At 35.8% G+C, this 72089-nt stretch overlaps 1 protein-coding gene across 1 annotated transcript; it reads left to right on the top strand.

Annotated features, from left to right (window-relative positions):
• The first annotated feature begins 38991 nt into the window (after window positions 1–38991).
• LOC149546289 (aldo-keto reductase family 4 member C10-like) lies at window positions 38992–64985 on the top strand. The gene is made up of 4 exons (XM_089791136.1): window positions 38992–39874; window positions 40032–40928; window positions 60873–61127; window positions 64530–64985. The coding sequence occupies exons 2-4, from the start codon at window positions 40359–40361 to the stop codon at window positions 64764–64766; spliced, it is 1062 nt and encodes a 353-aa protein (XP_089647262.1). The 5' UTR covers window positions 38992–39874; window positions 40032–40358; the 3' UTR covers window positions 64767–64985.
• The last annotated feature ends 7104 nt before the right edge of the window (window positions 64986–72089 follow it).

Genomic DNA, 72089 nt, shown 5'->3' with positions numbered 1-72089 from the left:
AAAGAGTCAACTTGGTGAGAGTACCTGGTGAGCCGACCTGGTGGGGTGACTTGATGAACGAACTTAGAGAGTCAACTTGGTGAGCCAACCTCGTGGGGTGGCTTGATGAATGAACTTAAAGAGTCAACTTGGTGAGAGTACTTGGTTTTATGATATGTGGAGATTGAAGCCTGCACGATTTGGGCTTGGGGCTCAAGAAATCTCAATGTTTTCTATCGAGGTCTAATTAGATAAAGATCTTGTGATGAATGGGAATCAATGAGATGAACCTCAAACCAAGTGTAAAAATGCAATGTAGATTGACCGTATTGCTAATTCGAGTGTTCAGGAATCATCTTTTTCCTATAGCCAATTGGATGGCTTGATAATAATATATCATAAAATAATGGAAGGAGCACCAATAAAACACCATCCTTCTCAAATATAAGATGTGACCAATGTAGACACCTAAATTTGATTACACTGCTTTGGTAATCTAATTTAGCCATCTCTAAAGGCATCATTAATTAAATTCTTATTTAATTAATCCTTTGCCATCCCTAGTTGATTAATTTAATTAATCATCTATAGTCCTAATTGATAAATCAAATAATCTATTATTTATCAATTAAATCCTTTTCTCCTATCTAATTCCAAAAATCCCCATTTATTAAATAAATCTATTTGATAAATGAAATCCTCAAATTCAAAAACCCCTAACCTATCTCTAATCCTCCATTTAGCCTAATCCACCCCATCCACCCATACTAACCAAGCTTAGCCACTAACTCACCCACCCTCATTAATGCCATCCACTTGCACATCTCTAACATCCCTAATCTAATCCTAAACCCAAGCCTAATCCACCCCCTAATGTTGTCACATTCCTTAAACAAGTTTAAGACTTTCCTAATCCAAACCAAAGTCTCCCCTCAAAAAACCCAACCACTAAGTCATGAGTGCTCTTACAAAACATAAAAGACTCTTACAAGCCCACTCATGACTCTTACACCCATCTTCCACACTCTTCCCTCTTCCACACTCATTCCTCTTACATCCCTCTTACATACTCAACCCCACTCATCATGCCTTTAACCAACACTTTACCCTACCCTCTCACACTCATCCTCCTTGTGACAAGTGTCACCTTCCCATTGGTGCTAAACAAGCACAATCCATGTGCTCTCCTTTGAGTGCATCCTAGCCCTCCTTAAGCCTTAATCCATCCTTGCATCTAAGCCCTCCATCCCTCTACCCCTTAGCCTATAAATTTAATCCCATCCCAAGCCATTTCATCAACAATCTTTGAGCTAAAGTTACCATGCTATTTTGAGAACCAAAGCCATCAATCTTACCCTTATAATGCCAAATTGAGAGCTCACAAAGCTACCAATTTGCCATTACTCATCTCCATTGAAGCAGCTTTTGAGCATCTTGAGCATACATCCACAGCAAAAGGACACATCTACAGAATCCAGAAAGCATGGAGTGTTTTCTCTTGTGAGGTTTGCACTTCTTGTTTGCTTTCTTTGTCTAAGCATATATGTGAATTTAGTTTTTGGTTTGTGAATGTTTACTTTATTTGTTAATGTTCTTTGCATACTAAATCTTGTTCTACAACCAAATGAAGTTACGTAGGGTTTAAGAGTCTTGATTTGGTTTGATGTTGGAGGTAGTTGAGAATGACGTAGCTGAAAGCTTCACCTCCCTTGTCTCTTCCCTTTGCCTCACTCCTTCTCAGGCCTTAATATGTCATACTTATGTTACTTAAATCATTGAGTACTGACAATTTTTCTAAAATTGATTCCTTACATTTCTCTTTTCAAAAGCTTTCTTATAAAGATAAACTATGATAGAAATAATCTCTTGAACATGCACACACTTTTTCGGCTATGGTGGACTAGGAATGTGCAATATATATTTTGTGCACTACAATATCATGTAGTGAAACCGATTATACAAATATAGAAGTAGTGAAACAATGGAAGCAAAAGCCAGTAAAATTGGGAAGGTTCAATGAAAACAAATATTATGAAGAAAGATTGTAATGATGTGGCATTAGATTGAATACATCGGTATATGTAATTGGATCAAAAATATCTCTAGATATTAATGCCAGTAAAGCAACATCATAATTTTCTAAGATGTGCATATTGATCTCATCATTTTTTATTTAATTAACGTTACTTGAATGATTTGAACAAAAACTTACACAAAATAATAAAGCTACTTTGATTTTTAATCCATGTTACTCAGGTAGAAGAAGAATAGAACAACTTTCTTTTTTAATATGTATAGCATACCTAAAATGCACCCATAAAGCCCCATCTCAGTTGATTTGTTGTCAATCTTGGGATGACAATAGAAATTACTGGCATAGTAGGCCTATACTTAGCAATCAACCTGGGGCAAATAAAACATAAATATCATGCTGAGAATCAAAATGCGTAGATGTCTTATCTGTATATCAGAAAATCAAATTCAGATATAGAACAAACCTTAATCGCATCATGAAATTTATTTGAAAGTTCCAACCATTTTTGTTGCCCTTCTGTTGAGACCTTTCTACATTCTTCCTGTCAAAAACAAAGCCCAACCATCAAACTATCATGATCATACTTTAAAAAATTACTATTTAGCTTTTGACTTCACATTTCAGAAGTTAAATCACAACAACAAAAAAACAAAGATCCGTTTTGCAAATTTCATGAACACCCCTGAATCTAGAGGGGCATGCTTGGGAAGTAATTTGTTCCCTATCACCTTAGAACTGAAATAAGAAACTAGTTTGTGTTCAAAAGAAACATTGAGACCATAAACATACAAAATGACAAAATAACACAAAATTTAGATATTATAATTTATTATCATAGTTTGAAATAGCAAAATTTCATAACAACAAATGATTAGGGAGCTCCATGAAAGTTGGCTTACATGTGCTTTTTTTTCAAATGTAATTTCATATTAGCCCTTTGCAACTTTCACTAAAATAAATACATAAAACATATCGAGATACAATCCAAGCTAACTTCAATAAATAAACAAGAAACAATGTTTAGGAAAGCCATGAATAGTAATAGCTCTTTTAAGTAAAAGTTGCAAGAAAGAGCTTATATAAAACACCCTACTAGGAAGTTGTGGTGAAATTTAGAAAAAAAAAAAGAGGATACAATTCATAACTTTGTTGAATGCTAAGGATACAAATCCAGTTAGGACAAGCTTGAACGGGAAGATAGTTGGATCGAAAAGATTAAACATTGAATTCGTAATTTTTTTTAAATGTGGAGTATATAAATTGAATAAGGATAGATTTGCATCTTTTCATTAAAGAAAGTTTTAATCAAACCCTATCATAATATAATAGTTAAGATTGATCTTCAATCTCTTCAATCCAACTTTCCTACTATTCAACCCAGCTTCTTGAATGCTTTTCTACTTGAGCTTCAACCCATATCAATGGCTTTACCTACAAAGTAATAAAAACATATGATATGATACCTACTTTAGAGAAATAGAAAAATATTTAGTATCTTATTGAGCTTCACTTTGTTTTGAGAATAGTTTAATATTCTCCACTAAACAAGGCCAACCACGTGAAGGTGGAAGCTCATTTGGCCCCACCCCCCTCCCCCTAACATCACTCTACATTCCCTGTTAACATCTAACATTCATTCATTCTTTCAACCATTAATAAAATGTAACATTCAATAAATATCACATGATAACATTCAATCAATATCACATGATAACATTCATTAACACGTTAGATTCGTTAACACGCAACATTCATCAATATTCTGCATTAACACATAATTCATGAACATTCATTAGCTCATAATTAAATTCATTGAGACATAAAATTCAATCATTATCAATTAAGGTATGTAGATGACAATCATTTCTTTTTTTTCTTTCTATTTCTTTTTTCTATGCAAGCTGTAAGAGGAGCATCAGTGTCATCATCAATTCCCCCCTCATCAGTTGTTCTATTCTCTGTTCTTGATGATCTCAAATTCCTATGCTATTGCAAAGGGGGGTCCTCTACAATAACAAATAAAAGAGTTAAATTAAAAATAATTTATTATAATTGTTACAAGTATTTAATTATTTTAAATAACATAACTGTGGCACTCTTTACCTGATCTGACCACATCATTTTTTCTAGACTCAACGTCAACACACTCATGAACATCGACCCCTCAATCCTATATAGCTACTATACAAAATGTTACGTTAATCCAAACACCAATTGCAATTACATATAAAAAATTTAATAGCAAATGTATACCTCCACCACTGGGATGCACATCATGCGAACCTTCAGCATCCACAAATTGTGTAGAAGGATTGTCAGGCTGCATTCCAACATCCTACGCATTGTTATCATTGCTTGCTTAAAACAGATATACTCACTTTATATTGGAACTTAACATTAAATAAACTAATTGGTAAAGTATTCAATTTGAAATAAATCTCATTTAGCTTATTTACCTATGGCTCAAATGCATCATTATTAGAACTTTCCACACTAATTTCAGCTCGTAGTTGTTCAGCCACGGCTCTATAGCCTTGTTGGAAGCCAATTCTCTTATCCTCTTCTATGAGGCATCTCTTGAACTCTGAGCCCTACATTTTTGCGTGGTATGGTGAATTTTACTTGCATTGTTTCATCAACTAATGGAGGGTAGTTAAAATATCAAAAGGAAATACAAAAGTTGCAAAGTTGCATTAGCAACTTTTTGCAAAATGTTACAACTCTTAATAAAAACCACTCCCAATGGCTGCAACTGCCATGGGGTGGTTCTACCCACTTTGTACAAGCCTATAAAGGCTCTAAACATCCATGGGATGAATAAAAATCTATGTACTTGCTTTAAAATCAATAAAATCTACTGTTTCTAGGCAATTCTGACTTCTTTCCATACTGTACGGACTCCTGAAGGTTGTACAGTGGCTATTTTGCATTAAAAAGTTGGATTTTGCATTTTAAGAAGTTTTGGTGTTGGTTTCAAGGAAATATTTGTTTGCATTTGCAAGTTATCCATTTTTCTTTCTTGTTGCCTGTGAAACCCTCAAAACAAGGGTTGTGGCCAAAGAAATGGCCCTAGTTTGAATTCCCACCGTTGGAATTTTCTCCAATTTGGTATGGAGCAAACTAGGGCAATGTTTTATCATATGTCAAAAGCCTAGAGGCAGGAGGTTGCAGCAAGTAATTTTAAGAGCAAGCCCTAGGTCTAATAAGACCCATGTATTAGACCTTGTTTGTTGCAATTTGATGAGTTAGAGTGAAAAAGGGAAGTTGGGACTTGGTGTGGAGGCAAGGCATCTCAAATTTGGCTAGGAGGACATACTGAAGTTGAAGATTTGACCCATGCACCCATACTTTTAACCCTTTCATTGTAGACTGAGCCTAAAGTTGCTAATTAGGCCTGAGTGCATGATTGAGGTTAGGGTATTGCTAGAGTGGAGTAGAATTTTGAAACTTTGGAGTCTTTTGGCACTTTGAAAAGGGTGTTTGAATTTTCTTTTTGTTTACCTTGTTCTTTGTAAACATTTTGAGTTGTTGGTGAAAAACAGTGTTAAGAAACCTAAGTGCTTGTTAGGTTGGTTGTAGCAATTTGCATGGTAAATAGTTAGCAGGGTTTCCAACCCTTGTTACACCTTATTTTGGTCATTTTGGAGTTGTTCTAAACTGTCTTTGGTGTTTGGGAGTCTTGGAGGATCCAATTGCACTCTTGGTTGGGTGTGTAGTATAAAGGTCAAGTGCTGCAATCTGCCCTGTGATTGGTAACAACAAGTTTGCCTTAGACCTGATTTGTTTTGGGTTGTGTTGATGTTTGTTTTGGTTTCCATTTATGTTACAGGGTTGGAGTTTTCCAAAACACTTGGCATCAATTTTTGGTGTATGAGGCCTTGAATGGTACAAGGGAGAAGTAACTAGTATGCAGCCTTATGTGATGAGTTGGGTCCATGAATTAAAGGAGCAATTGTAACAGTAGATTAGTTCCTTGTTTGAAGGTGAATCAAGCCTTGAATGTTCTTGTGGAGAATAGAGGATTGGGTTGATAACTTGAATTGCTTAGTTGTTCCAATGTGCTAGGAGTTTGTTGGTGCTTCCAAAGGGTGTTACTCTGCATCATATATTGGTGTGGAGGAACACTGAGATCCAAGTTGAGGATCAGGAGCATAGACAAGCTAGTCTATCCTAGCATTTCCCATCAAAATATATAAAAAATTTGATACAATTTTTCATTTACTAATACTTACAACTCGTTCTTGAAGTTTCAAAAAACCACTAGAGCCGAGCTTGTGTGTCCCGTGCTTTTCTAGTCTTATCTTTGTTGCCTTTGATGTGTCAGGCAATCTATGAAAAGTTTGAAATATGTTAGATAGCATAAATATAGAGGTTAATTAGTACATAATTACATTCTTGACAGTATCACATACCTTGCTCTACTCTCTATTGGTGTAATTTCTTTTTTCATGTCAGCTTTATACTTTCCATCCAAAATCAAAGCCTGCCACTCAGCCTCAAGAACATAGGGCAGATGCTTGTACCTGGGGTTAACCTATAAATTTTTTCTGTATTGGTCCCTAATATACTTCAAACATGAACTAGCTTTTTTAAGGGGCTTGTTTCTCTCAAATGCATAAGGTCCAAAAAGTTGGGTCATGCTCTCTATAAGATCATCCTTCAACTTTTTTTCTTGGTTATTCCACCTTTTAAGTAAAAACAAAACATGTTAGACTCATAAATGAAGTGAATCTACCTTTAATATAGTTCAAGAAATGGATGAAAAGGAAAACCATTTTAGCAATGATATGAAATCAAAATAGTGGTTTGGGGTTTTAGTTAGGATATGATGTTCCACCAGGTACACAGGGTGGGCCCGAATATTCGCAAACACTCATCACCAAATTTTCTCCAAAAAACATCATTCCCTACAAAACAATCATGGGATCATTAGTCGATGAAGAGTGATCAAAAATTGAATTACTATTATATCACTATAGAATAATAATAACTTTAAAGTACCTGGAACTTTGGCTACTTTTAACGGAATGCCTTCATCGTCGTTGATGATCAATATGACATCCTTCATCGTTCCCATACTAGGAACATAGGAACATCCAAGAAATGATGTTGTAGCTCCTATTGCAAAAAGTTTCATAAGTTTCATAAGTCTTTTTCACAAAGTATAAAAGAACAAATGATAATTGATGTTAAAAAGTTGTAAAAAAAAAAATGGTTTGTTGCTGTCATAAGACAGTTATGAAGGGCAGTTGGAATCCAAGGAGTCTTTGTTCAGTTTGATGAGTCAATTAGATGGGAAAAAGGCTTGAAAAGCAAGGTCTTTATAAGACACAAGTTTTGTAGTTGAGAAAAGGGGTGTGTGTGTGTGTACGAAGAAAAGATATAAATAAAAGAATTTTGCACTTCACTGTCATAGGGACAGTTTTCTAATTTGCAAGATTCAGACTGGTAACTGAATAAGGTTCTTGCCATTCAAAAGTTACTATTTTGCTTCTTCAAGAGATTGTCATGTTTGATTAACTTTGTGCAAGGATTTTGTAAGTTATTCTCAAGCAAAACTACTTTTTAGATCTCTGATGTCCCAGGAAACGTGACAATCTGTCATTGTTTTGAAGTAATTTGGGAAAATGTGCCTCTCCCACTTTTTGTGATTAAGATGTAACTTTTGGGAGAGGTACTGAGGCTTTTAAATATGATGACTTTAACATGATTTAGATGCAGGTGACAGTGAACAAAGAAAGGAATGGCAAGGTGATTGTTAAACCAAACAGTGAAGGTGCATTTGCAAGGCACCACATGGTGAATATGATGATCGGAGGGTTGGAATGACTAAATAATGCTTGAAAACATCTAAGAGGGTTTTTTTTAATTTTTTTGAGCCATTAGAAAGATTTTATAAGTTGATTTAGGGTCTTTTCTAGGAAGCCCTAGGTTAGAAACCCTTAAAGGGAGGGTTTGATAGAAAAGTATCTAGAAATGCATGGAGGGTTAAACAAGTTGAGAAATCCTACTATTTATTAGATGCCTTAAGGTTGTGTAAAGGTTTGGGAGGTTGATAATAAGCACAAAAGGTAGTTGCTTTGTTAGGCAAGGGCTAATTAGGCCTAATTGATTGTAGAGACGACCATAGAAGGGTTCATCAGTCACAATTTGAAAGGTTGATATTTGCAAGGGTTTAAGAAATCATTAAAGGGTATTTGAAGAGGTGGAGAAGTTACCATGGTGTTTGAGAAATTTGGAAGAAAAATACAATTTTCTCGCAACACAGGGCTAATAGGACAGTCCTACAAAAGGCAGTTTTGAAGATTGGTATAGAGTTGATGCTTGGTAGGGGTTGCAACTCCTTAGTTATGTTGTTTGAAGGTTATTGAGGCATTGGAAGGATCAAGAGAATCCTTCAAGACAGAGATTAAGTGTTGATTGCATGAAGGGTGAATTAGGACTGTTCCCAATGAAAGGGAAGTTGAAACATGGACAAAGTGAATTGAAAGTTGTTCAAAATGAATCAAGGCAATGAACCTGTTACAGAGGAGTGTTTGGTTGATATCCTAAAGTCAGGGACTTCTTATTGATCCTTGAGTTGAACTCTAGTTCCTTGAGTGGATTCCAAGACATTGTTGAATCCTTGAGTAACTTATGAAGGGTGACTATTAAGGAAGATGATGAAAGCATTGATTACTACTAAGGAAGATCAAAGCAAGACAACTCCATTTATCATGAAGTAACTCATACACATTAGAAACGGAATCATACTTGATGTAAGTTTATAAGGCTTATCTGAAATATCAACTACATCACTGTAGATTTATTATCACATTAACCATTCTATGAAATCAAGGACATTATATTAGACAATTATTTCATCAATAAAAGCAATATTTATTCACATCTCATTGCATGATCAAGCACATGAATATGGTGCAAGGCACCTAACCTAGGAGGTCTTGGGAACCCAACTAGTCCATCATTCCTTGAAGCCCTAGCCTAACTTGATCAACTAGGCCTAGGTACCAAGCAACAGTCTAGAGGGTGCTGGAGCAAGATCATCCTAGAAACTTTTCAGATTCTAGCAAGTGTCTTAAGAGGTTCCTAAAATAGTGGAGAAGTGCCTATGCCATAGAGGGATAGTTAGTGAAAATACAAGAAAACAGATTGGAAATGCTACAAGGATTGTAGGCCTAGAAGTGCAAAGGATTGTTGTGGATTTGGTAGATTCCAAACAAACTAAGGATTGTGGTTGGACTGAAGAAAATGTAGACACCTAAATTTGATTACATCGCTTTGGTAATCCTATTTAGTTATCTCTAAAGGCATCATTAATTAAATGCTTATTTAATTAATCTGTTGCCATCCCCTAGCTGATTAATTTAATTAATCATCTATAGTCCTAATTGATAAATCAAATAACCTATTATTTATCAATTAAATCCTATTCTTCTATCTAAATCCAAAATCCCCATTTATTAAATAAATCTATTTGATAAATAAAACCCTCAAATCTAACAACCCTTAATTTATTCCTAAATCCCCTTTGTAGCCTAATCCACCCCATCCACCCACACTAACTAAGCTTAGTCACTAACTCACCCACCCTCATGAATACCATCCACTTTCAAATCTCTAACAAGCCTAATCTAATCCTAAACCAAAGCCTAATCCACCCTCTAATGTTGTCACATTCCCTAAGCAAGCTTAAGACTTTCTTAAGCCAAGGAAAGTCAACAATCTCAACTCCCTCCAAAATATCCCAACCACCCAACAATGAATGCTCTTACAAAAGCCATAAAGACTCTTACAAGCTCTTACAAGCCATAATGAAAGGTCTTTATGAAGATATTATCCTTTGAGCCTCCTTTGTTGACTCATTCTTCCCCTTTCCTCCATCCACTCACCTTGTGACATGTGTCACTCCCTGATTGGTGCTAAACAAGCACAATCCATGTGCTCCCTTTTGAGTGCATCCTAGCCCTCCTTAAGCTTTTTCATTTCCTTCCATCTTAGCCCTTGATCCCTCAAGCCCTTTGCCTATTTAAGGAATCCTCTCCCAAGCCATTTCAATCACAATCCATCAAGTAAAGTTATAATGCCATTTTGAAGCCAAATCCATACTTTTGCATGCATCCACACCAAAAATCCCAAAAATCTCCATTGAAGCTAGTTTGGAGCTTGAGCATACATCCCAAATCCTATCAAATAGACTCATCCCTAAATCAAGCAACCATCCTCATTGGGAGAGCCATTCCATGGCTCATATTCTCATTTGAGGGTTTCACTTTGTCTCTCATATATGTTATGTCTTTTATGCTAGTTAATGCTTTGTTCTCTTGATAGATTAGTATTACTTGCTAACATATTTCTCATATACATTTGTCTTGGTTGCTGTCACCATTGCTTGTGTCAGCGAGTGAAGTTTTTGAAGTGGATTGCCCCATTTGGGCTCAGCAGTTGTGTATACCCGGTGTGGGTAAGGGGACTTATACCAAGTCCTAGATCCAAAAATTGGATTGTGAAAGCCTTCTAAACGCTAGTAGAAGAAGTGGTTGCTAGACTCTGCATCAGAATATAATTGCGATAATATACTACAAGAAAAGATGATCTTCAATATTACAATATTTCATAACTAAAGACAGCTAATTGAAGTTTGACCTATAACATAACCTTGTATATCCAAGCTATGAATGGAGTCGAGTTCTTATGGTTTGGAATCATAAAATTGTGAAAAAATTTAAATTTTGAGTGACTACCAAAGGGGGGTCATTACAATCTACATCGTAAACACATAACACTTAAACACATAATAAAAGAGAGAAAAAGAGGGACTTGTGTACTAGTAGATAGTGCAACAATCGATGCCTATAAGCTGCGTGTTGCTGACTCAGCAGTCAAAAAGAGATTTGTGGCTGACTTGGATGGAGGTGGCATCGCCATAGGATACAATTGATTTGAAGCTAAAGAATAAAATTGTTAGAGCATGCATAAATATAGAACGTGTGGACTAGCATGGACAAGATTGTTAGAGCATTAAAAAAAAGGATTGTTTGAAAATGTATTGTCAATCATTATGATCATTCCTATATATATATATATTCAATGAAAAACACAAGTGGGGAATGGAACATGTGATCTACCTGAAACACCTGCAGCACCCTCATCATGGGAATGGGGCTCGAAATCACACAAAAAACTCTGTAAAGACAATGCATCCATATTTTAATTAATGCCATAAAAGAGCATAACATAAAAACCATTATTGAACTCTTGTTATAATTAAAAATTTCATTAATACTTACTTTTAAGGTTTCAGAGTTGTGCAACAATTCAGATCCACTATCTTTTATTTCCCAAGTAGTAGGCTTTATGGTTGCCAAACGTATAATTTCTCTGCCAATTTTCTTTAGCACCTTTTTAATTGAACCAATTGGGTCATCGGTCTCTGCTAAATCAATATAGAAAGGGTCCTCCTCAAGGGGGGCTATTGAGGGACTGCAGGTTTCTTTCCCTCCCTTCGACCACTGGCCCTCTGTGACAACAATAGTATTAGTATTATCAAAATTACTCCAAAACAATGAAGAAAACAACATTAAAAAAATAACATTTTGCTTCTATCTAGTTTGCACAATTATAGTGAGTTTTACCTGCTCATGTGTAGATGAGCCGGGAACATTGCCGGCATCCCCTCCGGGCAGTTGCTCCATATTGTGCCCCTGTGTCAAAGATCAAGTATAAAAATGTTAGCCAAAAATTTATTGAATAAATGGTATGTTGGAGTCACTGATTAGAAGTTTGTTTAATAATATGTACCACCCCCATGATAGTAGCCTTGTTTGTATCTATGCAGTTCAAATTGTAATCAATAAGCAGCTCTTCCCTTGCACGTATTGATTTTATTGCACAGATGAATACACGATTTCCCTCACGTGCCTCAAATATGCAATTGGGTTGCTTTATAGTTGACCCAGGTCGTGTACTATTTATAAAACCTGCAATATTCCCTGTTGCTTTTGGCCTTCCATCAATGTATATAGCCACACTTTTACTTTGATTATTGTCTTGATGTTGTATATAATTTGCCGAGAGGGCATACCTACGCATACTTTTTTTATATTGAACAATATGCATCCAACTTTTGTAATCATAACATGGTCCAACATACTCCATCAATTCAAAAACTTTGTTGTAAGACACCTTAATGCCATCCATAGAAAATAGTCCCAAACCATGTAATGATGATGGTGCTATGTGATATATCCTCTTGTTAACACAAAAATTAGTGTATATTGGAGGAAGTTCCTTGGGTACCCAATGTTTCCATAGATGTTTGGTACCTTAAGGGCACCTCGATGTCACCTTTCATCTCATCATCATAAGAACATGACCCCCCTTGAGCAAGGAAAAATTTCATGTGTTTATTGAATTTCCTTCTAGTCCTTTGACCTCTAGTTAATCTCCCTGTTCTAGATAAATTGCATGTCTCACTTTCCTCTTCTATTCCTATATTTTCCTCACTCGAGGAAGACACTTCTGACAAATACCTATTCGCTAGTACCTACAAATGGGAGAGATCTTAGAAGACATCAATCTTACTATTGATAAGTGTATTAAATAGACTGTCTATAAGGAGTATTGACTTATACCTGTCGATCCATGAGACTGTGCGGGATGCTTCTGAAAGGGGTTCAGTTTCCTGCAATGTAATTCAATTATCTTGAGCATAATCACATCATAATCATAATCACATCCATCATAAGCATCATATAAAAATTAAAAACATTAAAAGGTACACAATAGAACACTTAAATCAGGATCACATTATAAGCCTACTAGGGAAGTAGCCTAGTGAAGGGCTAAAACTGGGTTTTTGTATTAGCTGATGAGTTGAAGGCTTAGTCACCTTGGGGACATGCTATTTGAAGTTGTTTGATGTGTGTGGAGGTGGAGGAAACACCTAGTTAAAGTGAAGTCAAGTTTGGCGCCTATTGAGGCATTGTGAGCATTTGATAGTTTGCTGATTAGATTGCTTGGATGAATCCATTGGATGGATTGAGGGACATTCATGGGATTATTCCAAAGATGTAGAACCTAAGGTGGCATAAGGATTTGGTGTGCACTCTAATAAGTTATGGAGTTGGCTTGGATCAAGGAGAGGGATCTTATGAAGATGCTTGGTTGGTGTCATCATCATCATCATCATCATCATCATCATCATCATCATCGTCATCATCATCATCATCATCCTCGCCATCATCATCGTCATCATCATTGTCATCATCGTCATCATCATCAACATCATCATCATCAACATCAACATCATCTTCATCATCATCATCAGTAGCAGCATCATCATCATCATCTTCTTCTTCTTCTTCATGAAAATTTGTGTCCAGAACATCATCCAATAACTGTTGATCGTGATCACCATCTACATCATCTTCTACTTCTTCAGTATCTTCTTCTTCCATCACATTATACTTTATCGGCCTTCCTCTCAGTTCATGTCTACCAACAAATGACCAACCTGGTTTATGTGAAACCTTTGAGTAAAATACCTACTCACATTGGCTTGGAAGAAGGGCTCATCCCCAACTGGCTCAAACAACCTTGTATTAACCATTATAAATCCATTATCATGTTCAATAATAGTTCTATTAGGATCATTTGGATTAAGTTGTAGCTTGTACCATTTGACAATGAAGAGTACTAATTTGAAGGAGCTAAAGTCACACTCAAGTATATCATCCAAAATGCCATAGTATCGATTTATAAACTCTTGAGGATGTAAGTCATTTCTAGATGAAATATTAGTCACTTGAAAGACTGCAGTTATTCCTAAATCACAAGTTTTCTTCATGTCATCCAACACTTTGATGCAAAATTTTTGACCATTATAGAACATAGCCTTGTGGTGTTTAACCTGCAATTGTAGACACCTAAAAACCTTTAGAAAATAAAGTATTTTTATTTTCTGAAAAATTCCTGATGACGTCATCATTTATTAATTAATTATTTATTTAATTAATTAATTTATTTTTATGCCATTAAATCCCTGTATCTTAATTAAAAATATTTAATTAAGGAATCCCTCCCAAAAATGTTTAAATCTTATTTAAACATTATTTCCTTATTTATTAATTATTTAATTAATAAATTGACCAAAAAACCCAAAATAAATAAAAAATTAATTTTTTGCCCAAAACTTGGCCAATTTCCTTAAGACCACTAACCTCTTCCAAAATCTTCTAATCCTTCTTTAATTTTGATTAAAGGCTAATCCCATCATTTCCTACCCCTAATCCCAACTCAAAAAATTTAATTAAGATTAAATATTAATCCTCATGTTTATTAAAAAAAAATTAATAAATATCTCCTCAACCCAAACCCTTGAAATAAATAAAACTTTATTTATTTCCTAAAAATCTAATTTATCCTCATCTTAAGAAGTTCTAGACTCTTCTAGAAAGTCTTCATCCTCATCCTAGGAAGTTCTAGACTATTCTAGAAAGTCTTTATCCTCATCCAAAGTCTAGACTCTTCTAGAAGATGTCTTTAAACCTAATCCTAATCCCCTCCTAACCTTGTCACATTCTCTAAACATGGATTAAAACTTATTAACCCAAGCCAAAGTTAACAAATATCTCCTCCTTCACCCACCCTCATTAAATACCATCCACTTGCCTATCCCTAAGCTAATCCTAAACCATCCTAATCCATCCTCTAATCATTTGCACAAGCCTCAGCAAGCTTAAAACCTTCCTAATCAAGCCCAAGTCGAAATTCTTCTCATCTCCCTCAAAATATCCCAACCATAAAACTTTATGAAGCCCACTAGGCCATAAATGACTCTTCCAAACCCTTTTATTGCTCTTACAAGCCATTACGAGGGTCTTTATGAAGATTTTATCCCTTGAGCCTCCTTTGTTGAGTCATCCTTCCCCTTTCCTCCATCCTCTCACCCTGTGACATGTGTCACTCCCTGATTGGTTGTAAGGAAGCACAATCCATGTGCTCTCCTCTCATGCAATCTGAGCCCTCCATGAGATTTTCCCCATCCTTGCATCCTAGCCCTTGATCCCTCAAGCCCTTTGCCTATTTAAGGAATCCTCTCCCAAGCCATTTTAACACAATCCATGAAATAAAGTCATAATGCCATTTTAAGAAGCTATTTTACATCAAAACCATACACTCACACCCAAATTCCAACTCCATTTGAAGCCCTTTTTGAAGCATAAAGCTTGAGCATACATCTTATCTATTTAGACAAAGCTACTCAACAAGAGAGCTTCTCATTGAGAGAGCCCATTAATGGCTCATATTCTCAATTGAGAGTTCATCTTAGTCTATCTTGAAGTTTATGAATTTTGTTTAGTTTGTAGAAGCTTTATTTAAATTTGGTTTCTATTAGCATACTAACATTGCTCATATACATTTTGGCATGCCTGATGGGACCCCACATGGGTCATCTTCATTAGCTTTTTTAGTCAAGTTTTGTATGTCATTTGCTAATTTTGGCTAAAATTGCTTGTTTTTGTGATTGGTAGGATTGTATAAATTGGTTTTGTAGGTCCACATGAGCATGAAGAAGACAAAGGAACTCATAGTCTATCTCATAGTATTTGCAAATTTTTCAAGCTTATAGGTGGACAAAGCACTTGGAATTCTTCTTCCTCTTCTTGTCTATATTCTTCTTATTCCATCTACTTCTTCTTCTTCTTCTTGTGAGAGATCTTGGCCATTTTTTTTTGAAGGAAGCAAAATCATACACACTTCTTTTTAGTGCTTAAAATGAACCCCTAAATCATACTTAAATCCATTAAAAACTAAAAATTTGCCAAAAAAAAAAAAAAAGCCTTTTAACAAGTGAAACTAAACCAATTCAATCATTTGCATCCTTGCAACATCAAGGTTTTAGATGCATTCATGCAAAGTTAGGAACACTTGATTTTTGGAAATTTAAAAAGAACTTCAAGTTTCCATTTCAAAAGGTTCAAAAACACTAAGTCCACACTAAAATCTAAATCAAACTCAAAGCATCAATCAAGGATAAAATGAACCTCATTTGCAAATATTTTAAAGTTCTTTTAAAAATCTCATGAAAACTAAGAGTCCTAAATGGTTGCCAAAAATTGTCCTAAAAGCTTTGTTATTTGTTCCAAACAAATGTCTTGTTGCAAAATCTTAAATGTTTCTTAGGTTTTTCATGCATCAAAACAATCTAGGAATATCATTTTTGGGCTTAAAATATGCAAACTAGAACACAAAATCTTGAATGAAAACCAAAGTCCAAAGAGTCATTTTCACTTTTGAGTCCAAAATAATCTTGAATGATCTAGGGTTAAAACAAAGCACTTCAAAGTTCTTAAAACAACACACAAAATCTCAATCTTGAATGCTCAAAGGAAAAAAACTTGAATGTTTAATCACTTGTCTTTGAATGCATGTTGCTAAAATCACTCTTGAGTGCCATGGATTAAAATCAAGTTTTTTTTTTTTATGAATGCATGATTAAAACAACAAATCCAATCTTGAATGCCATAGATCAAATAATCATCTTTTGGAGCATAAAAAGAATCCACATTTTTGAAATCCTCTAAGTTATAAAAACTAATAAAGACACTTTGAGTAAGTTTGTAGTTGGACTCACCCTCTTTAATCACCCATCAATTTAACCATTAGTTGCAATCTCAGTGCCATCTATGGGGATGGGTCCACCTAAGAGGGTGTTAAGTGCTCCACGCAAATCAAACTCCACTCACTCGGGTTTTTAGTGGTTTTTCTAAGTTAAAAAATTTCTTGAATGTGCATTAATCTCGCTCACACTTCATTTGGGCATAAAAATTTGACAAATCTTGACGTGGAGGACTTTCGGGCGTGCGCTTGGCAATCGAGTTTCACACATCTTTTTTTTGGGCTTAAAACAAACTCACACTCAATCTTGAATGCCTAACAATCAATGAACATTGCATGGTTTGGATGCATTTTCAATGGCGCTCGCATTTCTTATGTTGACGATCTCTCAACTTTCATTATGCTGAAGATGTTGTCAAATTGGAATGAACATTGTATGCCATAATCACAAGTGTCTTCAATCATAGCTTACAAAATCTTAATCATCAATTGGAATAAACACGTGTCTTTTAAAGCCCAATATCATGTATGCGGTCTTGTTTTACACTTTTTAGGAGGCCTGCTTGGGGATTTCTTCACCCCTTGGGACGACCTCAACTCCAGCCTTCTGGTGGAGTATAAAAATTGGGAGGTGAATCCAAAGACACCTCTCTTGGAATCAAGATTTTGTCACTTGGGCTAATCCTCAAGGAACTTTATACCCTTGAGAAGTGAAAGAGGAGACGTGGGTTACCGCTCCTCTCGGTTGTGTGACATCTTTTTGGCTTCATCTACGAATTTGGGCCTCACATACCTTGTATATATCAAGGACTCCCTAGCTATAACAAATTTCATCCTTGTAGAAAGCTTCCTAGGATGTTGGTGTGTTTGACGTGCTTGCTCCAAAATTTTGTCTGCTTGTTTGTTCATAGCTTTTGAATGAATGTTTGCCAACTTTGGTCAAAATCCCAAAAAAGTAGAAATCTCCCAGCTTAAGGCATACTTAGCATAGTCACTGCCTCATCAGAAAATCATCCAAGCTCCCCCGCTGCAACCGAATCTATCTAGTTCCTTGCTTTAGAACAATCCCAAATCCAAAGTCTCTCCAAATCATCCCCCCCAGCCAGCTAGCAACCCAATCCAAAATCACACCCCAAGCCTTTAGAGAGTTGTTGTCATTCTGCTAGAATTTGCCATCCAATCAATCTGACCAATCCACCAGCCTCACCAAGGTTATCCCTTTGACAGAGCTTTGTCTAGGGTAATCTAGCTTTATCACTTGTTATCTCTCATCACCTTGAGCTAAATGTTGGGATCCACAAGTGGTCAATCTCGTGTCATGCCCATAGGATCATTAGTCTATCTTTAAGTTGACACAATCTCCACCAATCCAGCGCATAGGAAAGCAAAACTCTCACTTTTTGATAGCATGCCCTTGAAGTCTTCCATCCACAGGAAAGCCAAAACTTTCCAGCCAATCCTCCTTAGGTCTGTCATACAGCTTTGACTCTCCCTAGGAAATCCTTCATTAGCCAATCCAAAATCTGCACTTAATCCAAATCCAACTATGAGCTTTCGTGTTCATCCATATGCAAGACCCCATCCCCATCCGACTCATCATCAAAATATGAAATCCCAAACCTATCATGATGTGTTCGGTCGTATTGTCCTTGCTCCCGCCACCTCCTATTCCAATGATGATGAAAATCTTGTTGACTATGAAGGGTATATTGAAAGCCTTAGAAACATTCCCCCAAGCATCCCACAAAATCCATGCATTCTTCCAAACTATCTAGTCATGCCATCTGATATCCCGGCTTCTCCTCCATCACCCAATCAACCAAGCTTCCAATCTTCCACCCCATCACACTAGCTATTCCTGTCAATCCACCTCCACCTCCGACACATGAGTCTCCAAGGAATCTCCTATAGAAAAAATAAGAAAAGTTGCCTCCAACAGTCGATAAGCTATGTCATCTAATCCAACCATGTGAAGTAGTCAGTAATGAAGCTTCCCCATCTATAATATCACCTCCATCTCCCATAGCTATCATCTCCATACCATCCATCAAATTGCTTAAAATCCTTCCACTTCCCGCAAGCATCAAAATCCCACCATCTATCAAAACCCTCCAAATCCTATCCACATCACCTCCAAGCATTTCCCAAATCTCCCATAATGACCCTTATGCATCCATCTTCTACTCACCCATCTCCACTACTGAATCTCCCATCTATCCATCCGCTGCCTTTGAAGAGTCCATCCCTTCACCTCCTATCGCACCATCCACTCCAAACCAATCCTATCAAGATCCTGCCCAAAAGCATGTTGACATCCCCCAAAGCATAAACAAAGATATCATCATACCATGTCTTCCATCCATAGTGCAGTCACTATCCCCTCCATCTCCAAAACCTCAAGCCATACCTCCTCTACTGCAGGATATCTTTTCATCCCATCAGCTAAATCAGGATATCTCCTCCGCTCAATGCTTCCATCTTACCACCTATCCAAGCTATTCCACCATCTATAATCTACCCTCTTGGTTCACTTACATTCATCCATGTTGGCCCCCTCTCAGCAAAAGAATTAAGAACAATATCTCCCCATTGCAATACACCTAATGAAGCACTTCTACCATTTTCTGCAAGCAAAAAGTTTCCTCGCTCGTTCAAATGCTCAATTGATGGCATTATCAAGGTCAAGGTTTAGGACCACAAGAGAAAGGAATCAAAAAGCCTATTATTGCACAAAAAAATCTAGGATTTCATGGTCTTGGATATGTATCCAAAGGCTCACCATCTAAAGGTGTTGGTGTACCACACCCCCAAACCAAGCCTATATACAAACCCCCCATGCCAGCCTCCCATCAATCCTTCAAGAAATCTTATGTCATCCCCCCTCCACCATCTTTGCAACCTAAAACAACCTACCATATCCCCCCTTCATCTGCTAAATCCATTTTGGGTCCCTATGTCCCAAAATCTACCATCCTCCATCCTCCTATCAGCCATCATTCAAATCCTATTCCCTCCATTCCTATGCAAGATCAGCAAAGGAACATATCGAGGCACATCATCCATCATCATCCTCCTACACGCTCTCCCATATCCTCTCCATCTCAAAAAGCTTCTCCTAACCATCTTCCCAAAGCTTACCATAGCAATGTGAATGCTAACTTCAAAATGCATAAAGCTAAAAATCCACATCCTAGGCAATCATATGTCTATTCTAAAAAACATACTCCAAAAAGGAAAAATCCAATCAAAGAATGCAAAATAATGCAAAAGCCTATGAAAAGAAAATCCAAAACCATGTGGATTCCAAAGAAAAAAGTTGAAACCCAATGCATAATGGCATCCACCATTGCTAATCCTCCATCCAGTGACTCATGTCCCCCATCTCCTAACTCCATCTTGGGTGCCTATATCCCCAAGCACGCTTCCACAAATCCTCCATCACGCCCGCATCTACCATCTATCCCCCATATGCTCTTTTCACACCCATCCCAACATGTGCCAATGTTGCTCTTGCAAGCATCCCCATCTCATGCTCCTTTCCAACCTTTTCATCCCTCCATCTCCTACCATCAATCCAATCTATTGCATAAATCACACATCCGGTGTACCAATAGCTAGCAACAAAATTGAACATTCCAACAGCCAATGAAAAATCCCAAAAAAGCCAAAATAGCTAAAGAAAGCCAAAATCATTCCAGCTAAGTCCAAAGTCAAAAAGTCAAAAAAAATAAAGAAAAATAAAGCGTCCATTGGTGAAAACTTGGCAATTCAAGCGCCTTGGACAAGTACCATGATGAAAACTTGGCAAACAAGTGTCATGCGTAATCCCGCCATCCCCAGCTTAGCCTATCACCCTCATACTTTTGGTCATCTCTTGACATCCAACTCCATCTTCTAATCTATCCACCTATCCTCCAGCCTCCATCTTCCATCTCACACCATTCACTTATCACCTGTAGCTTTAGCCAACCATCCCAACTATCATCCATCTCCCTAGCCCCTTCAGCTTTTTCCATCCTAGCTTCAATCCTATCACATCCATCATAAGACCTCCTTCCACATGTTATCTTCTGATTGGGGGCACTATATTCCTTGGAGATCTTGTCTTGTCCATCCTCCCTTGTCATTGGTATCTAGCTCTAGGCTATCCTCATGCAAACCCAATGTCATCTCTTTATATCCATCATAATCCTAGCTATCTACCATCCTATCCATCCATCTCATCCTGCTCCTCTAGCTATCCTTGGTCACAAAATCTCTCATCATCATTGGATGCATCCTGCCAAATCCATATCTTTCGCTATCACCCCACCCTTAGCTTTTGCATCTTGCACAACATCGAACCATCCTGCTATCCTGTCATCCTGAGCTTTTGCCTGCTTGTAACTATCTTGGTCAGCTTCAACTTGTAAATATCTTGGTCCGTCAGCTTGTACGTCCTCTTTAGCTTAGTACCATTGTATCTATCTAGCTTTTGTGTTAGTTCCTCCTTGATCAGCATCTTGCACACATCACACATCTTGGTTAGCTATTCGAATGCATCCTTTAGCTAGATCTCCTGTCACCAAAGTATTATCCTTCTTAATTCAGCTTGCCAGACGCATCACTCACCCAGATCCATCAGCTTAGGTGCTCTCCAATAGATCCTTGTAGGATATAGCTTTCCTCATGTCTGATCTTGGTCTGTTAGTACCTCGTCCTACCCATCTCGTTGGCAAACAGTTCTCTTTTGGATTTTCACTTTCTTTTGATTTGGAATCTTCCCTTTTGGGTCTTGAAGTATCTTTTCCAAGAAATCTTTTTGTTCCCTCCTCAAGGTTGCCATGATCTTCCATATCATGGTATGCTACAAATGGGGCACTCTGAGCGTATGGTTTTGATCAAGTCTTTCGTTTGTTTCTTTTTTGCTTGTGGGTTACCCAGTGTTGGTTCCACACTGTTTCCTCTGAGTTTCATGTGTGATGCTGGGGCAATCCTTATGTGTTTGTTTTGAGTTAGTCTGTTAGTCCTCTGGATGGTTGGTGACACGGCCTTGATGTTCTTGGTAACCTTGGCAATTAACCAACAGTCCTATAGCAAATCTAGTGCTCAACTACATGGTGGTACTTCTCTTTGAAGTATTCCCCTGCTCAAAAAAGCTTCAATGGTTTCCCTTCATCTCCATTATCCCCCATCCATATCCAGCATCCGTCTCTCCTACCCTAGCTTATGCATCAGTATCTCTTTGAATCACTCCTCACCTTTAGCTTTAGGGATCCACAATCCTAGTCTTAGGGATCCACCAATCCAAATCAATCCACCAAGCCTCATCTTTTGAGATCCACAATCCTAGTCCTAGGGATCTCCGAAACCCATCTTCTGCCAATTTGACTCTTTGAAATCCTGTTGCATCAGCTTTTTAATCCCCTCATCCATCTCCCCATCCTAGATTCCTTTTATAGCGCTCTGCTCCTTCATCCTCTGCAATCCCTGAGATCTTAAGCTTGCTTCCTCTTGTGCCTCTGATTCTCCCTTTATCATTCTCCCATAGTGAGAGTTTGAGCTAACTAAATCTCTTCTCTTAAGCCAATCTGAGTCTTCTTGCTCATCTTGAATTCTTGTACTTTTCAAGAAGTCATCGAGCCTCACTTTCTCTCCCTGTCGCCTTCTTGAGGGGGCATCTTGCAGTCCATTCTCTCCTCTTCTGCTCTAGCCTTGGGCATCTTATTTTCTTATCTTTGATGCCATGCCACTTGCGGCATCACATCAAAGAGGGGAAAAATGTAGACACCTAAAAACCTTTAGAAAATAAAGTATTTTTATTTTCTGAAAAATTCTTGATGACATCATCATTTATTAATTTATTTATTTATTTATTTTTATGCCATTAAATCTCTTTATCTTAATTAAAAATACTTAATTAAGGAATCCCTCCCAAAAATTTTTAAATCTTATTTAAACATTATTTCCTTATTTATTAATTATTTAATTAATAAATTGACCAAAAAATCCAAAATAAATAAATAAATTATTTTTTGCCCAAAACTTGGCCAATTTCCTTAAGACCACTAACCCCTTCCAAAATCTTCTAATCCTTCTTTAATTTTGATTAAAGGCTAATCCCATCATTTCCTACCCCTAATCCCAACTCAAAATATTTAATTAAGATTAAATATTAATCCTCATGTTTATTAAAAAAGTTTTAATAAATATCTCCTCAACCCAAACCCTTGAAATAAATAAAACTTTATTTATTTCCTAAAAATCTAATTTATCCTCATCCTAAGAAGTTCTAGACTCTTTTAGAAAGTCTTCATCCTCATCCTAGGAAGTTCTAGACTATTCTAGAAAGTCTTTATCCTCATCCAAAGTCTAGACTCTTCTAGAAGATGTCTTTAAACCTAATCCTAATCCCCTCCTAACCTTGTCACATTCTCTAAACATGGGTTAAAACTGATTAACCCAAGCCAAAGTTAACAAATATCTCCTCCTTCACCCACCCTCATTAAATACCATCCACTTACCTATCCCTAAGCTAATCCTAAACCATCATAATCCATCCTCTAATCATTTGCACAAGCCTAAGAAAGCTTAAAACCTTCCTAATCAATCCCAAGTCGAAATTCCTCTCATCTCCCTCAAAATATCCCAACCAATAAACTTGATGAAGTCCACTAGGCCATAAATGACTCTTCCAAGCCCTTTTATTGCTCTTACAAGCCATTATGAGGGTCTTTATGAAGATTTTATCCCTTGAGCCTCCTTTGTTGACTCATCTTTCCCCTTTCCTTCATCCTCTCACCTTGTGACATGTGTCACTCCCTGATTGGCTGTAAGGAAGCACAATCCATGTGCTCTCCTCTCATGCAATCTTAGCCCTCCATGAGCTTTTCCCCATCCTTGCATCCTAGCCCTTGATCCCTCAAGCCCTTTGCCTATTTAAGGAATCCTCTCCCAAGCCATTTAAACACAATCCATGAAGTAAAGTCATAATGCCATTTTAAGAAGCCATTTTACATCAAAACCATACACTCACACCCAAATTCCAACTCCATTTGAAGCCCTTTTTGAAGCATAAAGCTTGAGCATACATCCTATCTATTTAGACAAAGCTACTCAACAAGAGAGCTTCTCATTGAGAGAGCCCATTATTGGCTCATATTCTCAATTGAGAGTTCATCTTAGTCTATCTTGAAGTTTATGAATTTTGTTTAGTTTGTAGAAGCTTTATTTAAATTTGGTTTCTATTAGCATACTAACATTGCTCATATACAGCAATAATATGTGAAACATGTCAAAATTATTGTATGATGAGTTGATAAACATACAGGTGATTAATAAATTTGTATGTACTTGGAAATCTCTTAAACCACATGCTAAATCTATTTCCCTTTCCGTAACATTGGAATCTCCATTACAATGAGCTTCTTTAACCAATGAAGATACACCTTCCTATGTTAATGTGCGACCAAAATGTTGACATCGTTCAATCTATACCATCATCCAATCAAGATTGTTTGCAATATACAAATGTAGTGCATCCCACTCTCGAGCACCTATACAAAAAAAAAATAGACAACTTACAACCGATTTATTTTGAAGATTAAGAAATAATTTATTACAATATCATCTTATAATTTATTACCTCTCACTTTCCTCAATGTACCTTTCCCCATCAAGTAATCCCCTTCTAATTTTTTAAAAGGCTCGAGATCCCAAATAAGAACATGGATATTTGATGCAAACTTAGGAAGATATTCAGTAATGTACACCATAGTCTGGTATACCATATATCCCTCTACCATAGAACCCTCAAGATGTGCTCTTTGTCAAACCAAAGCCTTCAAAGATTTCAAGTGCCTCTCAACCATCCACATTGACCTAGTGTGTACAGGTCCACACAATTCAATCTCCTCAACTAGGTGTATGAGGTAGTGTTCCTGTGCATTGAAAAAAGTTGGAGGTAGACACTTTTGCATTTGACATAGTAAATGAGGAATTCTTCTCTTCCAATAGTTTATATCTTCTTTATGGATTTCTTTAGATGACAACCACCTACATTAAGAGATTCAAGTCACAAAAAAATATAGGTATGAGACTTTACAAAATAGTATACAATAGATTACATAGCAAGAAAAAAAAATTGCGAATATAATAAATATATACAACAAATTGAATAGATATTACTACTTACCTCATGTATTTTCCAAGATCGTATATCACTTGTTTGATATTATTGTTGAAGTGCTCTGGGAGAGATAGAGGAAGCACGTACTGTAGTAATTATAAACCAATTATTTCATTGTTTTCTAACATAACATAACGAACAGTACACATAGTTTATGAATATATTGTAATTATAGAATAACATAACTTACCTTGATGAAAGTATGCCAATCATGCATTTTGAGCCTTGGCCCAAATTCACTTTTTTTATATATGAGATTTTTTATGTTTGCAACAAATCCTATGGGAAATCAAATTTTTCGTATGACTTCTTTTATGGCATCACTTTGTTGCTCCATTAATAACCAAGGAAGGGCACTTATATTAATCTGATCTTTGTTGCTATTTGAGTGGATGAAATTCTTCAATGCATGATTGGATTCATGAATGTCATTACAAATTTTGACAATTTTTTCTTTGTCACGCCTTCCATCCAATATTTTTCACAATGTCTCTGTTATATTCTTTCCAATATGCATAGTATCAAACAAATGCACAATTTGTAAGTGCTCGTAGTAGGGCAACCTACTAAATTGTCTGGGATAGCTTTTTAGTCCCTTTGGAAGGTTGTCAATACTGCCTTGACCACCTTCATGATCATCAATTACAAAATTAGTAAACAAAAATCACAATAGAAATATATAAATTACAAACATAAACCATTAGGTGGAACGACATTACCTCGATGATTAATTCTATTATATTCCAACTTCCATAAGCGAGGTGTCATTCTTTGTGGCTTTGATGTAGTCTCTTCTTTCCCATTGAAAAGATGTTTTTCCATACTTCGATACTTATGATTCCTGTGGAGGAAGTGTCTACACTCATCAAACACCTGGTTTCCTAAACTTTTTGAATGATGAGATTTCATCTTTGGACCACAAACTGGACATGCAAATTTTTCCTTTATTTGAAGACCTACAAGATAATGATATAATTAGATTATTAAATATGTTGATTTTTATAATTAGAATTATCGTGTGCAACTTGAATTCACTATAACATACTACAAAAATGTGTTAGCCCTGGGGCATCATGTATTGTCCATGCAAGTATTGCATGGAATTGAAATTGTCTTTGTCCTATTGGTCTAGACATGTCATACATAGTGACACCATTCCATAACTCCACCAACTCGTTGATAAGAGGCTCAATATATACATTCATATCTTTAACTTGATATTTACCTACTTGAATGAACAGTAACATTACATAATTATTGTGAACGTTTTACTACAAGATTTGTAAGTACATGTAAATTAATAACTATCAAATGATAAGATACTTGGAACAATCATTGCCAACATAATGTGCTCCCTCTTTATTGACATCCACGAAGGAATTTTATTGTTGATAACAAAAATAGGCCACATCGAGTAAACAGATCTCATCTATCCAAATGGATTGACACCGTCTGCTGCCAATGAAAGCCTGAGATTATGAGGTTCTTCTTTGAAGTGTTGCCACTTTTCCTCTATGTGCATAAATGCCGAACCATCTGCAGGGATTCAAATAATGTCATCTCGACTTCTATTGCGTGCATGATAATCCATAAATTGAGCCAAGCTACTACACCTAAATAATTATCGCATTCGTGGAATAATGGGGATGTAATGAAGAACCTTTTGAGGCACCTTTTTTGTTAGTTGATCTATTCGATATCTACTCATATGACATGCAGGGCATTGTGTTGCAAATTCATGTTCTTTATAATATATAATATGATCATTGGGACAAGCATGCATTACTTCATACTCCATTCTAATATCTTTCATAACAGCAGATAATTCTCGATATGAGCGAGGTAGAATATTGGATGGTGGTAACAGAAACTCACCTATCAATCTATAGAAAAAAATATAAGTTGTTAATATAAATAATATTAGTGGTACATTACTCACCCTTTGTTAACTATAAATACATATATGACATACCTTAACATACGTGACATTGTTATGTTGGATAAACCATTCATAACCTTCAAGTTCAACAACAACAATATAGCAAAGAGAAGAGTTGTTTGGGAGTCTTTGTATAGGGGCTCGTATGCCTTCTCAAGTAGAGGTACATCGAGGCTATCATCATCATCATGATTAGATATGCTCAGACTAAATGTGTCATGGATCAATGTATTTATACCATCATCTTCAATTGTGTTTTCTAGTACATGATAGTCATCTTCCATGGGATCATTATCTTCACCTTGGATATTCGCACCTCCATGTTCCTCCACTTTGAAAACCATATTCTTCAGATTGTTGTGGTTCATATCATATACTTCCCTAGGGAGATCAACCTATATAAAATTGATTAACATAAATAAACCATGATCATCAACTCATCATCAAGTGATTTCATATGTATATAAATTGTTAAAATGATATAATGAACAACTTACTAGTGGATGATAGTCATGCCCCCCTTCAATGTGACCATTCTCCCTACAATGTCTCTTAACTATTTTGATTAGCAATATTCTACGGTTTAAGCCCTTACAAATTTTGCAAGGACAATAACATTTTCCATCACCTTTTCTTTTCAAGTTAGACCACAATCTAGCGATTGTCTCCCTATTTTGTTCTTCACTTATATTATCTGATGTGATTGTTCTTTGTAGGAAGCAAAAATCAGGCTATGAAAACTTTGGTCTACAACTTTCACAAACTAAGAATAACTATCTAAAGTACACAAATCTTCTTAGACCTAGTTAAATACTTTAATATTTTAAAAATACTTTATTTGACTTTATTCCTAAGACATTTAACCCAATCACCTTTCATAACATTCAGTCAATTGCTCTAGGCAAATTTGTGGATAAGATTATTTGTAAAACTTTAACCAACCACTTGAAGGTCTTATTTCAAGAGACCTTACAACATTAAGCCACTAAAAGCAATTTCAAAACATATAAGCTAAAAGTCTAGTTAAAATATACATTAGATTAAAAAATATACAATTTTCATACCCGAGCGCGTGGCTATAACTCGTGCAATGGTCTTCTTGCTTAGCTCTAGAAGCTCTCCAACAATCAAATTATATAAGCTACAAGGCCTAACAACAATTTCAAAACATATAAGCTACAAGGCAAGACATATTACATGACATGGCAAAAGTAACAAAATTTACAAGCTTTAGAAAGACATATTAAACGACATCATGGTGCTAGAGAGATCACAATTATATGAGTCAAACATAATCATGAAAAAGCACATAAATTAGTTATTATATGCAAATAAAAGATATATAGTTAGATAGGGACATCCATAGGGCATATTGAAGAAATGAAATGGTCATATAGATTTCATATAGGATTTTGAAGATGATAGTGTTCTAAGGCAAAGAATCCATTCATATGACCATAATGACATTAAATGTTTAAGCATGGACAATCATCAAATACCAAAATAGAGCAGCAATAAATCATTAGCAATAGTATTTGCTTGAAAGTTTCTAAAGCCTTTTCAAAAAATCCATTTTGTTCTTTTAACTCTTAAATCATTTGCTTTCGTTTATGTCATGATACAATAGCAAGCAATGTCATTCAAAATTATATTCAACAAACCTTCGCAGTGTAAATAGCCATCTCCTTTAAACTGGACTCCAGACACGAGGGGGCATTCACATACTCTTCCCCTAAAGGTATCCTGAAGAACAAAAGCCACTATTCTTGAGTTTGTGAATTGCACCTCGAGATGAATGAAGCTTAAAAGGAATGAAAATTGTTTTCATACATTTAAATCAGGATGTAATATTTATTCATAAGTATATATCTTGCAAGCACTCATACTAGCGTTTGTGTGTTGCCAGCAGCCACCATTATTTGACAAGCATTCATTTGTCTCTATATCTGTATTTATAAATGGCAAAAATGGATTACATCAGTCGAGAGTTTGTAAAAATATGGCATTCCAGATAAATGTGTAAAATAAATTGAGTCAAAAAAAGGAATAAAACAATATACTATATTCTTTTTACGAAAATTAGTAGTTTTTAAGAAATCAATTTGGAGGTTTTCAATTACCATGAATTGGATTAAGAAAGCCTAAACACCTATATCCTAAACACCTATATCTTATGAGACTACATATAAAAGGTGTTAGGAATCTACCTCTAGTCAAACAAATTAGAGGTTCAGTAGTTTCTTTAAATCTTGCACATATGGCCTTCAATATAGCACTTCTCTCTAGCTTGCCTCTCAAGATAGAAGAAAATATGAAATTAAAATGAAAGCCAAAAATGTTACAAAGAGAATGAGCTTTTTTATATTGATTGTTTTTCATGATATTATAGAACTCCATATCTATAAATGCTAGTAGGGTATTGAAGTGGGTGGCCTTCAAACTAGCCTTGACCAGCACATGAAACACCATTTCATAACAATATTTTTATCCCTACCCTCCCTTAAGCCACATTGTACCCATACCGTAAGGAGTAATACACACCTAGGTCATATCACAAGCAGCGTAAAGAACATTCAGATGTTTCCATAGATAACACAACATGAAATGAAATGAGTATAAGTTATTATGTCATTCAGATTGTATTTGTTTACGTTTGGCATATAGACAATATTTTAGGTCTCCGTTACTCTAAGTCTTGCCAGGCATTTTCGATCAATTAATGGACTAATTTATAATGTTTGTAATGCTTGTCTAGTTCTAATTGGGTCTTCTGTGTAATCTATGTTACTACTAAATCTTAGCATGCTTTCCTGAGTTTAATGTTAACTAACGAGATACAGATTTTGATTGTGGTAACACTAGAACTTACAACATAGGTAAGAGTAAGTCAACAACACAAGGAACCAAAAATGAAAAGAAATACTTCGCAGTTTCATACCAACAACATGGAGTAAATGTACAAAGACATATAATTAAGCATCATACAGAAGTATAGCAATACAAACATAGTAGAGAAAAGATCTGCAGTACATGGTACAACTCATTATCATTTGTATAAATCTCAATATTGAGCATCCTATAGCCAGCACGTAAAATCCTTAACATTTGTGTAATTTTCACTAATTCTCCTTGTTGTTTAAGTTTGATGATATTTTGCCTAATTCCATCTTAAAAACACAGTGAACTATAACAACAAAACCCAGCAAGTTTTCGTAGAAATTTATTTCATCACAATCCCAGTTCATCATGCATGGTTTATATACAACTAGTAGTCTCTTTTGAACAAACCTTAACATAGCACAAAAATATATATAGTCACTCTACACGCAACTGCAATCTAGGTGTATACAGTAGGTGCCATCTTCCCAACCCAAATTTAATAGCTGTGCAAGATTTAGTTTCTATGGAGTCCTTAGCTCCCGGGGTTTTGTTATACACAGACCTTGTCTCCTACTCTACGAAATTTAGACAACAATATATAATATATGTATACCCAACAAGAGTACCGGCTATCACCAACATAGGCGCCATAGCAATACATCCATAACTTCATTACCAGCAAGCATTCAGTCTAGTTTTAGGGGGAATATGCTTCAAGAGTTCAATGTCTATCAGTTTGGGTCTGTTTTCATTCATAAACAAAGCATTTTGGCATACAAACTACAACGTACTTAGTAAGAATTAAGAATAATGCATAACGGGAGGAAATTCGGGAATTGTTAGTATGCTACATTGCTATGGACGAAGAGGATAATAGGTGATATTCTCTATCAATTTAACCCTAAACTGGTCTCTAAGGTGGAGTTATTTAGAACCTATGGGTGTTTCTCTATGGTTTCCCTCACATAAAATGAAAACCTTGATACCTTAAGATATGCATTACCTATAGGTATATTCCACAAAATGAAACAAGGAGAGAGGGAGCATGTAAAAAAAGAAAATTTTCATTTTTACTGCTATCTATTGTTTTCTTTCTGCAAGAAAAAGAGGAGGATTTAAGGAAACCTGTGATTAGCAGCCTCCACTTTGAGGAATTCCTCCCTTGCCGCTGCAAATGAAGATCCCCCGCCCTCTATCTCAATGTGTGATACAATTACAGATGCCCGTGCTTTGTCTATTCGTGCCTCCTCTCGAAGAACAAAACAAAAATAAAAACTAAAATGGCAATATTATGAGCAAGGTTTTTTTGGTTTTCTTTCTCCTGCCTTGAACTCGTGAGTTTCTGCCGAATGTTCCCTTGGCCCTATCGCCGCAGAGATTCCTGTGGATTTTGAACATACAAATTACCCAAATGAGCAACATTTTCTTTTTCTTTTTCTTATATCCCGTTAGCATCGCAATTGCGACATTGTTGGGTTATAATTGAAAAAAAAAGGCAAAAACACATAACATTTGTCCGTCATTGCAAATTGTCGTCGCAATTTCACCCCAAATGTATTAGTGACCCCTGCTGCATCATGAGCCACTTGTACTGCAGCATCAAATTGTAATGCTCGAAATGGCCGAAATGTAGACAACACTGGGTCACCCTTTTGTTCCCCAAATCTCTACATCATGTCCCCTAAATTGCTTTTTCCCTTCTTCCATAAGAAAGTTATTGGTCACATCATGGATCTTTGTTCCTCTTTTGGAAGAGTCTCTTCTACAGATGGTTGATCTTCTGCACTTTCTCCCTCTAACAACACTCCCACACTTGGTAAGTTTGTCTCCTTTTATTTTTCCCTCGACTCTATTTGTTGCATCGCACCTTCTGCTAATAACTGCAGCAAGGTCGAATCTTCTTCTTCCTCTTCTGGTTGATTTTGAGTTGAATTAATTTTGCTAGCCTCCACCACTCTCCGATCACAATGTCACACGCTTTGACGTGGCAAGGTTTCTCTTCCTTCTTGTTGGCTCCGCTTTACGCCCCACTTCTGCCACCGCAACCATTTCCTTTCTCCTTGGCTTTCATTTTCCTCTTCACTCCATCCCCTTGTTCCTCCTTTTATTGCTTATGGCATTTTCTGCCTCTGCTCTTGCGAATCGGCCATTGGTATTTCACTCACAGCTTAATTCTTCGCTCACACTTTTCTTATGCTATCACTTCTTGTTGTTTGGCTTTCATCAAATTCACTCACCTTTTATAGAACCAACAACATTCTCCATCACTTCCATTAAATGCTATCAATATCTTCGGCAACAAGCTTCAATACTCGCCATCATAATAGTCAAGTTGGCAACCCCCTCCATCCTTTCCACACTTCACCTCCCCTATAGTAATAGTATGTTATATCCGATCTATTTCCACTAGCTTCTCATCCCATGCTTTTCATCACACTATCTTCTCATCCCTAGATTTTCTTCTGCTAACCTTCTCATCATTATCATTCCCACCACTATCCTATCATGTTGAGCTTTTGTATGGTAATCCCTTGTAAATATTTTGGTTTGTCCATTATATATTCCTTGCATGTCAGTCCTTCACTTGGTATCATTATATCTCTCTCCTCTCTTTGTGTCAATTCATGCTTGATCAAAACAATAAAATAAAAATAAAAATTTGTAGTTCTCTTGGTTAGGTGCTTTTGTGAATCCTTGTACGAGATCCCTTGTCATCAAAATGTTGTCCTAAATAGTTCTGATTTCCCATTTGATCCTAGTCCTCAATATTACCAATCGATCCTTGTAGGATGCATCCTTCCTTTCGTCTGATCTTGGTCCCTCAATATCCAGTGCTACCTATCTCTTTGGAAAAAGGTTACTTTTTCATGGATTTACATTTTCTTTCAATTTATTTTCTTTTCCGAATTTCACGTTTGGTTCTTAAAGTATCTCTTCCAAGTGATTTGGGTTGTTCCCTCCTCATGGTCGCCATGATCTTTTATATCATGTGTGCTATGAATCGAGCAATTCAAGAGCAAGGTTTTGATCAGGTCTTTTTCGTTTTCTTTTCTATTTGTGAGTCAGTCAGATATGACCCTTGCATAGTCCAAACATGTGATCACTTGTGGTTACATGGCGCACTTGGGAAATATTGTTTGCTTGTGGGTTATCCAGTATCATTTCCACTTTGATTCTTTCAGGATTCATGTGTGATGCTGGGGCAATCCTTGCGTGTTTGTTTCGCTTCAGTCCTATGCAATATTGGTAAAAAGGCCTTGATGTTCTTAGTAACCTTGGCATATTCCCAATATTCCTATATCAAAATAAGTGCTCAACTACATGGTGGTACTCCCCTTTGGAACACCCACATGCTCAAGCTTCAATGGATTACTTAATACTCCCATCTTATCAAAACATTTCATCCTATCCAATCAGTCTTACAATCATAATCATAGCTCCTTCATCAATCATAATCATATCTCCTTCATTAATCATCATCATAGCTCCTTCATCAATCATAGTCTTAGCTCCTTCATCAATCATAATCATAGCTCCTATATCAATCATAATCTTAGCTCCTTCATCAATCATAATCATATCTCCTTCATCACTCATAATCATAGCTCCTGCATCAATCATAATCATAGCTCCTGCATCAATCAAAATCTTAGTCATCACCAATCATAAATCCTCAACTCATAATCTCCCCAAATCTCCCATCTTCCAAATCACTTCCTTGGGTTCAATTTAGACAACCAATCACCCTCCCCCCTCTCCTTGTAGCCCGTGTTCTTACCCATTGGTTATCCTTGTGCCCAAGGTTTTCCTCTATATCATTCTCCCATCGTGAGAGTGTGTGCTTCCTTCAACCACCTCTCTTTGCCACTCTCAGTCCTCCTGCTCGCCCTCGATTCTTGTACCTTTCAAGAAGCTGTCGGGCCTCACCTTCTCTCCCTGCCATCTTCTTAAGGGGGCATCACACAGTCCACTCTCTCCTCTTCTATTCAAGACTGGGACAATCATGTTGCTTTCAAAGTTTTCTTCATGTCGTCTATCTTCAAACTTCTTTGAAATAGTATTGTTCCAACACTATCTCAAAGAGGGGCAAAATGTAGACACCTAAATCTGATTACATCACTTAAGTAATCCTATTTAGTCATCTCCTAAGGCATCATTAATTAAATATTTAATATTTAATTAATCTATTGTCATCCCCTAGTTAATTAGTTAATTTAATTAGCCATAGTCCAATTGATAAAATTAAAAGATCACCCAAAATCAATTTATCAATTAAATCGCTATTCCTCTATTAAATTGAATAAATCCTCAAATCTATTCAATTTAATTCTATATCCCCATTTTCTTAAATAAATCATTTAATAAAATATCTAAAATCCTAAAAGCCTCCATAAACCTTATCCTAACCCCTAATTCAACCCATTCACACACACTGACCTCACTTAGCCACCTAACTAACCCATCCCATCAAATCTAAGCCACTTGCCCCCTAATCCCCCTCTAATCCAAGCCTAATCCTCACTCTAACCATGTGCACAACCTTAATCCTAGATTAAGAATTCCTAACCCAAGCCAAAGTCAAGACTTCCACCCACCTCTCATTTTAATATACAAACAAAGACTTCATCCTCCATTTTAAAGTCAAAACTTCCACCCACCAACCATTTTAATATTCAAACAAAGACTTTATCCTCCTTTTTAATATTCAAACAAAGACTTTACCCTCCATTTTAATATTCAAACAAAGACTTAACATCCTCTTCTAATATATTCAAATAAAGACTTGACCTACCCAAACCACTTGCCTCTTAATCTCATCCTAAGCTAAGCCTAATCCCTTCCTTAAGCATGTGCACAACTTTAACCAAGGGTTAAGAAAGTTCTAAACCGAACCAAAGTCAAAGTTCCACCCTTAAAGTCTTGCATTCCTATTCAAGAGCCTTAACAGCTCTTTAAAGAATTTTTACACCTATTTTCCACACTCATCCCCCCCTTTTCTTCCCTCATAACTTCCTCTAACCACCTATCTTGACCATCTTCCCTAGCCAATCCCTTTGTGACAATTGTCACAAGTCTAGAGCTTTGAAGAAGCACAATCCATGTACTCTCTTCTCCTTGCATCCTAGCCCTCCTTAACTAATTCCCCTTCCTTGCATCCTAACCCTTCATCTCACTACCCGTTGGCCTATAAATGAAACCCTCTCCCTTCACAAATATCATCCACTTCTATGCTAATGTTATAATGCCATTTTAAGAGACTAAGGACTATCAAAATACCATCATAATGGCAAAATCCATCCACAAATCCATTTTGAATCATATCCTCCATTGAAGATTGAGCAATGTCATTGAACATACATCCCATCTTACGGACACATCTACGCATCAAAGGGAAGATTTCTTGGTTTAAGAGGTTTGCACGTTCTTAGGCTACTTTGGTACTTTAATTCTCTTTTTTCTAATTATATATGTGAGTTAAATCTATTGTTTTGAATGTTTTGGTTCTCCATTGTATTCCTTTAAGCACTAGTTTTATAGCTCTACACTTGGGACTTTTGTTGTCTGTCCAAAGACTTTGGTGGTCTTGGGCTACTTTCCACTCGCAAGAAGGGGATTTTCCTTTGTGCCAAGTGGGTCATTTGGGCTCTCACTAGAAATGAGGCCTGAAAAATGTTGTTGTGACATTTCATTTCTTCATGTGTTCTAATTAACAGACCAACCTAGAAGGGGATTGGCTTTCAAACCCTTCTCGTGATCACTAAACTAGTGCAAATTCAGGGTACTTTTGTTGCTAGAAACATTTGGAAAGCCTAGGAAGCCATCAAATCTTGGATTCGCTAGACAAGAAATGGGTTCAGAGATGAGCTCTCTATGAGCCATTAAAACTTGTGGTGGTCTTCTATGTTCGTTGTTCAAGGCATTCCTCTTGCTAAAATTCAAGGAGCTAGCACACTGTGCTTATTTAGATGGGGAATCAAGGCACCCAGAGATCTCTTTTCTAGAGTTACTATGAGCCTTCACTCATGGGAGGACCTACAGGTGTAATTCAAGCTTGTCTATCTAGATTGATAGACAGTTGATCTTCTAGTTTCTACAGTGCCTCCCCATATGTTGCACAAGATGGGTATTTATTCATCTTGCCCATGGTAAAAGGACTAGAAGTGGCACCTTGCCACTCCTTTAACCGGTTATAAATCCAAGTTGGGCTATAGGTGGCTGGTTCCCCACCTTCCGATGGTTGACACTCTCAACCAACATTGGCATTTGCAGTCCTCTCACAAGACTTGTAGTCTTAGATTTGCTATGGTTTGGCAAGCTATCACAGAGCCAAAAATAGCTCACTTTGCTTGGTGTCTCCTTTTCCAAGGGCTACCGTTGGGCCCTCTACTCTGACATCTGGGTGTCCTAGACCCTAGATGTCCATTTTATGGCTAGCTGGAAAAACTCCTGCATATTTTTTGGTTCTACAAGCGAGCCCAAAATTACTGGCTCTAGATTCATGATTTTTTTAAGCCTTTCTACCTAGAGGCCTTTTCTTGGCATATGATTGTGCTAGGAGATGCAACCAGACTCCCTTTCAAGTATTCCTAGATATGGCATACTTTTAGAATGGAGATTTTGTTTACTATTTGGAAAGACCACAATGTTGTTTTATTCTCTCACAACTTTCTTGATATACATGTTGCTATGTATGCTAAAGCATGTATTTGTGATAATGTCATGATGCAGATTCAAGTATAGATAGATAAGGTGGTGTTGGAGGTTGTTCACCTGTAGGAGCTTTTATCTTATTGGGGAAATACCCCTTGTATGGTCACCTAGGTACCGCCAGATACTTTATCTGGTGATCATACTCCTCTATTGCGATTTTTGGAGAGGCCAAAGTAGTTTAGCACGCCACTCACCTACTCTTAGGTTGCAGCTCTCTCACCACTCTCCCATTGGTATTTTTAGTGGTTGTCACCACTTAGCCTCACCTTTGTAGAGGACGGGTTTGGGGCTCCCAGTGTGGGTTGGCCCTTTATGCACAGAGACCCTAAATGGGCATTCCCTTGGTTGAACTTAGCTAGCTCTCTGCCTACGCCGAAGGGAGAAAAAGAAAAAGATGATGCTACTATTGCCCCTACTAATGGTTGGGCTCCCCCTGAACCATCTGCCAACCCCATAGACTTTTGGGGTTTTGATGATAAAGACCCTCCTTCGATTGGCATTGCTCTTATAGCCTAAGAGCTTTCTTTCTTCCATTTTAATGTTTTTTTGATGAATAGTTGTTTTATTTGGCTACATACCAAGTGAATTTGCAGGGTGATCTTGCATCCCCCAACCCTTTTTTTGTGGATATGTATCTTTAATATTTAATTAATAGAGAAGGTCTATTCATAAAAAAATATGGTAGTTCCTACAAAATTGTCCAAATTTTGATAGACATAGCTTTTGATTTAGGCTTCTGATTGACACACTATTTGATGCACCAAAAAGTTCTCTAAGTGAACTACAAATCTATAGATTGACTTTTCTTATCCCCTCATTTTTGAGGCCCTACAAGACCATTTAGTGCCTCAAACATGACTTTCAAGATTTTCAACAGGTTTTAGGAAATGTAGAACCTTAATAACTTTCAAGCGACAAAGGATTTTGACTTGGTTCTTATGCTAATGTGCTTAATTTTCCATTTTCAAGCTTCCCTCAAATCTTTGTCCCCGTTTGCCTTAAAATCAAAACTTGCTAAAACTAACATGTTATCTTGAAAATCTAGGAGTAGAATTTAAGAGTTAGAATTTGCAACTTCCCCAAAAGGGTATCTAGAATGCAAAAATATTGAATAGAAACTAGCAACAAAGAGATATTTTTGGGTGATGTAGGATTGCATTGACACTGCTGGATGCTCCTCCATCAGAAAATCCTTCACAATACTATGTAATTTTCCACAGAATATTTAGAATTCAAAATTTAAACATGAAAAAGGAAGAAAGAAACTTAATATTAGTCATCAAAAAATCTTAGATGGAGTAATTTTATGATGATTGATGGTTTTTTGGTTCTTAGAACACTTCATAAAAATAATACCCTCACTTGTATAATCACGATTAAATGACTTATTATATATCATGCTAGAGTTGTTTTATGTCTTGTGTCAAACTAGATAAGAGTGGTCAAGGCTTGAAATGTTGGGCATATAATATTGGATGCTTTAAAATTGGAGCTCCAATTTCTACTTGGCATGGAACTTGTAATTGAACCCTATTAGGCTACTATATAATGGTTTGCCACATACTAATTAGTAAAACATTTATCTTTCAATCTTCCTTTAAATGTTGTGCACTCAAAATAATCATCAAACCTTATTGCATCACAAAATAATTAAGGAATGGCCCAACCCCCCCCACCCCCCCTCCCCCATGCCTTGTAGGCCATTAGATTGTTATTGACCAAGAATATGTCTTGAATAAAATACTTTAATTGATTACCCAAAATCTCAAGTGAATGCCATGTCTCATTTGTCAAGGATCATGTAGTCAACACCTTTAAGAAAAAATGATTAGTGGGGCCAACCATTGACTAAAGCCTTTACCGTTGAAAAATTGGGACCCACCATAACTTACATGTTGCAATACTAGAGACTTGCCTTGTGAAATTTCCAATGTTTGACCTCATATCCCACACATCATTAGATTGAAGGTGACATTACACAATTAGATGTGTGCGCTCCATTATACTTTCAAAGGCTTCAAAACACTCAGTATTACTTAGAAAAGTGTAAAATATTATGATAAAAGAAGATTTTATCTTAAATTTTAAGCTATCTTCAACAAGATATAACATGTAGTTTACCATTATATAAAAAATTAGTATAATAGTTATAATAAGACATTCTTTTAAAATAAATCCAATATAAATTAAAAATCAATGTAATTATACAAATTCTACCATACATAAACACCTTATAAACATTTAATAATAAAGAAACATAAATATTTTAAATTTTTTTTTTAACTTCATAGTTCAATGGTGCACGTCCTATTCAATATTATGTAGAGATTGATATAATACACCTTTCATTACTATGTAAAAAGTAACACTGCACACCCTTCAATACATATAGAAACTTGATGTCGACATGACATGCTTTTCAATACTATGTAAGAACTAGACCTACAAACCTTGTACTTACCCCCAAAAAAAAAAAAAACTCTCAACAATAAAAAAAAGAAAAAGAAATAATAAATATAATACATGAACCAATTCTTGCCCTTGGTATTGACTAAAACGTAAATCTTACCAAGGGGACAATTGGAAATTTGGAAAAAAAAAAAAAAAAAAAAAAAAAATCTCAACAATAAAAAAAGAAAAAGAAATAATAAATATAATACATGAACCAATTCTTGCCCTTGGTATTGACTAAAACGTAAATCTTACCAAGGGGACAATTGGAAATTTGGAAAAAAAACGAGTCTCCCTTGGTAATTACATAGAATTCCCCATCTAATATTTTATTTTAAAAAGATATTTCTCATCGGCCGCAAACTTAGTTGTCTTATGATGAATTCCGTTCGTAACCCTAAAGCATATATTCCGGGGATGATTGAGAAGAATAACAAATGGATAATATTTTTAGCATGTCTCTCAACTACCAATGAGTAGTTGGCAATTCTATGGGGGAGAGAAGTGGCCCACATTTTTTATTTTAAAATGAAAACAAAATAGTGGTTCTGTCCAACCTCGAAAGAATCGAGTGAATTATCAATCCTCAAGCATATTCTTCCATGCAAAATAAGTGTCCGGACAGCAAGAAATCAGGAGAAAAGAAAGAAATATTGCTGCTTTTTACTGTAACTAGTGGTGGAAAGCTTCCCACCAACTGTCCATGAGAATTTTTGTTTTTTTGGATGTAAAAGTAAAAGTGTTTGCATGACAAAGAAACCATCAATCAATTTCTAGCTAGTTTCATTGCTTATTTCAGCTTGTATTGCGTGATTCCGAGCTTGATTGGGCAGAATCTTGGGGTTTTGGAATTTTATGGCAAAATGTAAAGTAGAACTCTCCATATTTTCTTGGACATCAGACGACTTTTGGGTACCACGAGATCTTCATAGGGATCTGAAAAAAGCCAAGTTTGACTATGCTTTAATCAGCTGGAAACCTGTTTCAGATTGATAAATGTGTTTGACCCCTTATATTCTTGCTTTTTTGCCTTTCCTAGTTTGAAATTCAAGAAGCGTATGAGAATTCCAAAAGGGCCAGGCGAGGACAGGTGAGTATTTTACTTATTGTTCTTTTCGTTTTTCTTCAACAACTTTTGAGCAATTTCTTTCACATTCCATTTATCTACCCATGTCGATATTGGGATTACCGGGTCAAAAGCTCAGTCAGGTGACCTAACCTTTCCATGTAAAACCTACTTTTTGTAGGATTCGAGGTCGTAAAGGACATATTGGAAATCATAATATCGTCTGACTGATTTGGGGTGTGCTCAAATCTTGGATGCTCAATACGCGCCTCATGAAAAATTGAAAATCCAAGTGATTTCAGAGTATCCGTTCAGAAATAATTGTAACTTTGATACTTAACGATCTATTGCGGTCTGTTCTGTTAAGCTTAAACCTACCAGGGGACAAACGGAAGGGAGAAATAACTTCAGGAAATCGCTAATTTAATACGAATTCAATAGTATCAGGAGATTTCCTGGGTATCCCATGCTTGTAAGGACAGAATCGGATTGAATTCTACAAAGAACGATGAGGGCAAAAAACTTTAACAGCTCTGAGAACTGTTTTGTATTGAATTCGGGGCATAAAATTCCCGCTGTTGGTCTGGGGACATGGCAGGCTGATGGTGATATATGCACCGAGGCAGTGAGAACTGCATTAAAAGTTGGATATAGGCACTTGGATTGTGACCATTTGTACGGAAATGAGGGTGAAGTAGGGCAGGCTTTGACAGAGGCCTTGAGAGGTGGTCTGAAGAGAGAGGATGTCTTTGTGACCTCCAAATTGTGGTGCACTACAAATGCCCCCAAGAGAGTTGAGACCTCTGTTAAGGTATGCTTGAAAAATCTTGGGTTGTCTTATTTGGATCTGTACTTGGTGCATTGGCCCGTGACTTTCTCATTCGGTGATGCCACTGATCCTCCAAGGAAGCCTGGTATGGAATTGAGGCAACCTTCACATCGGTTGAAAGCAACATGGCAGGCTATGGAGTGTTTGGTCGATAAAGGGCTTGTGAATTCTATTGGAGTCAGCAACTTCAGCATACAACAGATAGAGGAGCTGCTTAGCTTTGCAAAAATAACTCCTGCTGTTAATCAGGTACTTTGATTCTTTATTCTCTCTGTATGAACTGAGACTTATGCGTAAATTGTAGAGTGGATGTTGGTTCTTAGGGAAGTAAAGCTTGATACCTCCTAAATCTCCGCGTCTAGATTCAGGTTTTGATATGTATAGATTCAGTGCTTTCAGTTCTTTTTAACACAAAATCTAGATTTATATGTTCCCTGTTAATGTTTTGACCCAGAAATATTGATAAACAGCAGTAGCAGAGCATAAACAATACACAAAGGACACAAAACATTTATCTTGAGAAAATCCTGCCACTTGAAGGGGAAAATCCAGCCACACCAGCAAAGATCTTTTTTATTGATCAAGAAATATTCATAGTACGAGGCTTTCGCTTTCATGATTTACAATATACCAATCAATAACATAAATAGATTGCATAAGACTTCATCTTTCACACAAAGGTCTCTTTGAGTCCCAAAAATAAGACCCTTCATATTTCCACGCATTAACACTTCACATTTACACACGCATGCCTCTTGTATGATGTATGACACATGTCTTTTTATATAATAATATCTTAAATATTCTTACAAATGTCTCTTTCAGCTGAAGGTGACCATAGCGGTCATAACAAACATATTTCCATTTTATAAGAGCAGAGATAAAGATCTCTATTGCAGCTACAAACTTCAACACTCCCCACATGTGATTTATTTCTCGCATAGTCTTGGTCTCTTTAATATTTTTGTTGTCATTTCAATTGCTAAATAATTTATTTATTTGCTTCTTGCTTTATCTTGATCAAGTCTTTTACAGGTGCATTCTAAATTGCTTTATCAATATTTAGCAATATCCTTGATTTAGTGGTTTACTCTTCTAAATTCATCCCCACCTTCTACAAATAACAACAAAAAAGATAAGTGCTCCATTACCTACCCATCTCTACATTGTCAGTGATTAATTACCTAATTAATTTGGAGCATTACTGGCTCTCCTGTATCAGGCATGGCCAGGCAACAAACAACAGAAGGCTTGGATAAGCTGATTCGTGCCCCCTCTGCAGCAGGGGCCTCTGGGAAGGTTAGGTGATAGCTCTGTCTTTAAGCAGTATCCCATTGCTGTGCCTGTTGCTTGGTGGTGACCCCATTTAAAATGTTGGGGCCTCCCACAAGGTGCAACAAATATTGACAGAATGAGGAAATATTGTTATCTATCACTAGATGTAATGAATGTCCACAAAATGCTCTTAGTAATAAGAAAAGGTAGACACAATATGTACAAATGCACATAAAGGCAAATCATAATAAGCAAAAATACAGGTGAGCATCTCCACGTCTGAGTTGAGCTGGTCTTCAAAGAACTTTGAATCCTTAAAATCATTTTGATATGGAAACCTGTATTTTTGTTCTTGAACATTTCACTGTTCCAAAGAATTCATGGGGTCTTGGAGAGGGCTGGAAAATACTAAATGTTTTGGATCTACTGGAAATAATTCCTTTAGTTCTTGATCATTCTATATAAGCTTTGGAAATTTCTGGTACTGAAATTGAACTTTTAGTAAGTTTTTGGAGAACTTGCAATATTTCTATACCATTTAAGAGTATCTGGAAGCTTTCATTGTTTTTTATTACATTTTCTCTGTTAATCCCTTGTTTTCTGCCATCTCCTTTAGAAGTCTAGATCATGTTTCTTCAGTTTCTTGAGCTCCCTTGTTTGGAATGCTTGTGTTTCCAAAGTTTTGATCTACCAATTTTCAGTTCTTGATACAACATAGGGAACAAATTTTAATGTTTGATTTGTATGAGTAGGAGATAACAGTAATGATGTGTCAGATATATACAGAATACAACTCAAAAGGTAGCTGCAGTTTTCTTAAGAGCTGTGTTTACAAAATGTTTTAGACACATTTTTTCTTAGCATTGGGCATATATAATTAGTCTACGTAAAATTGTACAGCAATAACCACACTAATGCAGAAAGAAAATTTCCATATTTAGAGGGAGTTGGGATCCATTTGGTTTGCTAAGGGCCCCATTTCTCTTAAAGTGCGATTTAATGATGACATTATTAGGTAGCGGGTGAACCAACCCACCTTTTTGGTCAATGTGTTCAGATCCCAGTAACTGGTAAGTGCATATCCCAATCCTTGGTACATATTTTTTATGTTCAGATGTGCACTTATGTGCAAACCTGTGCCAGCATAGGAAGTGTGGATGTGACTTGTAGAGGAAACTCTGGGATATCGGTATCTGGCTTACTGTAGGATCTTCAATAAGCTTTTTTCTAACCATTTGTAAGGAAACTGGGAGAAATAAGAACTAAAATGAATACCTATTATAATTTAACAATATGCCAAACTAATCTCATATATCTTCATATGACTGTTTGCACAGGTTTTAATAGTTGATGAAATAATTAGACAAAAGTCAAAACTATAGTGATGAAGTGCAAAGTTTGCAATGTGTATAGTCATTGATTTGCATAAATTAAGTAGTGTCAGAGACATGAATCAAGGCCACAGATGCAAATAAAAGGCAGATTGAACGTCAGCACACCTCTAGGAAATTACATCTTTCAGGTATAGTATACAAAAATGGGACAGTGCCAGTCATCAGGAGGCTTGGCCAAAATTTCTTGCCGATGTTACCATTTTGTTCCTTCTAGGCCCCAGATTCATTCCAGGTTGATCCAAGCAGGATTCCTGCAGCAAGCATTTTTTGCACTGTGGATTCATTCCCAAAGAACCTTGTTGTATCAGTCAAGAACCCAAAAAGTAGGTTCAGAACCTCCTCAAAAACATCCTTTTAATTGTTATATTCATTTCTAAATTATATTTTGAATGACTGCATTTGGGAAATACAAATTTGGACTTACGAGATTTTTTGTTCAATAAAGATTACTTCAAATAGTTTCAGTGAACTTTTGCTATGGCAAATCTCAATGGAAAAACTAGTTATCACATTTAAGTTTATCCATGTTATTAATAATTAAGTGTTAATTCATTTAAAAAAAAATATATAATATTTATTAATGTTGTATAAGGCTCATAATTTTTTTTCAATATAAATTATATTAGGAAATATGTAGACCAACTCTAATTTTCTTAGTTTGATACAGAGAGAGAAAGAGAGAGAGAGAGAGAGAGAGAGAGAGAGAGAGAGATGTAACACATGTATCAGATTAACTCAAAATGAATGTAACATTTAACTTTTTTTTTTCAATGTTCTTTTTGGATCCATGAACGTAAAACGGGATCTAAGCCTGAGCTGGCTACATAGTTTACTGCCGTCTTCAGTTGAGTATCCTGACACTCTATATAGAATCATATATATATATATATATATAAACAAAATAGGTTACTGATTGACAGAGACATCGGTGGATACATACCATGACCCAAATAATCTTCTCTGGAATAAAAACTGCTTACCTAAAGCTTGGTCCTTTTCATGGCTGGTCAATTAAAGACGAATACTCATGGGAGATAGACTGATGAGATATGGGTTCCATGGCTCCTTTCAGTGTGTCATGTTTAAGGAGTAGGAAGAATCTATTGATCATCTGCTATTCAATTGTAAATTTGCAGCCTCTTGTTGGGAAAGTGTTTTGCGAAAACTCAATTGGCATTCAGCCCGACCTGGCACAGTCAAAGAAATGTTCCAATCTTGGAATTATCCTAAAGGCAAATCATCCTTTTCAAGTATTTGGCAGATATGTCCATCAACCATAGTGTGGGAGATATGGAAAGAAAGGAACAGGAGGATCTTCCTTAGGAAACCAGAAACAATGGAAAAGTTTACAATGATGATTGAGATAAGTTTCTTGGAACCGGGTAATGCAGCAGTATCAACACAAAATCATTGAAAATACCCCTTCAACATCTAGGACACTTTGCTATAAAGGAAGTGGACTCTTCTCAAATACTGGTCTGTTAATGGGCTCACACAGGTTGATATGTGCAAAGCTCATAGGAGTGAGGTGCAATGGGAAGCATTAGAGGATTGAGGTAAACTTCTATGGGGTGTTGATACATAACCCTGGGCCATCAAGAGTAGGATGTGTGGTGAGGGATTCGTAGGTTCATGTTGAGATATGATAGCATCGGTCAGATACATTGAATACTATTTACCCATATATGTGAATGTATGTTTTACATACATTCACACATATGTACATGTCATAATAAATCTGGGAATATACTTGAAAAATGACCGGCATAATCATATGAGGCTAAAATGAACTTGATGCATATATATATTCTTATCTTGCTTCATATAATAATGATCGGTTAAGGCATATTACTAATTATTTGAGTAATCACTTGCTAGTTAGTATTTACTAACTAACAAATGCATAAAATGACTTTGCATTTGAGTAGTCATGACCGATCATGGATTGACTGTTGAATACAATATATATATATATGCCATCATTGAAAGGAGTATAGACATTGTAATTGACAAATGTTCTATACCTTCCTACAGTCTGAAGATGATCATATTTGCAGAATTATATTTATCCTAACATATAAAACTATCCTACCTTAACATGGTATCAGAGTGAAATCTGGGAGGGATAAAAGTTACAGTAGGGTGGTACAATATCAATGAAAATTTGTGATTTTCATATCTGTCACCAAGTAAAGCATGAAAGAGAGGCCCTCATGGATCACAAGTTACATAAGTACAAAATTGCCAGAAGGATGTGGACAACGAAGAAATATATCACCCATCGATCCAAGTCGAAGACAAGAAATTGTGAAATAACTCTCAACAAGTCACGGGAAAGAATAAATCATATACCTTTATTGGACAAAGAAAACAAAGATCCTAAATGGTGGAATGCTTGATATCAAAAATAGTTTTTCACTGGGACAGCTGTATGTATGCATTGATTGGTCTAAGTTTGATAAATCTTTGCAGCACTCAATCCGTGAGGCCCTTAAGATCTTATTATCTATATGAAATTTAGCCATTATCGTGTTATTGGTGATTCGACCCATGAATGAAGATCCCTTCTCCAAGTAGACTCTAGAACTTCTGGGCTGCTACTGTGGATCAATTCTATCACAACACTGTCCGTACTCAAGATGGTAGACATTGGAGATGTACTGATACTGGTATTCCTTCTGGCTCAATGTTGACACAAATGATTGATACCATATGCAATGCAATAATTATCAATGCACTTTGTGATTTAGTGTTCAGTTATTTCCTTGATGTGTACTGTCGGCTGGGAGATGATTTTGGACTATTCTTTGATAGTAAAATACACCTTGATGTTGTGCTATTGCAGATGAGTAGACACGCCTCTGAACTCTTGGGTATAAACATGAATGTTCAATACTCAAAATATATTGATTGTGTGTATAAATATATAAAACAAACAACCATCGCTCGATATCAAAGATGAATCCTCACCTAGTGTTCTTTCAATTATTGCAGCAGACATCAATTGATAGAGAAACATACAGAGGATCATCGCAGAACATGGTAAATTGTACTCTTTGAAATTGGTCAAACAAGGTAAAGGATCAACAATGCATCATTGCGAAGAACATGCGGGAATACATGCACAAAAAGTTAGTGCCCTCCAAACTCATCGCAAACCTATCAAGCCCCCAAATGAAACAGCCAAGCATCTGAAATAGAAGTAAGGAAGTTATTGTATGTGAGTATAGAAACGTTGACCATGACTTCATGTACGTAGTTCAGAGGGGGGACTCGCGTATGGAAGACTCTGCAATGGATATTAGTGTGAGGCTCAATGGACTAAGTTGGGAAGGACATGACCTGTACACTGGTAACTAGCATTGGAGAAGGATGGTCAGATATGTACTTGTTACACATCAGAAAAGATATGCCCAATTGAATAAAGGAGGAGGAAAATTAGACCAATGATGGGTTGGCGTGAACTAAATACTTACCAAAGACCACCTTGGAGAAGACATCTCTAATTTGCAACCATTGTTTTATGATATACAATCAGAACTAGTGAGTTGGCTCTCACTTCTATTATATCACTGTTGGAGGAGCATGTGTTGTTTTCCCTATCAAGCGAAACTCTCTTGTAAACTCTATACATAAATGATTCGGAAAAATATTACTTCCTGCATACAAAGAGAGTTGAATGTTGAGTAAATGAATTGGAATTCTCTTAAGTGAAGGCTTTGATGTATTGGACTTATACGACAATCATATGGAGAGAGTCAAGTGAAGATCGTATTGAGTAATTTGATCCCCACCCTACTAATACTAAAAACATTCAATACTAGGAGTTAAATATTATCGAACATATACCAAGGAGTATATGTGAATGGCTTAAGTAACTAATTTGGCCATTGTAGGTGTTTTAAAATCTATGTTTTGAGAAAGGAAAGGCTAGGTTCTCCTGCAGACTTGAAGGATAAAATAATACATGATAATTACATATTTATTAGTCCTAAATGAAGGCTAAAGTTGGATTCCAAAAGGGACCTCCTTAGCATGGAACGGAGGAAAACATTCATATATCTGAAAACATCTTTCACTGTGAAAAATGATCTGAATATTCAACGTTAGCAGAAGAAACTAGGTGGAGAAGTCCATTGTAGCCGTTTACTGTGGGAGAGCCTGTGAAAATTCTGAGTCAGCATCCTTGTGGTTGATGACAAGGAATTCTAGCGTAAGCTAGGAGTTAAATTCCTTTGACAAGAAGCAACATTGATGTATGCTGACTTATCTGTCATTAGACTAATTGGATAAGATTCCAAGCAAGATATCCTCCATAAATAGGACAATTGATGTATCGAACAGAAAGAAGATGCTATATTTGATATAATGCAAAATTGTTCAATAATATGAATGGGGATTCTACATTGTTGGGAGAATGATAACCAATGTTACATTCTTATTTAAACCATATTTGGAGGAGAGATGGAAGAGAATAGACACCTTCAGAGTAATCTCAGAGTATCATTCGTTGATTTGATGCATATGGACCTTCATTGTAGCAACTTGTATCAAGTATGTCTGTGTGCAGAAGGACATTCTTCTCGGAAAAGAAGAATGATGCATTAGGAATGTTGTTGAGGCATATTTTCGGGACTATGAAATAAAGACAAGTCAATGGGGCTCTTCCTATGAAGGTGCTAACCTAGATGACCTAATGACAATAGTCCAAAAGGTAACAACTAGAGGATTTGTGATCAGTTGACGTCCAAGGAGTATGGTTATATCACTTCAGAGGGAGTAGACTATGATGGAATTCTAAGGGAGTATGAAAATCCATCGTAGAAAATCTTGGATGAGAAGGTCAAGAGGCTGATGCATGTACTTGGAACTTCATATAGAAGCCACATTATTATGAATGTTTGGTACCACCATGCCTTGGGATAAATCCAAAGCTTATTGCATTTACTCGTGTTACTATGAAATTATACAAGTATATTTGTGGACAAGAAACTACTACTATGAATAATGTCATGATCAAAACATAGAGAGTTGCTAAGAAAGTAGATCATAGAAGTAGAACTTCTAGACAAAGTATATTATCAGAATAGTATCACTGACTGATATTCTTACCAAGTGAAGTTTGTGCATTTGGAGACTATCTTGGAGTTATGAAGAATGAAGCCCTTGCTAAGGAGTCTTAGCATCAATGATTTATTGAAATGTACTTTATTGGATTCTTCTCTATGAGGGAAAAGCTTAAAGTGGAACCCTTGTTTCACAATCGGGGAGAAGTTGTGATAGATCCACCCTTTGATATGGTTCATGATGGATGTCATGTGTGTGACACCATGACAACACCACGTGAGAGAATCCATGGTGGCTCTGTGTAAACCTTTTGTCATATGTGTGACTCTATGAATTTAATGTGCCCCCTGTGTACATTACCAAAAGGTGACGATCTTTCTAATAATGTACACTTGTATTCAACATGTAAGGTGACGACTTTACAATGTTCACTATCATGACGTATATCATGCAGACTTGATATTCATGGAAATGTCTTCATATTCAATATCGGTTGTGTATCGATATGTCCTTTATGAGATAATCATAGCAGATATTATGTGGCATAATATCTGTGGACATGCCATTTTGAGTTATGGTAGACATAATGCAACATGATGTAAGTGCACATACCATAGCCATGATATATGAATATCATGCTGACTTGATGTTCACTAGACTCCTTGATATCACGAGTGAGGTGATATCTAAATTTGTCATACTTGGTATCTCTTGAGCATTTTTATGGATATCATGAGACATGATTCCTATTGCAATTCAGTATATTCTTTATGAGATAATCATGGTTAGACGGCACAATGTGTTATGGTAGACATCTTGCGACATAATATCAATGCTCATACCATAAGTGGGATATATAAATGTCGTGTGACTTGATGTTCATTATACTCCTATATCACGAGTGAGGTGGTATCTAAATTTGTATACTCAGTCATCTTCCCTAGCTAAGAGTGAGTGCTGAGATATAATAGCATTGGTCAGATCAAATTGAATACTATTTGCCCATATATCTGAATGTATGTTTTACATACACACATATGTACTTGTCATAATAAATCTGGGAATATACTTGAAAAACGACCAGCATAATCATATGAGACTAAAATGGACTTGATGCATATATATATACACTTATCTTGCTTCATATAATAATGATCGATTAAGGCATATTGACAATTATTTGAGTAATCACTTGCTATATATATATATATATATATACTTATCTTGCTTCATATAATAATGATCGGTTAAGGCATATTGACAATTATTTGAGTAATCACTTGCTAGTTAGAATTTACTAACTAATCAAATCCTTTTGGATCTGATTAGTTAGTGCATACTAACTAACAAATGCATAAAACTTTGCATTTGAATAGTCATGACGGATCATGGATTGACTATTGAATACAATATTGTATGCCATCATTGAAAGGAGTATAGACATTGTAATTGATAAATGTTCTATACCTTCCTACAGTCTGAAGATGATCATATTTGCAGAATTATATTTATCTAATAAATAAAACTATCCTACCTTAACAATTCACATTGTAGTTATGGAGGCAAAGACACTAGAGGATGGGACAAATAATGAGGCAAAATTCAAAGCAGTGTTGGTAGCAGTTGAGATGGTCAAAAGGTTGAAGGTGGAACAATTACATTTGTAGGAAGACTCACAAATCATAGTTAATCCTATTGGGAAAGGAAAGATTCATGTATGGAAAATTGATAAGATAATAATTGTTATTCGGAAAAAATTGGAGGTCTTTTGCAAATTCAAAGTATCTCATGTTTATGGGGAAAGTAATGTGGTGGTAGACTCCCTATCCAACCAAACAACTGCCAAAGCAAACTAGGCCACAAAGGTGGAGTAGCGACACTTAGGAAGGGAGTCACGCTAAAACAATTTCGTGAAGCAATTACTAAGATGGTAGAATTTGCAGAGAAATGACAATGAAGAAAGGGATGATACGGGGGATAATCCCAAGGGATGAACACCAAGGTGGGAAATGTCGGTAAACCAAAGTTGAGGTGGACAAAGTTCCTAGCGATGGACACCAAGGATATGAGAATGCCCAGAAAAGTAGCACTCAAGGAAGGATATGATAGATCAAATACTTGGACACCAGGGATATGAGAATGCCCAGAAAAGTAGCACTCAAGGAAGGATATGATAGATCAAATACTCAGAGGTGGAAAACAAAGGTGGAAATGCTGACAACCAAGCTTGAGGTGGATAAAATCTTTGACAACAGACATAATTGATGATCAAGCACATGACATAACATGCACAAATTGTTAAAGGGTGTTGGAACAACTTAGTACACATGCAAAGGACAAGAATAAGGTGGTGAGAGGCCTAAGAAAGAGGTGAAGAAAACATGACAAGGGGATGCCTACATTCCACTGTGCATTTTGGTGGAGGAGAGGGGTGGATAAATCCTTAGAGATGAGTACTAAAGTTGAGTAATGCTATGGAGATGTGGCACCAAAACAAGGGTGAGAAATTTTTTGGAGGTGGACACCAAAGAAAGGATTGTTAGTTACCCAAGGCCAAGGTGATAAATGTGACGAATAATAAAGCTGACAAATCATATGAAAAGATAGGTACTTAATGTAGCAGTAAATGATGAAGGATGTCGATACAACTCACCACACATGCCAAGTGAATTGGTTGGCTACCTTAGAAAAAAGATGGTGTAAAAATGGATGATTTCAATTTCAATTTGTAGTTTTGTTGCTTCTTGTTGAAGCAGCGGGAAAGAAATAGGTTGCCTGTGATCATTGAAGCTAACTTCAGCTTGCGATCACCGAAGCAATAGGTGCTTTTCTGGGGTGAGCTCTCGTTGGAAAGGCTCAAACTTGTTTTTACCACGGATGACCCATGGTTCTTTTTTATAGTGCAAGGGCTTTTGGGCTGCAACTTTCTATTGATAGACTAAAAATCAAGAGCCAACACAAACATTTCGTCTCTCTTTAGTGCATGAGGGCTAGAGTTGAATGCACGGTTGGAGGTGCATCGAGTGGTAACTAGATGTGTAAGAATCGAGTGAAGGGTGGGGCACAAGACTTTCCTGCACATAGCAAAACCAGAGACAGGCTTTTGCACAACAGTGGGTGGCCTATTATGGATTTTGAATTACCCTTTACATTTGCATCCTTATATCCTCTGCAAGGATGGCTCCAATTGCCAAGGTAGAAGGGAACATCCCAACGGATGTGGATGGTCTTGTGTGATTATATAGAGGTTTGGGAAAATGTCATAAATTTAGTCACTAGACTCAATTCAAACTGGTAGGCAATTGGAGAGCCCCAAACCATAATGTGGGGCACCAAAACCAAGGAACCCACAGAAGGAGAAGAATAGGCAGGGGTGTAGATAGGTGCCGAAGTGATGACAACTTGGAACCAAGCTAGAGAAAGAATGAAGGTGGTGACCATACACAGTAACTTGGAGAGTGGCTATAGATTAAGGTACACTCGATTTGCAAGTAAATTGTCACACAAAAGGACTATCATGGATCCCAAACCCTAAAATTGTCGTATGTAGAAATTGGAGCTGGTGCTCTGACTTTTTGGGTGGTTTTGTGTTTTTTGAAGGTAACCCTCGACTAGCTAAGAACATATAACACAACTTGTATATGAATACGTATAGAACTATTTTGCCATGTTTCTCTACTTATAATGTCAATGTCGACTGTTCATAGTCGAGGGTGCAATGTATATGTATAATATTGCTGATGTGGAGGGATGAAGGGTGACTTGTTTTTTTGACTTGAAATATGACGTAGCTTGTAAGGGATATGAAAGACAAAGGGCATGGATGATATATTCTAACAATATGATGTGACCACTTTTATATTATTAATAAAATAACAAACTCTACCGCTAAAAAAAATCTTTGAGTAGATTAATCCAAAATGAATGTAACCTTTAGTTTTTTCCCTTTTTGAGATCAATGAACTTGAAACAAGATCCAAGCTTAAACTGGCTACATAGTTTCATTCCATCTTCAATTTTGTATCTTGACACTTCAGCACAACTTCCTAGAATTAATTGAAAATGAACAAATACTATTTTTATGTTAGTTTCTAGCACAAAAAATTTGTTAAGCTTCTGTTGGATTGATTTTATCATGATATACCTTGTTGATGGTAAATCATCTTTAAGATAAATATCTTATATATATAATATATATTATATATGTAATATAATATATATATTACATATATTATACAGTATATATTATTACATAATAATATATTACATATATGGTTAATATATTAATTTTACATATATGCTTAAAGATGAGTTATACATATAGTTATTTATTAACTAATGATGATTAACTATAGAGACATGTCTCCTCTCATATTTATGAGTCTTTAAATCTGCATTTGGAAGACATCAATCACATTGGCAATGTTACTACATTTGCAGAAATGATCCTAGAAAAACAACATGGTATCAGAGCCAAACTGCAAATTTAAAGGAGGTTCAAAGATCTAAGAAATATATAAATTGATTCAAAAGATTGCTTCAATTAAATGTCTTCACATGTAATATGTTGATTGAAGGGTGCAGATTGAGGAGTCAGAAATTAGAAGACCATGGAACCAAATCTGGAAGGAGATGGCAGACATAAAAACTTCTGCTGTGAGCTGACCAAAGATCCTCAGCAGTTGACATGGATAGAAATGATATTATAGTATTTTCTGTTTTGCCATCAACATAGTCAGGCGCCTTTGCGACTACACATCCACCTGTACCATTCATGAGCACATGATTAAAGCATTGCTAAATGAAATTTCATTCAGGCATTGCTACAGGAATATACACGGGGGGAGTAGTATAGATCTAACAGGAGATGCAAAGGATTTCTCATGATCTGAGTAATATATTAGACATTAGGATAGTGTTCATACATTTTGCAACCAATCCGAGAAAACCAACATGAAAAATGCATATAAACAAATCAGAATTCAAGGAAATCTAATGACATGGCAAAGGCATTAAACATCAACATTTTAAGGAGGAAATATATGATTATATGAAGGCAACATAAATTGTGCATTTTATTGTGATCATCATCAATGGGATGGGAAGGGTTCAGTTCTTTTGTCAGAATTATGCGTTCTATTAATCCTACCATTTTTCATGCTTTAGCTAATCCTATACAGTGAACTCTACGAATTTAATTGACTCTCAAATTATGTTTAAGCGTAATGTTTAAAAGGGTCAAAATCAAGGTAGAGTGGAGTTAAAGATTAAATATGTACATAATCGACGTTGAAAGTCTCATGGGAGATGATGGATTACAATAATGTAACTGGGCCTACATGCACAACTAGTCTTCCATACTATAAGACATCTGGCCCACTCAATCCTTTCATAAATCTCACACATAAATTAGATGTTACTTAACATGGCAAGAGTTCATAGTGTCAACAATGAATATACAAATAGAAGTGAAGGGCTTGAATAAGTTCACAAAGAACATAGACCAATGTGGGAAGATGTGACAATGATGAGTATATACAAAACAACCGCGTTGAGACCAGATGAAGACCTATGACACATAAGAATCTGTGGAAGCATCCTTAATGAATGACAAATACTTTCGAATTCAACTCAAGTCAACAAAAGCCTACTAGGTATGATATACCATGCCAATTATCATTGAAACTTATCAGTTGATATTATCAACTCTAGCGGATAATGCAACATATGAAAGTCTGGAAAATATTGCTTTGAATTTTGCGTAGTTGCTCCACGATACATTCAAATGAATAGAGCATTCCATCAATGAGCGGTGGCAAGTTTTTGTTGGTTTGCGAAAAGACACCTAGGCATATATCATGAAATGGTATATTGAAGAAAACAAATAACACTATGAACCACAACAAAATATTGAGGCAGTAGAGCATATCGTCAACAAATGATCCATCTGAATTGTCATTAAAGTTCGTATGCGATGGAAATAATATAAAAATATGTGTTGGTTGTTGCTGTCCAGCATAGAAGATGGAGATTAGTTGTTACCAACGTCAGAAGTAAATATATGTACCGAGTAATCAAGAGTTCACAGTGTTGAAAGTTATTCAAAGATCATAATAATTGATTAATAATCAATATAAGAATGGAGTGGTGGCATCACTAGTTTGGGAAGTAAATAATATAAACTAAAAACTTTGTGCTTGATGATAAGGAACTACGAATTATTTAAATGAACTAATGAACCAATAATTATTGTAGTTCATTTAAAATGATATTGTGCAAAAGACGTGACTCTTTTGAAAAATCAGATTTCCCTCACTAAAGTAAAATATAAATAAGAGTAAATATTGTTGGTCATGTCCATATCAAGGGTGGGCAATAGTTAAGAAGGTATTGATAAAGGAGACCTTTCATTGGTCGGATATATCAATGAACCACCAAAAGAGCCTTCGAGTGTAGAGATTGCTTCTTACGGAGGAGATACATTTTATAGTACCTATCTATCGTACATTGAAGGTTACCCACGTGGATGGAAGGTAAAGGTACATATTATTCTATTTCATTATGAATATATTAAGTTTATTAAGTATTATATATATATGTATATATTTATAGATGGAATATATGCTCAAAATATAGACATTTATCTATATTATTAAAATGATTTTATATCATTATGCAAAATTGTTGATTCTCCTTGAATATTATTGTATCATTTAAATTTTATGTTTATTTGATCTATAGTATATACTATATTGGAAATTATATAATGATTAATATGAGTTACAATGTGAATCATGATAATATTAATGAGAAATATAATTATGTTGTAGGAGCTATTTTGCCTTGATCTTTTCCTCCGAGATCCTTCTTGCAAGAAAAGGAGGATTAATATCAGACTTAGAGAGAGTCTGACACTTTGTTAAAGGGAAGTTTATTTTAGAAGCTTAGAAGATATATATCTCTACTCCTGCACTTTCTCATCCTGATGATGGATCATGTAGTATGATCTGAAACGTTGATGGTAAGAAAATGCACACAATCAAATCTAGAAAACAATTTATTTATTTAGAAGATTTATGTTCAGAGGAATTCTGACACATCCATCAGAGGGAGTAGATAGAGGATATGGTTTCGTCAACCGTCAGTGATATCGATCATATTGATTCAGAGGGAGTGAACCAATGTTGTGATGGAATCTTCAGTGATCGATAAATTGTAACAATCAAGAGGACTGTATTTCATGCAACTATGTGAATGGGCCTACTCCTTGTGTACATCATAAGAAAGTTGCGACTTTATTAAACTATCTACGAGTCTCTTTTTGATAAATGAAACTTGACATATGAGTTGTAGAGTCATTCAAGTGGCACAATCATACTCAATCAAGATATTGGTGTATTATAGACGAGTTTGTGTTAGCTTCTACTATTAAGCTTAATGAATGTTTGGAGCTTTGATGGATGAAAAGAGCAAGTTGGAACTTAGAAAGAAGTCGTCAAATTTGATGTGATGTAAAAGTGTTCAACAATATAAGAGTGGGAATTTTACATTGTGGGGGGGAATAATAGCCAATGTTTCATTCCCACTTAAACCATCCTTAGAAAAGGAGATATTCCATGATCCTCATGGGCAAATAAGTACTTGTATCTTTTACATTTATCTATTCATTTATTTGTAATTCTATACATACTATATGGGTTATTTTCTTTGATCTTTTCCTTTATGTTTGAGGATATTCTTATAGGAAAAGAAGGTTGGTACTTTACATATGCTACCAAATATTGTGCAGACTCAATCTAATGATAGTAGTTCCAAAGACCCTGATGATTAAGATGGATAAAGTGAGGCTCTTGAAGAAAACACTCTTGAAGAAAACATCTTTGATAATTAAGATTATGAGATTCTTCTACATTAAGAGGGAGTATGACACTTCTTCGAAGGCAACATAGGAGCTTGGAAGATTGACACTCAGATGGAGTCCAAAAATACATGTGTGTGACTGCATGATTTTGATGTGCCTTCTCCTATGTATATCATGAGGAAGTGATGACTTGCCACTAGAAATTCAGAAGATTGATATCAGATTTAGAGGGAGTTCAAAAGGTATCCTTGGGTGAAGAGAGTTTCTATTGGAGTAACTAGAGGACCTGAGTTCCCAGGATCATTGTTCAAAGGGAGAATTTTGAGGTGCAATCCTTTGTTAATGATATCTTCTCTATGAGAAGAAGTTCTAAGTGAAATTCCTTGTAATACATTTTTCTGTGAGAGAATGAGATGAAAGCCTTTGTACCACCTTTTGACTGGGTTCATGGTGGTTACTATTTCACATATGATATGTAATGAAAGGTGACGATCTTTCATTGATATATAAATAGAAGGTAACCATTATAAGATGACGATCTTATAAATGGTAGACTTGTTATCATGGTTCTTTGGGCCGGATTTTGCCCGGACACCATGATAATGAACAGTCAGAAGGTAACCATTATAAGATGACGATGTTATAAATGGTAGACCTGTTATCATGGTTCTTTTCATCAGATTTTGCTGGACACCATGATAATGAACAATCAGAAGGTAACCATTGTAAGGTGGCGATCTTACAAATGGTCGACTTGTTATCATGGTTCTTTGGGTCAGATTTTGCCGGACACCATGGTAACGAACTTGTTATGGTTCTTTGGGCCAGATCTTGCCGGACCCCATAGTTGCTACTATAGACCACACTTAAGGTGGTGTTTTAAAAGTAATGGAAATTACTTCAATTGTTTGTTATGAAAGGTGAGAAATTTAGTCTCATAGTGAATTGAATATCATACTGAGATGATGTCTCTTTTTATTCTTGAGAGCATAATGTGTTCTATAAATCCTCCCTAGCTAAGAGGGAGTGTTAAGGTTGTAGCTTCTGTCGGATTGGTTTTATCATGAGATACCTTCTTGATAGTAAATCATCATTAAGATAAATATGTTATATATATAATATATATCATATATATTATAATATATATTATATAAATTATACATTATATACTATTATATAATAATATATTACACATATGGTTAATATATTAATATTACATATATGCTTAAAAATGAGCTATACATATAGCTATTTATTAACTAATGATGATTAACTATAGAGACATGTCTCCTCTCATATTTATGAGTCTTTAAGTCTGCATTTAGAAGACATCAGTCACATTGGCTATGTTACTACATTTGTAGAAACAATCCTAGAAAAACAACAAAATTAATTTGTTCGCTCAGTTTAATTACTGAAATCAATGACCATGGTTGAATCCTGTTCAAATGAGTGTTGTAGATAATGCTCATGGAGCAATGGGAGTTAGGATGCGACAAGTGTAGTAGTGAGGCTATGTGTATTCTTAATCTCCAAGACCATAGGTACATGTGAATCAGTGCCCCTTAATTTGAACAATGTTTTTGGGCAGTATAAATGCTTATGGAGTAATTTTGGTGTCAAATTTGGCCATTAATGGTATTGTGGGTGATGTAGGGAGGTAAGTGGAACAGATAATTGCCAAAGGTGTGAATAGTGAAGCTTGGAGGTCAAGGATAACTCAAGACTCATACCACCTCCTTGAGATCAGAGTTTGGGATTTACAAGGTAACCAAGTACAAAAATATCTGTACTTGTGATGCCGATGATGTGACACTATGTGAAGTGTTGGGAATTAAAGTTTGAGGGTGCCATGCGAAAGGCACTTGAGAAAGGGTAAGGTCAAAATTTTGTTCTTGAAACATAACTTAGTGCAAGTAGCGGGCAGTTGGGGTTTGGGTTAAACACATACCAGTAGGGTTAGGTTTGCAACTTTGACAAAGGTAAAGGAAAGAGAAGGGTTTGGCAAAAACCTACATTACCACATTTGCTCAGGAACCATGGAATTTGAAAGTTGGTATGCTTGCAATTAGTATTTGGTGCATATTCATCCAAATTATGATGCTAGTCTGAGAAAGTTGCTTCAAATTCTGTGAACAGGACCCTGGGCAAATTTAATGTGAATTCTGGCGACTTCTGAAAATGACACATGAGCCCGGGATGAATTTCACTGAATTTGGGAAGAATTTTACTGTTTTTTGGGATCAAGGAATATCTTGTTTCGATTGCTTGATCACGAGATTCCATTGAAAAATCTTGTCGGTCTGCAACTGCGGATCCATTACCTAACTGCACTGCTCTCTCATTAATAGATCTCTGCATTGAATCCCACCACACAATCAATATTGTTTATCCCTATTTTTTCCTTGGTTGACTTGATCCACTCTATTCCTTCCATTGCATTCACCTAGTCAAACGTATATGTGGAAGATGAAGGAGGGGCATGAAAGAATGATTCAAGCCAAGTCTTGCCAGAATGGGTTATTAGTTCTGTGGAAAATTTGCACGACACTGTTGATATTAAAGCTTATACACCACCTTCCTTGAACTATTCTTCTCATGATAATATTGAATAGTTCCAAACTTGACCGATTTTTTTACTTGTTAACATTTACACCAACTACCTTGATTTCAAGTTTCATTTGAGTCTTAGTTCAATTTTAGTTTTCTAGTTTGTGTGCGTCATGATTTTGGGTGGGCATATATATGCATAAATATGTTCTTATAAAGATTGCACAGACGAACTCAAAATGAATCCGAACCTAACACCAAAATATATTGGACGATATTTGACTCCGCATCTGTACCAAAATCTGAACCGGCAACTTAAGCAAAAATGAAGGAGAACTCCAAAACCCTGCTGAAGATTTAGGGAAAGGGTGGAGGTAGAGGTAAATGAATGTCTGTATAGGAAGTTTGACATCTTGATAAGAATAAAAGGAAATAATGGAGTTCGGTGGAAAAGCATGCTTGAATGGGAAACTCCAACAAGTGTAAAGGAAGCTAAGGTCAAAGGGAAGGGATGCCTGTATGGAGGTTTTATGAGATCTTGACAGAGAAAACATTATGAAGGCAGTGAACAGGTGATAAGGGTATGCAGGGATCTAGAAGTCTGATATAGGGGCAAGGAGACAAGGTATAGTTGGAAGAAAAGGCACGGCAAGACCAAAGAGTCCGAAGCTTCAACAACCTGCACATGAAATTTTCAAACAACAATGGGACATGGACGATGAAGACAGCCGACACACATGCAGTCTTTGACCGAGGAAGATGCTAGAAATGGGAAATAAACCTTTCCTTCTAACAAAAATTAAATTGAAAAAAGGGACATGATATTTCTGCATACAGAGTCTACAATGAAGGCCTGTGCCCTCTAAGGTGGAATACCAGCTTTTGCAGCAGAGTTTATATTCTTTGGCAGTTTGCAAGGCCAAATCCCTTGTCCAAATGCAGTGCACATACTGCTCTCAGAAACCTTTTTTGCCAAGTTGGCATTTATACCTTAGGTAAATATTTCCTTTATCCTATGTATTACCAATTTTATCATTTCATCTATTTTCAGTGATATTACAACTACATGTGTCAGTTTCCCATTGACCAGTTCATTTCAGTTTATCAGAGGTTTCAGATATCAGATTAACTTTTATAAGAGTTTAGAGTTTATAATAGATTTCAGACATAACATCATTTCAGATTTTAGTGCATTGAAGTTCCAGCTGCACACAGACGTCTCAGATTTTCTGTTGTGTAACCTGAATCGCACATATATGTTTGCATGCATGTATACATATACAGTTATACTTGCGTGGGAGAGAGATTTCATTTTTATATTACTATTAGATTTAGAATAGTTACAGCATACTTTTCAGTACATAAATATGAGAGCCCTGTCAAATAGCCAGAATATTTTAAATTAAAAGCTCTTCTTTGAATACATCTTTTTTATATTTTATGCTTCTGGAATTTGATTGTGTGCAAAGTTTTGAGTCAATGTTACGGGTCACACCCAGTGAATCATCATCAGGACATGAGAGAGCTCAAGGAGATGAACAATTTGCACATAATCAAGTCCCAGAAGCATAAAATACAACATTATGGATTGTGGAAACCTTCTAGCGTGCATCTATTTTACATATGCACCCTGTTAATTTCTAATTAAAATGGTCTATCACCATGTAGAAATGTATATCAACCAAATAGCATAGTTTTCCCTACAACATTATCCATCTTCTCTGCATCAGTGGCGAGAAAACAGGTAACTGGGCTCCACACTTGTCTGCCGTTGTATTAGGTACAATTGACTATTTCTAAAAATTGCATTTGTTATGATTGTTGCAAAAATGTGAATGGCTGAAAGCTTTAGTGTAGCTCGAATAAATATTTTACATTAGTATGTAGAAATGGCTCTGATTTGCATAGCTATCTACCTGGTATTAGTGTACATTGAACAATTTTCAAGTTTAGATTTATTGTGGCTTTTTCTCAGAAATGAAAGGATTGAAAACTTCAAATGATACTGCATTGTGTTATTTTGATGTCAATTCTTTGTATGCACAGGTGGAATTGCATCCCTTTTGGCGGCAAGATGATCTTGTCAAATTTTGTCAAGCAAAGGGTATTCATGTGTCAGCTCATACACCTTTGGGTGTACCTGCAACCAATCCATTAAGTAATGAATGTGGTTCAAGTGGAGAGGATGACTGTGAGACACCACGAATTGCATTCAGAAGGTGCAGGTCTGTTCATGCACCGATGCTCAAAACATCTGTAGTAGCAAACATTGCAGCACGCCTCAACAAAACCCCAGAACAGGTTTTTGACAATTCTTTTTTTCAGTATATACAGGAAATTGTTTCTCTTGGATTTCAAAATTAAATTACTGTAGCAGTATTTCACATGTACTAGTTTTTTTGTTTTTTGTTTTGTGTGTGTGCATGTGTGCAATCATTTATGTAAATGGGCTTGGCCAAAGGAACACTTCACTACAGTTTATGATGAACAAATTTGTTTGTCAACTTGTCAAAGCAGTTTAATAGATGTTATCTTGTACAGTTGGTGATGGAATCTATCTCTGTCGCCAATGGATATAAGAGTAGGAACTGAGAGAGTATGTTAGCTGGCTTCATTTGTCGAAATGACATGGATTTGTCTTTTGTGACTGCATTCTTTCCTTTACATAAAACAAATTAATATTGCAGTATACAACATATGAAGCCTTGTTTTCATGGAGGATGTGAAAAACAAAATATCTTCCTTTTATATATGGGGCTAATTCATTGACTGACTAGCAAATTGAAGTGTTAACAGAGAAATTTGATATCTTTGAATAGATTAAGCAGAGCTCCAAAAACTTGTACCAGTACCATATCGCCACTGGTAAATCTTATCTTATAATGCCCAGGTAATCTGGAATCAGAAAAATATATTTTTCATTACTAGAGATTCATTTTGTACCTTAATAGATCAAAGATGTTCGTTTTTACTTTTTACTGTTCTATGGCATGATTTTCCACTTGTTTTACTTTTTAATAATTTATAATGTCATGGCAGCATCCATGGCACAGTTCAATTGAATAACTTGTAGTCACATTCATGTGATACTTGTGTGGTAAATTCTACCTCTATTTGGAGAGATGGACATCATTCTGACACATTATAGTCACATTAAGTGAAGGTGTCTCCAATTTCACATACTTAGGCCCTATGGATCACAGTAGCTATCCACAATGGGAATCCATAAATATAGTAGAGAAGCCATTGAGAGTGTTAGCATTCCACTATAGATGCCACAATTGAAGAGCATCCAAAAGTTGTATGGGAGTTACACCTCACCTCGTCTGCAGGGAATGGTCTGTACTGAAAGCTGAGTGTGGTAATTTACAAATTGTAAATATCCAGTACTGTCTATTAGGGGTTCATTGTGATATATACCCCTAAATATATTTTAAAATTTAAACTGTAGAAACTGAATATGGCATACAGTTAACTTTCTCTCTACTAACAGTATCAGATTTCCACAATCCATTTGAAATGAGTGAATTTGTTTCTGGATTAGATTGTGTGAGTTTTTTGAGGATCAACGAAGTGTGATCCGAAACGTTGATGCTCAAAAAACTCACACAATCTAATCCATGAACAAATTCACTCATTTCTCTCTACTTTCTGATCACCTTGATCCCTAAATGGACAAGACAAGAGTATATGGTGTTCACGATTACTATTAAACTGAAATGCTGCAACTGAAAGAAAAGCACTAGGGAGCAAGGCAGCTAATACTACTTATGTTGTACTGAAAGATGTAAACATCCACTTATTCAATGGGAATTACAAGGGCACCTCCACTTGTTCAATAGGAAAGCTTATACAATATTGAGAGGAAAGCTATCTCCTTCCACTTATCTAGTGGTGAACAAAAAGGGCACATCCACTTTTTTAGTGAGAAATCTTATACAAATATTGAGAGGAAAACAAGCTTCTTCCTCTGAATTTAGTGGTGAGCAGAAAAGGCACATCCACTTATTCAGTGGGGTAAGTGCATTAGCAAATAACAAGAGACTCTTACTGGCAGTAATACCATCTAGTAGTACTATATAAAACACATAGGAAAGTAAATCTTCAGTTGTATGACCATTCAAAAGATTACAAGATTAGTCCAGATTCCATAGACATTATAAACTTTGAATAACTGATGATACAAAGTGCTGATGTAAAATAACTGCCAGAGCACCCCAGAATGGGATCACAAAATCATGAATAAATTCTTCCAACTTGAAACAATAGCAGTATACCTTGATGACGATAAATTCCATTGCTGGTACAGGTCCGAAATGTACTGTAAACACACTTCTATAGATCTGATCAGCAAGCGGAATGATCAGAGATTTTCACTAGCTATTGTGCAATACACCCACACTAATCAAGGACTGAAAACACCACTTTGTGTCATGCTTGAACATCACCAAGTCTTGCTGAGAGGATGATAGATCAGATTGATCACTGGAACCAGCTTAAAAAGTTCTGGAATCAGCTTTGTTTGCAGTGGTAGCAACTGTAACAGCAGGTACAACTAATTCCAATCTCACACCAAACATAAAAGTTCACTTCCCAAATGATGCATGCATCAGTGCGCTCGGTTGAGAGCTGAAGAATTAATAATAATTTTCTTTGAAAGTTTAGTAGTTTTATGTTTAAAAAAACAGTATTTAACTATTATATGTCTGAACTATGATATTTCTTTACACACACACACAAACGCATTCAACCCCCCCCATTTTTCCTTTTCCATGCACCCACATACCAGGTTCTTGGACCTGCATCCAAACCGGTAACTAAGCCCAAAAGTCAGCATGCCTATAAACTAGGCATGCTGAATCCACCGAAGGATCAGCACTTGAGCTAGGAGCCCTCACACCATCCTCCTGATAACTTCAATCAATGGCATGGCCTAACCAATGTTAAACCTGCAAACTTGAACTGTACAGCTTGCTTTGTCTATTAACATTAGCAAGTCAAAATATTGGAGAAATGAGTCTTAATGCTAGAAATGAAGACTTCCAGATGGTCCGGCCAGTATGAAGAGTTATGGTCTGCACTAATGTGAATGGCAGGGCTTGCAGATCACCTCCGAATTGCCTCAAACACACTATGAAATTCCTTAAAAGGGAATTCCAAATTTGCAACACAAAACACAAACACAACAAAAACCTCCATATCTATAAACCAAAAACTGAAGCTTCAATCTGCCACATAATGGTGGCCTTTGTATAAAACCACTGATCTAGCTAAGAGAGCAGCATTGTTACTAAAGCTGATCCTATCCAATTTTTCTGGGGTCCAGCTAGATTTGTCTATTTTGCTCGACTTTGCAATTTCTGTCGAAATTTTATGCCTTTTTTTCCAAATATTGGGCTTCTGGGCCTTTGTTTTGAATGAATATTATTTTTCAAACATTATTAGCAATGGGTGGCAGTCCCTGATGATTAGACCTACTATTTCAGGGGTAGTTCTTTTTCTTTTTCACGAAAACCCTCTTAGGCAGAGATGAAGTAGATCTTTTCATTGTTTTGACTTTTTTTATTTTAAATTGTCATTATTGTGTATTATGTTTATTTTTATCTCTGTGCACCTTGCTATATAAAAGGTTCAGATGCTCTTTATAAATAAAAGCCTGACCTATTATCTTACTGGTTTACCATTCAATGATAACGATGCCAGGTAATTTTAAGATGGGGACTACAGCGAGGAACAAGTGTATTGCCACGCAGTTTAAGACCTGAACGGATCAAGACAAATTTTGATATCTTCAACTGGTCATTATCTGAAGAAGACTGGAGGAAGATTAACTCTTTAGAGCCTCAATTACGGCTGATAGACAGTGGTTACTCAAATATATCTGAAACTGGACCTTTACAAGCAGTTCAAGAGACTGATGACGACATTGAAGGCATTTAAGGGGATTTCTGGCAGTGTTCTCCAGAATTCTCTGGATTAAAAATTCAATTGAAATATATTGAGTGTGATTTTGATATCATAATATTGCTATTTTCAGAAAGAAATATATAATTTCTTAGGGATTGGATATTTTTTTAAAACTTGGCTATGTTTGTAATTTTCTATAGAATAAAATACAGCCTCTTTGATATAGCAATGAAATTCAGACTCACTTCTGTATGGCAATTTTGTAAAATACTGTGCAGATTTAGTAATGTTTTTGTTTGATTATAGTTGTACACGAGTCAGAACTTGAACAAACTGAACGTTGTGTTAGAACAAGTGAAAATAATATTTTGGTCATTCTTAATATCTGCATGGATAGTCCTTAGTTTCAGTAGTCTGTTATTCAAAATCTTAATTTACAAGGATATGGTTTCGATGTAGGGTGTTGGAATTGACCATGAGACTTGGATCATTTCCATGGTTTTGGTTGTCAGTATTGGAATCTATTCTCGTTTTTCTTGAATTGTCCTCAACAATATATTGGATGGTTCAACTAATTAAGGGGAAACAATGATTTATATCAAATTCATAGGACAAGCTTGGAATATTGTGCCGTATCATTTGAGTTTGTTGAAACTGAAGTCACTGAATGTGTTGGCCGCATTTTTGTATCAGTATATTTTGTATGACACTAATTACACACTTGTGAACACTTAGTAGGAATTGATAATCATAAGGTCAGTTAGATAGGGTTTTATTTTAAGAAAAACATGTACCTAATCAAAGATTTGAAGATCATATTCTTACAATGGCGTTGACATCACATGATTGAAATATAAATATGCAGCTGTGGTGATTCAGAGTGGTCTGATCATGTAAGTTCTCCATGAATTTTGGGTCAACTGTAAGTGCAATGTTCAATCTACATATTCCTTTCAGTAAAATTGATGTATATTCCTTTGTTTTATAGTGTCTGTTGCTCATCATTGATGGTAGTTGTGGATCCGTTGCTTTTCTTTCATTCTCCTGCAGTTCTTTTTGAGCTGCCTATTATTATTTTCATTATCGAATTCTGCTTTGGTCTATTTAGAAAAATGACACAAGAGATTGTTTGGGGCAATAATGTTTTATGATGTGTTGAGTAATTTTGAGAATCAAAGGTTAAAAATCTCACATTTTAATTTTTAATTTTTTTGCATGGATGGTCTTTATGGTCTCCAAACTCGAGCATCTCAGTTGAAAGGCTTCTTAGATGAATATGCCATTGTGCAGTGATTAAAAATAGTAGCTAAGTTTGTGAGTGTAAGTAGGTTCAAAATAGTAAAATTTGTATACTGACATGGAGACCACCATATCAACAATGTGATAAAGTTGATGAGGCGTTGGATGGTAACTGATACAGTAACTAATTATTGAATTTTGGGGAAGACAGAATTTGTTTGAGAGCTAGTAGAGTTTGACCAAATTACAAGGAAGATAACACACCTTAATATCTATGTTACAAAGTTTTGTTCAATTATGAACTTGCTGATTTGAATGGATGAAAACATGCTTCAAGCAGCATTGAAAACAGAAGGTTGCATGGAAGTCTAAGAACTGCAACTGATAGCTATATATTTAGAGTATTGTCATTAAATTTGTTACAGCCTTCCAGCCTTGTAATTTTTATTCTTGCATTTTATCTTTAATGATGATTTCCTTGTCGGTCTGAACATTGAACTTGAACTTTTGAACCAATTGGTTCAAAATTCAAAGTTCAAGAGTTCAAGTCGTCCTAGCCTTGTTCGGGACATCTTGTTTGTTAAGTAATATGGATCAGTTTCTACAAATGTAATTACGTATGGAATTGGCTTTAATTCACTATGAGGCTAAAGTTCTCAACACTACTTCAGCAAAAAAAATTGAAGCAATTATAATACAAGACTTAAACACCACTTTAAGTGTGGTCTATAACAGATTTAAGTTATGATGTCCGACAATATCCAACCAAAAGAACCATGACAATTGATTTTCATGGTGTCTGGCAAAATCTGGCCTAAAGATCCATGATGAGTTGATTATCAAGGTGTTTGGCAAAATCCGGCCTGAAGATCCATGACGAGTTGATCATCAAGGTGTTTGGCAAAATTCGGCCTGAAGAACCATGATAACACTTGCTCCAATACATTTTGGTGTTAGGAGATAGATCAACTAATAAGTAGGAGATAATTTCCACAGCAAGTCGAATTGTGATATTGCTATCAAGATTTAACTGTGTGATTTTGAGTCAAACTCATTGACCCATGTTTCATGAATAGTGATTCAACATGAATCCATCTCTCATGAGAATAAATTAGCACTCATTGGATCTAGGTGATGCTCACATGGGTGAAGCACCGAGACTTCCCGAGACGTCCCCCATCCTAGTAGTACTCCAGCCTGAGTGCGCTTAACTAAGAAGTTTCCTCTATGGTTAAACCCAAAGCTTGATGAGCTTAAGGGGCTTTCTAATGAATGGTTCATAAGGCAAAACACTTGGTGAAGGTTTTGCAAATGGGGTTGCAAGCTTTGGGTTTAACCATGGAGGAAACTCCGTAGTTAAGCACACTCAGACTGGAGTAGTACTGGGATGGGTGACCTCTCGAGAAGTCTTGGTGCTTCACCCTTGTGAGCATCACCTAGATCCAATGAGTGCTAAGTGTTCCATTTATTCTCATGAGAGATGAATTCATATTGAATCACTACTCGTGAAACATGGGTCAATGAGTTTGACTCAAAATCACACAGTTAAATCCTGATAGCAATATCACAAGGTAGATCAACTATTGGTAAAGTCGTCACCTTACAATAGTGACCTCATACATATGAAAGATCGTCACCTTTCATAACACAATTACAAAAATTTAATCTTTATATGACAACTTAATGAAGTCTATTATGATACATTCGTTATCATGACTTTGAACACTTTGGGACAACAACTTAATGAAGTCTGTCATGATAATAGGTCTACCATTGACTTGAAATTATCTTTCTGGATTTGATTGTGTATATGATTTTTAGCATCAACGTTTTGGATCACACTCTGTGATCCATCATTAGAATGAGAGAATGCTAGAATAGAATGGTAACAATGCAAATTCAACCTTACTCAAGAAGCATAAAGAAGGGAAAGGGTGAGCACACAAATTGAGGAAGAGGAATAAAAAGTCAAACAATAGAAGGGGAATAAAAAATAAAAAAGAAAACATAAGGAAAAAACAAGAAGAGACTAAGTTGAGAGAACAATGCTAGCTGACTTAAACACAAAGGAAGCAAGCAAGAATATATTTTGTGTGTGGAACTTACGCATAGGGTACTACACACACACACACACACAAAGCTATAATATAAATATAGTATAATATTAAAACTTAAAGCTTGTATCGAAATATTTTCTATTATACTATGTATATATATATATATTAAAGCTTAGTGTATACTCTCTCTCTCTCTCTCTCTCTCTCTCTCTCTCTCTCTCTCTCTCTATATATATATATATATATACACACTAAGCTTTAATATGTATAGTACAATGTTAAAACTTAAAGTATATATTAACTCATTAGAGAATATACTACGCTACACACACACACACACACACACACACACACACACACACACACACACACACACACACACACACACATGTTAGGATAAACCACAGACAGGAATAAAAACTACATGCAAATATAACCAATAACAGAAAAATAATAGAACACATAGAAATGAACACAAGGCACCAAGATTTAACGTGGTTCACCCAACCCCTGGGCTACGTCCACCAAACAGCAAGTCCGATCTTATTACAATCCAGTGATTACAACTTGATTACAAATCGTAATCCCTTACAGCTCAATACTGCCACAAGAACCAATTTCGTATCACAACATTATGAAAAATACCCAATCCTAAGCCCTTTTTATATAAGTATTAAACCGCTTTAAGGTTATAACATGTCGGCCATAATATGTCGGCTACTGCCCAAATTTTTTTTTTGTACTTTCCTGATCAGTCACCACAATCTAACAACACACATACACACAAAGCTTTAATATATACATATATACTATATATATTATTATTAAAGCTTATCATATATACTTAGCTTTAATATATATATTTTATACTATATATAATTATTAAAGCTTAGCATATGTACTCATTATATATATATATATATATATATATATATATATATATATATATATATATATATATATATATATATATGCTAAGCTTTAATAATTTCAGTTTCGCCCATCTTTCACACACATCCCCCACATGGAATATTTTTGGGCAAATTACGAAGAAGACTATGAGGAGAGGAAGCAATGGCGGTCCAGGTTTACTTTGAAACAAATTAAGTAGTTCAAGCTACACGTGGATGGTAAAAAATGTAGAAGAAGAAGAAAAAGACAAGGAAATAGTTGACCCCTTTTATGCAGCTCAAGTTGAAGCTTCTCCCCTGCTTGAAATAGATTGTACTATGCCCGAGGAAGATGATCTTCAAGCTAGAACCCTCACTGTTATTGAAAGAGCCAAGAATTGGTTAGAAGAGAAAAGAAAACCTAAATTAGGACATGTAGAGCTACATCCTCATAAAGAATCTACCAGTTCTAGATCAACTCTGCCAATTCATAGTACTAACAAAATTGTTACATTGTCCTTTGCAGGTGCCTTGAAACCTAAATCTAAAATTGAACATGTTGTTTAGAGTTTAGTATCATCTATTACCTATACTTGAGAAGCCATGGGAAGATGTTAGCAATATGGATTTGTTTTTGGTTTTCCAAGGACACGGTGAGGGCATAATTCCATATTTGTGGTGGTTGGTAATTTTTTAAAGATGACACATTTAATTCCTTGCAAGAAGACTAGTGATGTTGTTCATGTGGTGGAGTTTTTTTTTCAGAGATGTGGTGAGGCTACATGGTTTGCCAAAGAGTATAGATTTTGATCACGATACCAAGTTTGTTAGGTGTTTCTAGCATAAATTGTGAAAGAAATTGAAGACAAATTTGAAGTTCAGCTCATCACACCATCCATAGACTGATGGACAAATAGAAGTTGTAAATTAGAGTTTGGGGAATATTTTGATACGTTTGGTTGGAGATAAACCAAAAGGTTAGGATATGATTTTACCACATGTAGAATTTGTATACAATAATTTTATCCATCGGAGTACTGGTAAATCACCATTCCAAATTGTATACGGGAGCAGTCCCATAAATGCTTATGAATTGAGGTAGTTGAATAAATGAAAGATAAGTAGTGCTAAAGTAAAGGATTTTGTTGAACATTTGAAGAACATCCACGAGGAGGTGAGGAAACACATTACAAAGATGAATGTATAGTATAAGGCTAAGACATATGTGAAAAGGAGGTATAAGGAATTTTAGATTGGTGATGAAGTCATGGTTCATTTGAGGAAGGAGAGATTTCGAGTGGGTACATATAATAAGCTAAAAATAAGGAGGTTTGGACCATGTAAAATAATGAAAAAGCATGATTTTGGAAATGCCTATGAAGTAGAGTTGCCCGTTGAACTAAATATTTCACCAATATTTAATATTTTAGATTTGACTAAATATTATGAGGGAGGTGATGGAGATAAAGTTGTAGAAGCACAATGGAGTATTCTAGTGTCTACATAAGCTATTTATGAGATTGAGGCAATAATTGACAGTCGCGAGGCAAGAAGCACAAGGAATAGAACCTATGAAGAGTATCTGGTCAAATGGAAAGGGATGCCAATGAAGGATTCATCATGGTTAGCACAAGAGAATGTTGACCATCTTGGTTTTCCTTTGACTACTTGAGATGTGATAGGGTAACTTCTCAAATTATCCTGGGTGTAAGGGCAATCTTGCATCACCCAAAAATATTTCTAGTTCTAGTTTCCTAGTTTTTGTATTTTTAATAAGAGTTATTCCTGTGCAAAGTTTTTGTTTTTAGGAGCTTGCTAATTTTAGTAAGCTAGTATTATGTGCTCAAATTGTTCTAATCTCATATATGGAGGTTCATCTTTGACATATCATCCCACTGGATGAGTTTTATTGTCATATCATGTGTATTGGTGCAACCATTGCACATTTTTTATATGAATTTTGGCTATCCAAACTTTAGGTTCAACAATGAAGTCTTAAATGGTTCTAAAATGAGGCAAAACCTAAATTAATGAACACTTGCGCCAATAGTTTTTGTAGATTTCTAGCAAAGGATTCTATAATGGGGTTATAATAGCCCATTAGGTCAATGATTTTCTAGTTATTTGTAATTTTTCTTGAGTCGATCTTATGTAATAAAGTATAGTGAAATAATATAAAAGTGCCTATATAAGGAAGGCATGTAGGTTGTCTAGGGTAGTTCTAGGTGATAGTCACATCTTTGTCTTGCAAACTATTGTTAGGAAGGTGCCCATGTGGGTTTGTATATTTGTAATTCCATAATTCTGCATTTGCAATGATAACTAGAAGCCCATATTTTTTCTCTCAATTTGTATTTTTCTCTTTTACTATTGTTTATTGTGGCATTAAGCCAAGCACTCTTCATCAAATCATTAGTGTCCTAGCATAATCTATAATTATGCTATGGAATCCTAGGAGATAATGTCTTCCTTATGATTCTGTGCTGTTGAGAGTAGCTCTCAAATTCTTGTGATGTAAACTCACCTCCTCAGTCTAATCTTGGGAACTTGAACAATTTACTAGTCTCCATTTCCACATTTTTCCTATAGGCCTTGAACATGTGAAAGGGTTCTGAATTTTCTTTCAAGTAAATAGTCCACATCATTTTGGAAAAATCATCAATTAACAAAATAAAGTATTTATTACCATACACACTCTTAGTCCTCATAAGACCAAACAAGTCAATGTGAGCTAACTCTAAAACTTAGTTAGAGGTTAACGACTAGCTTGAAAAAATAGAACTGACCAACTTTCCTAGTTGACAATATTTACACATTACATTCTCACGTTTAGTAATATGTGTAATCACCCAAAAATGGGCATCTAGACTATTATCCTCCTTAGCATTTTTGCTAAAATTATTAAATCACTTATTTTGATCAAATCCTCAAAAATCTATTTACTTAATTTTATGCTATAGTTTGACCACTATATCCTAAGTTCTTATTTAATTAAAAGGAACATGTCCCCCCTTTAATTTAATAAAAGACCCCACTCATCTCTTATCCTAAGTTGCACACATAAAAACATTTTCCCAAATTAAAAATAGAAGAAATATCTTTTTGTCTCACATGGAGACAAAAAAGTCAACTCTTTATGATTAGTGGAAACGATTGTGCACATAGATCAT

This window comes from Cupressus sempervirens, chromosome 7 (genome assembly GCF_028749045.1).
Source record: "Cupressus sempervirens isolate cs-2001-9-10 chromosome 7, ASM2874904v1, whole genome shotgun sequence".
NCBI lineage: Eukaryota > Viridiplantae > Streptophyta > Pinopsida > Cupressales > Cupressaceae > Cupressus > Cupressus sempervirens.
The sequence above is the reverse complement of the archived record's forward strand: the minus strand, read 5'-3'. Positions and strand labels throughout refer to the sequence as shown.

What these genes read in the sequence shown, in the direction of transcription:
- LOC149546289 (XM_089791136.1), top strand. Translation starts at nt 40,359, where the DNA reads ATGAGGGCAAAAAACTTTAACAGCTCTGAGAACTGTTTTGTATTGAAT. An exon ending in TAACTCCTGCTGTTAATCAG is followed by an intron (nt 40,929 to 60,872) that starts GTACTTTGATTC and finishes TTGTATGCACAG; the next exon opens with GTGGAATTGCATCCCTTTTG. An exon ending in TCAACAAAACCCCAGAACAG is followed by an intron (nt 61,128 to 64,529) that starts GTTTTTGACAAT and finishes TAACGATGCCAG; the next exon opens with GTAATTTTAAGATGGGGACT.